Source organism: Schistocerca piceifrons, chromosome 5 (genome assembly GCF_021461385.2).
Source record: "Schistocerca piceifrons isolate TAMUIC-IGC-003096 chromosome 5, iqSchPice1.1, whole genome shotgun sequence".
In the NCBI taxonomy this organism is placed as follows: domain Eukaryota; kingdom Metazoa; phylum Arthropoda; class Insecta; order Orthoptera; family Acrididae; genus Schistocerca; species Schistocerca piceifrons.
In genome coordinates, this window is record NC_060142.1 from 693,459,894 (window position 1) to 693,531,982 (window position 72,089).

The 72,089-nt window shown below is 43.9% G+C and overlaps 1 protein-coding gene across 1 annotated transcript; it reads left to right on the plus strand.

Moving 5' to 3' along the window:
- Positions 1-14,143: 14,143 nt before the first annotated feature.
- Positions 14,144-31,675, plus strand: LOC124799206. The gene is made up of 3 exons (XM_047262741.1): positions 14,144-14,431; positions 30,787-31,057; positions 31,104-31,675. Exons 1-3 carry the CDS (start codon positions 14,144-14,146, stop codon positions 31,673-31,675), a joined length of 1,131 nt encoding a protein of 376 aa, XP_047118697.1.
- The last annotated feature ends 40,414 nt before the right edge of the window (positions 31,676-72,089 follow it).

Sequence of the window (72,089 nt, forward strand, 5' to 3'; positions counted from 1 at the left end):
AATCGGCCATATGTCTTGTTGTTGTTGTGGTCTTCAGTCCTGAGACTGGTTTGATGCAGCTCTCCATGCTACTCTATCCTGTGCAAGCTTTTTCATCTCCCAGTACCTACTGCAACCTACATCCTTCTGAATCTGCTTAGTGTATTCATCTCTTGGTCTCCCTCTACGATTTTTACCCTCCACGCTGCCCTCCAATACTAAATTGGTGATCCCTTGATGCCTCAGAACATGTCCTACCAACCGATCCCTTCATCTGGTCAAGTTGTGCCACAAACTTCTCTTCTCCCCAATTCTATTCAATACCTCCTCATTAGTTATGTGATCTACCCATCTAATCTTCAGCATTCTTCTGTAGCACCACATTTCGAAAGCTTCTATTCTCTTCTTGTCCAAACTATTTATCGTCCATGTATCACTTCCATACATGGCTACACTCCATACGAATACTTTCAGAAATGACTTCCTGACACTTAAATCAATACTGGATGTTAACAAATTTCTCTTCTTCAGAAACGCTTTCCTTGCCATTGCCAGCCTACATTTTATATCCTCTCTACTTCGACCATCATCAGTTATTTTGCTCCCCAAATAGCAAAACTCCTTTACTACTTTAAGTGCCTCATTTCCTAATCTAATTCCCTCAGCATCACCCGACTTAATTAGCCTACATTCCATTATCCTTGTTTTGCTTTTGTTGATGTTCATCTTATATCCTCCTTTCAAGACACTGTCCATTCCATTCAACTGCTCTTCCAAGTCCTTTGCTGTCTCTGACAGAATTACAATGTCATCGGCGAACCTCAAAGTTTTTATTTCTTCTCCATGAATTTTAATACCTACTCCTAATTTTTCTTTTGTTTCCTTTACTGCTTGCTCAATATACAGATTGAACAACATCGGGGAGAGGCTACCACCCTGTCTTACTCCCTTCCCAACCACTGCTTCCCTTTCATGTCCCTCGACTCTTATAACTGCCATCTGGTTTCTGTACAAATTGTAAATAGCCTTTCGCTCCCTGTATTTTACCCCTGCCACCTTTAGAATTTGAAAGAGAGTATTCCAGTCAACATTGTCAAAAGCTTTCTCTAAGTCTACAAATGCTAGAAACGTAGGTTTGCCTTTCCTTAATCTTTCTTCTAAGATAAGTCGTAAGGTCAGTATTGCCTCACGTGTTCCAACATTTCTACGGAATCGAAACTGATCTTCCCCGAGGTTGGCTTCTACTAGTTTTTCCATTCGTCTGTAAACAATTCGGGTTAGTATTTTGCAGCTGTGACTTATTAAGCTGATAGTTCGGTAATTTTCACATCTGTCAACACCTGCTTTCTTTGGGATTGGAATTATTATATTCTTCTTGAAGTCTGAGGGTATTTCACCTGTTTCATACATCTTGCTCACCAGATGGTAGTGATTTGTCAGGACTGGCTCTCCCACGGCCGTCAGTAGTTCCAATGGAATATTGTCTACTCCGGGGGCCTTGTTTCGACTCAGGTCTTTCAGTGCTCTGTCAAACTCTTCACGCAGTATCATATCTCCCATTTCATCTTCATCTACATCCTCTTCCATTTCCATAATATTGTCCTCAAGTACATCGCCCTTGTATAGACCCTCTATATACTCCTTCCACCTTTCTGCTTTCCCTTCTTTGCTTAGAAGTGGGTTTCCATCTGAGCTCTTGATATTCATACAAGTCGTTCTCTTATCTCCAAAGGTCTCTTTAATTTTCCTGTAGGCGGTATCTATCTTACTCCTAGTGAGATAGGCCTCTACATCCTTACATTTGTCCTCTAGCCATCCCTGCTTAGCCATTTTGCACTTCCTGTCGATCTCATTTTTGAGACGTTTGTATTCCTTTTTGCCTGTTTCACTTATATTTTCTCCTTTCATCAATTAAATTCAGTATTTCTTCTGTTACCCAAGGATTTCTACTAGCCCTCGTCTTTTTACCTACTAGATCCTCTGCTGCCTTCACTACTTCATCCCTCAAAGCTACCCATTCTTCTTCTACTGTATTTATTTCCCCCATTCCTGTCAATTGCTCCCTTATGCTCTCCCTGAATCTCTGTACAACCTCTGGTTCTTTTAGTTTATCCAGGTCCCATCTCCTTAAATTCCCACCTTTTTGCAGTTTCTTCAGTTTTAATCTACAGGTCATAACCAATAGATTGTGGTCAGAGTCCACATCTGCCCCTGGAAATGTCTTACAATTTAAAACCTGGTTCCTAAATCTCTGTCTTACCATTATATAATCTATCTGATACCTTTTAGTATCTCCAGGGTTCCTCCATGTATACAACCTTCTTTCATGATTCTTAAACCAAGTGTTAGTTATGATTATGTTGTGCTCTGTGCAAAATTCTACAAGGCGGCTTCCTCTTTCATTTCTGTCCCCCAATCCATATTCACCTTCGTCTCCCTTCACAATCTGAATAATTTCTTTTATTTCATCATACATTTCTTCAATTTCTTCGTCATCTGCAGAGCTAGCTGGCATATAAACTTGTACTACTGTAGTAGGTGTGGGCTTCGTATCTATCTTGGCCACAATAATGCGTTCACTATGCTGTTTGTAGTAGCTTACCCGCATTCCTATTTTCCTATTCATTATTAAACCTACTCCTGCATTACCCCTATTTGATTTTGTGTTTATAACCCTGTAGTCACCTGACCAGAAGTCTTGTTCCTCCTGCCACCGAACTTCACTAATCCCCACTATATCTAACTTCAACCTATCCATTTCCCTTTTTAAATTTTCTAACCTACCTGCCCGATTAAGGGATCTGACATTCCACGCTCCGATCCGTAGAACGCCAGTTTTCTTTCTCCTGATAACGACATCCTCTTGAGTAGTCCCCGCCCGGAGATCCGAATGGGGGACTATTTTACCTCCGGAATATTTTACCCAAGAGGACGCCATCATCATGTAATCATACAGTAAAGCTGCATGCCCTCGGGAAAAATTACGGCTGTAGTTTCCCCTTGCTTTCAGCCGTTCGCAGTACCAGCACAGCAAGGCCGTTTTGGTTATTGTTACAAGGCCAGATCAGTCAATCATCCAGACTGTTGCCCTTGCAACTACTGAAAAGGCTGCTGCCCCTCTTCAGGAACCACACGTTTGTCTGGCCTCTCAACAGATACCCCTCCGTTGTGGTTGCACCTACGGTACGGCTATCTGTATCGCTGAGGCACGCAGGCCTCCCCACCAACGGCAAGGCCCATGGTTCATGGGGGGGGGGGGGGGGGGGGGAGGCCATATGTCTTAATTTTTAGAATTGCTTATTTTGTATTGTGCTGAATAATACAGTAGTAAATCCCTTTTATCAAGTTTTTCTTGCAATACTTTTAACATTTCTTGTGCGAAATACGAATATTTTTCCAGAGTCGACTAGTGTCTGAAATGGCTAACAGGACAAGAACACAAGTTCCACAAAGGTTTTTTTTCTGAAAAGGTGAGTAAATTTCTCAAACCCACTATAATGTCAACTAAAATGCTGTAGACTTCATCTATCTCTACTGCAGTTCTATAAAAAGCAGGGTAAGAAGGACGATAATTAATCACTTACTCTATTACTTTAAGAACATTACAAAGTATATCGTCGAGAAATAATTCCAGATAGTGCAGGATCTAGTTTCTGATACGTGAATAGACAGGCAACTATTGAGAGTCTAGGTCGCAGATGTATGTTGTCTGTGCACTGCAATATGTCCGATAAGATGAATGTTTCTCGTCAACTACAAGGGCGTCGTTTCATACAACTACAGAATTGTAGTGGAGGTGACTGTTAGCACGACGTATTATTTTTTTTTCCTATTTTGCACCAGTTTCTATAGCCAGATATTCCTCCCAGAAGTCAATGAGTCACCTCTATCCGATCTGTCAGCGAACTTCGTAAACGCCGGTTTATGGGGTTTCTTATATTATTGTTCAGTGCAAATTTGAAGGAAGGAAAGGGGAGCGGTGGGGCTGGAATTAATCAAGCCACCATTCTCATAAATCAAGGGGCAAACAGACTAAAAATCATTTGTACTGGCCGGAGTACTAGGCCAACGCTCGTAAATAAAGCGTTTGTATTTAACGACGCAGATTACGTTAACTTTCCGTACTTATAAAGTAATGCTCTGGGAAGGAGGAAAGGTTAGGATATTATGTCCAGTGGACGGCGATGTCGTAAGAGACGAGGCACCAGCTTGATAAGTTATGCTCTATGTGTTACAGAACATAATCGTAGAAAGGTACAGAGTCGGAATATAAACTAAATGTCGAAGTGAGCGACAGGCGACAACAGAATGTGGTCTCAGGTATGGAACACAAAATCCAGAAAGTGTAGTGGTAAAGCCAATCCAGGTGTAGCGGTAACGCCAGTCCAGCTTCTCCGTTCCAGAAATACGTAGCAGTACTGCAGACGGCCTCTGCTGAGTATAAATTTAAGAGCTTACTGTGAACAATCACTTTGACACTGTGCACTGACTCACAAGTAAGCAATATTTCTGGAGAAATGGGCATTAAATCATGGTGTACCATTCGTTATTTTGAGTCACCATGTGTTCTACGAATCACTACTTGTGATGAAGAGGGTACATGCTTCTGGAACATCGTACTCGAGTCCGTCTTTTTTTATTTTTTTTCCACCCGAGAGAGTACTGCCGCTCTAATAACGCTTAGATCGAGGAAATACGAGATTCTAGCCTTCTTTCCCTGTCTGCTTGAGGAAGACTGAAACTAAGTAGGAATGTTTTCAAGGACACAAATAAAGCAGCTCCGAATGGCACAACGCATAAATGTTCCTGTCGCATTGTACTACAGTGGTGTCAAGTGGTTTAGGTTCAAACAGCTACGCAGTTCTATTAATCGGAAATTTTACTGTCATTACTTTCCGTAAATGTCGTAAATCCTATATATTGTTCGTAACTGTGTCGTGGCATTGCAGTGGTATACGTAACTGAATTCTTCATATTTATTCCCATCCACCCTCTCCTCGTTAAGACACTGGACTCGCATTCTTTAGGGACGGTCTCTCTAGCTTTTCTATGGTTTCCCTAAACTAATTCCGACTAATGGCATGTACTTCGTTTGAAAAGAAAACAGCTGATTTTCTGTTACCATATTTGTCAAATCCGAGATTGTTCTCAGTTTCTAACGACAGGGTCATCAACGAGAGGCTAAACCCTAAGCTTCCTTTCTTTTCACTTTTCTCTCGTTTAAGTGAATAACCGTGTTTGGGACATTTGCCTTTGCGTTTAAACACACGCTAGAAATAAATCGAGAAATTGTAGTGATTTACGAAAGTTGTATAACAACGTCGGCCAAGATTTAGTTTAAGGGAGGTTTACTATCTTTGGCCCGAAAAAAGCACGTTGTTTGAGAATGTTTCTTTCTGGATGTGTTATAGATATCAGTGTCAAACTTGGTCAAAATGTTTATTGATATTTCCTCTACGAACTGGAAATTTTTCGACCGGAAATGTCGAAGAACAAAGGCGGAAGTGCCGTCGGAACGAAACAAAATTTCGATGTAGACCTCCACGCTTGGTATGTCATAGGTCAACCGGCTCGTCTGAAATCAAAATTAAGCTGTCGTTAACGAAGTATATAAGATTCTTTAGGAGTTGTATCTCGCTTATTTGTACCATAGGAAACAAAATGGCGGCCATTTGAGAAAAATAGTTTTTTTCATCGATCTTTCGACTTCGTCGCCAAGTAAAAATATTTATAGTTGGTGGATCGGAATAAAGTGGTACAACTCCTAGACAATTTAGTTAGCTTCGTGACAAACAAAGAATCATGCCAATCGGTTCAGTAGATTTGAAGTTATCATACCGCGCGATAAAAAAAGTGATTTCTAGAGAAACGCGTTTGAAGTTTTGACTACATATAAATGCAATATTATGCAACTTACGTTCAGTCTGCTGTTCCAGGTCCATAAAATAGTCCTTCCTCTTCGTCATAGAGGGCGTTCTGCCCGATCTGGGCCATCCTGCGCTGCTCCAGAGCCGTTCGTACGGCCGGTGACAAGCGGTTTTCGGCCGCTTGAATCCGGTGGTCGTCCGAACGCTTGGGGAACCGCGTCATTGAGTCCCAGGGTGACGTCCATCTTTGTCATGGTCTTCAGAATTGCTGAATACCCTTCGTTGAAGCTGCTCACTGCCAGGAAAGTCGCGGTCTCCACAGTCTTCGCACCAGAACGCAAATGCTTGGGAGCTGACTTCCAAAAACACACGCGTTCAAACTTTCATTTGAATGTTGTGTGTTTCCTCTAAGGACCGGTACAATAACTCATCCTCCGAAAGAAAAAAAAAACTGGTGCGCAAAAAAGGCCGATTTCAGGTAGGTGCATTTATTTGTTCAACCGCGAATAACAAACATTTCCGATCCGTATTCGGAAAAATCGTTTCAGGGGTGCATTCTAAACACGTTTTTGGATCCAAAAATGCAATTTAAAAAAGTCGATTTTTTTGTATCAAAGGATAGTAAACCTCCCCTTAATAACAAAAAAACCACTATTTTCAAGTATATAAAAAGAAACGGAAAGGAAATATCTGGAATAATATCAGTTTTCTGTTGCTTAAACGATTAAGTGACAGAACAGTTAAACCTGATAACGAAGTGCATGATGTTACTTTAGTGCACTGCCATACAAGTTATTCGTCGCATAACCAGAACGAGTCATGGAAAGCTTTAAACGGATGGAAGAGAAGGCAAGAATAACAACAGCAGAATGTTTTATTTATAACGTTTGTTTTAGCCCATTCACTACTCAAGTGTCGTCATTTTGTAAATACAAGGCATAAAAACTTTGTTTGGTGGTTAAAATTATCCATATACGGACTGCAAGAGAACCTTGGTTCGTGACGGTCACGTAACAGAGTAGCAAATCTCCAATTACAAATTTATTTCGCTTTAATAAGTCATAAATTAGCAGCTACGACACTAGAAACTAATGCCGTACTGCAGTGCTTGTATACATCCCAGCTGTGTGGAATACAAAAATTATCTTCCAGCTAGCTGCGATAGCGAGTACGATTGAGAGTCTCTCTGTTGCTGTTAGGCCGCAGCCCTGCGAGACCGCGCGGCCGATAAAAGAAATGTCGTAAATCATATCGGTGTTTCCGATAGAGAAATTTCGGGACGGTGGGCCCTTCCGCGGCAGCCGGACGCTGACTGACGACTTATTACGGATAATTACACGGGAGGGGCCCCACAATCTCTGGACAACATCTGGCGGCCGTAATGTGCGTAAAAACAATGAGAGCAGGCGAACGCGTCCCACCCCACCCCACCACTGCGCAGCGGCTCTCTGTTGTTGCAGCCGCCTGTTCCAGGCGTGGGGACGCGCTCCGAGGCCGACGAAGCGAATTCTCAGAGTTTACGGAAAGATGTGGGCGGGCGATACCGGACTGGTTCTGAAATACGATCCGGGATGGGCTGATCCCGATCAGCAGCTTCTTTCTCTAGGTCGTAATGGCCGGTTTCTTGCCTTCTCTCGGGCGCCTGTCAAGAGATCGGATGTAATTATTTCCCGTGCCACAAAAGATAGCCATAGTGTGTTAAGTTATAATGTCAATTATTCTCCGATACTCTTAATAAGCTCTTATCTGTGTGAGAGTCTTTGTGAAACTGTAAGCACTTTACGTGTGAATTATTTTGGAATTTTCGTTCCCGTGCGTCTGTCCTATTTTACGTATCCCTTAGTTATCATCTTTCAAGTATCGTGTGATTTTGCCTGGAAATGGTAACAAACCTATCTGATCTGTCGTCTGAAATTCGTCAGTGAACTAATTCAGTTGTCTGCTGTTGCGAGCTGCTATTATGAAGGATTATTCACTTTCTCTCAGGTTTCCTTCACAACATCTTGCAATATCTCTTTATATTCGATGAATTATTCTGATACAATTCTACCCTTGAATGATGTTTACTAATTTTCTATCTTCATACTCGCAGGATCCATGCGCAAAGTAGTTTCATACAATAGCTATGCCATGAGCGCATAATTATTCTTTGTAGTACTCTCTCTGGTGGTTGTTAGAAAAAAGCTTCCGAGATTGTCTTCGTGCCGATTAGCCTGAGCATTGTTTCAAGAATTGTAATCTGAATATTGAGATTTATGACAAAAGATAACTGATACGAAGTTGTACGATTAAAAGGGATATATATATATATATATATATATATATATATATATATATATATATATATATATATATATGCAAAAGGTGTGTAACAATTTACATTATTTGACATTTGAGAATTAATGATATTCATCGATATATTTCGTAGTTGTCCGAAAGACTGGACACGAACCTGCATTTAATAATCCAAGAGCTCCATTACTTCTTCGGATGGTTAAACTTCATCGAAGCCAAATATCCGCTTGATCTGAGGTTTCCCGACTGATTATACAACGCTCCTAAAAATACGAGGCATTTTATTTGTTCAGATTAGCAGACTGCCGCAAAGCACGAGCCTGTAGAGAAGAAGAATCATCGCCTGATTTCATTCTAACAAGTAAAATTTCTGAATCATTTTGAGTGACTGAGCTATGACTGTGTTTCCTATTATGAATGATTGACTGCTCTAACGAATTGAGAACTACATAACTGCGTAATTACATAGATAGGAGGAAAAATTACAATCTTTCGCTCGACAGTGGAAGGAAGAATTGAGAAGCAGAGGGATGCCTGCAAGACGAAATTTTGATACGTCAGATTGCGAGAAATGTTTCCAGGTATAAGATGAATATATGCAAGGTGACCAGAGACAGCCTAAAAAGCTTCTAGTGGTGCTGGAGGGAAGGTTAAGCTGAGAAATAATTGTTAAGAAAAAATTCTATGCATAGCGCCGCTTCCGTGTTATGTTGAATTGAAGTTAGCGCAAATTCAAGCACTTGCACGCTCTAAAATGCGGTAATGCACAGACATTTGTAGGTCCTTGAGTTGCCACATGTTGAAATGCTCATTACCAGTCAAAAATGTGCCTTTTTGGGTAGTGATAAGTTTAAGCTAGCTGAACAATAGGAGACCAACGAAGAACACGTTTGGTGACACCGTCTCTCGGAGGCTGCGTGAATTCGTGCACGCCACGACCTGATTGGCTGACGTCAACGCTAAATAACTTGGAAACGGCGCAACATACCGAATTTTTTTCATAACAACTGTTTCTCAGCACAGCCTCCTCTGCAACGAGCTCACAATCTTTTCAGACTGTTTCTAACCACCCCGTATAAAGTGTAGAGAGACAGTATTTACGGAAACCATGTACGCTAAATAAATGTATAAACTGTGAAGAAATACTAAACGTGGAAAACTATTTTAGAAAGACGTAATCCGAGAATTTTATCATATCACGTTTGAGACACAGTGACGAAAGTTGTTCAAGGCCAGGAGTAAGAATGAAAGTTGAAAGGCGACTGTTGTCTTTCAAAAATTGGTTCAAATGGCTCTGAGCACTATGGGACTTAACATCTGAGGTTATCAGTCCCCTAGAACTTAGAACTACTTAAACCTAACTAACCTAAGGACATCACACACATCCATGCCCGAGGCAGGATTCGAACCTGCGACCGTAGCAGTCGCGCGGTTCCGGACTGAAGCGCCTAGAACCGCTGGGCCACCGCGGCCTGCTGTTGTCTTTCATTCAGTTTAAATTACTAATGTTTACAATTTACTTCAAGACATTTTCCCAGAAAGAACAATTAATTTTTCGTCTGAATATAACTATGTGGCGAGAACAATGAACCATCGAAATGTGAGGGCACTGGATGAGTTATCAAGCATCAAGAAAATACATTACTTGTAAAGATAGTTATTTAGCTCTGAAAATTATTTATAGAACGTACAATTAAGAATTTTTAATATAATGGAGTTTTACCCATAGGAAATCGTCCGTGCGATGCACAAATGTGTGCAGTTGGTACAATTTCTAACAAATCTAAGCATTTATTAACCAAATAGTAATCTCTGCTGCAGTTACTACCAGTTTCCCATTTCCACGACTTAATTGGAAATGCTGAAAATCCCATAATACAAAGGGCGTTCAAAAAGTTTTGCACATTCGTCTCTAATTTTTTAATTTTTCGCAGGAAGAGAATGAAGTCTTTTCTGAACATTGTTGAAACATTTAGCTGTAAGTTGATATATAAAAGTATTTTCTGTTATTTAAAGGTGAGACATAATGGACCGTAGAGTCGATGTCAGGTTGCGACAACGGTCGGTGATGGAGTTCCTCTTCAAGACCGGCGATGACTCTGCCACATCGATTCACAGGAAGTTGCTCCCTGTTTATTGGAAGGACACAGTAGATCACAGCAGTATCCAGCGGTGGTTGCAGAGGTTGGTGATTTCTCTGTACTGGACAATCTACGATGCGGTAGACAATCAACGGCAGTTAGTGATGTAAATAAGGAGACCATTGATCAAATCATTCAAAATGACAGATGTATGACGACACGACAGCTTGCTGAAATGACTCATTTGTCAGCGGGTAGTGTGATATCACTGGTACAGTCAGTACACTACAGAAAAGTCTGTGCTCGTTGGATGCGTAGATTATCGACAAGAGAAATGAAAACGATGAGGAAGAATATGTGCGAGGGTCTCATGAGGACCTCTACTGTTTGTTCTCTATCAAAATCTTTCATTTGCTAACTGTGCCTATCAGTAGTTAGTGCCTTCAGTTGTTAGAATCTTTTATTCAGCTGGCAGTATTGGCGCACACTGTATTACAGTAGTTTGAGTAACGAAGATTTTTATAAGTGATTCATGAAAGGTATAGGTTATTGTTAGTCAGGGCCATTATTTTGTAGGGATTATTGAAAAGTCAGATTGCATTGCGCTAAAAAAATATTGTGTGTCAGTTTAGTGATGATCAGAATAAGTAAAGAGAGAAATGTCTGAGTAGGTTCAGATTTGCTCAGCTGTTTGAAAATCAAATAACGTAAGAGGTTTATGAGCCCAGTAACCCATTAATTTTTCTAAGGGGACGTTTCAGCGTGTCAGGGTCTCATGAAGACCTCTACCGAAGAGTGGAAACAGTGTTTTGACTGCGTCATTACTCAGGATGAAACATGGTTGTTTTTGACATCTCGTGGAAATCGGGTTTCTGCCGGATATCAGTGTCTTCCAAACACGATATTTCGACGTCATTACTTGACGTCTTCATCAGGTGTTCCCTGAGACTGGCTGCTTGCTGGACCGGGTCGCATATTTATGCCTGCCCGGTGCCTGGTGTTCTGTTTGCCGTTCCCTAGTCGGTCCGCGCCCGCGAGTCGCGCTATCCTGCCGCTCTAGGTGTTCCCTATTCCGTCCGCGCCCACTCTGGCCGCCTCCAACTGCGGTCGTGGCCTCCTGGTGTTGTCTTCTCGGTCTGCGCCACTGAGTGGCGCTCCCCTGCCTCTCTGGACGTTCCCTATTCCGTCCGCGCCCGCTCTGGCCGCCTCCATCTGCGGTGGTGGCCTCCTGGTGTTCCCTTTTCGGTCCGCGCCAGCGAGTGGCGCTCCCCTGCCGCTCTGGACGTTCCCTACCAGAGAAGAGGTCTGTGTACCGACGGGAGCCCCGCCAGGCATGTCCAAACAAGAGGACACTGCCCTGCCGGAGGCGGCCCTGAAGGGAGCAGTGCCACCAGGCTTGGTTTCGCAAGCAACCAATGTCCTGCTGGCCGCCCCTCCGGTCCAGACTAGTCAAGAGGCTGTTGACCTGCCGTCTGCAGCACAAGAGGGCACAACGATTCCAGAAGCGAACCTGGAACAGCTTCTTCTGCATGAAGAAGCAATGGACGTCGCGCTGCCATCTCGCAAGAGGCCAGCGACGACGGGCGAGGACGAGCCACCCGCAAGCGCGCCTTCTTCTGTTCACAGGCTGCCCCAGAAGAAGAAACAACATGCGCCAGAGGGTGCCACAGATGAGGAGGCCGCCCAAGAAGAAGAGGGGGAGTTTGTTGTCCCCAAGCGGAGGCATACGGCTCGGGCAAAGACGCTCAAAACCGTGGCGCCGCTGCAGACGACTAACTCCTTTGCAGCCGTCCAAGACGACAACGAGGCCATGGAGACGGGGCAGGCGCCCATAAAATGTGCGCCTGCACCGCCTCCGATCACTATCCAGTGGAAGGAGGACTACAATTCCTTCTTACAGTTGTTTAAAGACATTCCCTCCCTAGCAGTAAAGACTCAGGGACATGATCTGTTGAAAACAACTGTCCGCTCGATGGACGATTACAGTCGAGCCATGAAACTTGTCGAGCAGGAGAAGCTCAAAAGCTTTACCCACAACGCCGAGCCCCAGAAACAACTAAAGGTGGTCCTTCGCCACCTGCCAATGAAGATGGCTACAGATCACCTCAAGGAAGAACTGGTAGCCATGGGCTATCCAGTCAGCTCGGTGACTCTTATGAAGTCACCACGGACAAAGCGTGACATGCCACTGTTCCTGGCTATCCTCCCTGACGACCTGGATAATAAGATAGAGATAAGGTAGAGAGGGTAGCGCGGGTGAAGGTGGCGGTCGAGCCACTACGCGCAAAACGTAGAAGGGCCCAGTGCTACTCATGCCAGGCGTGGATCATGTTGCATATTATTGCAGCATGCCATCCCACTGCGTTAAATGCGCAGGAGAACATCAAAGCCGGGACTGCACAAAAAAGAGGGAAGAATCTCCGCAGTGCTGCAACTGTGGCGAGCCACATATGGTGAGCTACAGGGGCTGCACTATATTTAAGCGCACAAGCATACCCCAAGGCCAAAATCCCCCCTCGCCCAAAGTACAGCCAGGCACTAACTATGCTGCCACTGCCAAGGGGACCACTGTCACCCCATTGCGCCAGCAAACACAGAAGTCTCTGCCCCTACACCAAAATGCGGAGACCAATCTCACAGCCCCAGAGGACTCAGGAATGCCGGACATGCCCTTGTCCAACAACTCAGTCCGTAGACACCCCGAGGTGCCCCCCACCACCAGCAACCTACTGCAAAGCGCGGAACGCCCCATGCGACGACCGGTAGCGGCGTCGCAGCCGCAAACCGTAGCCACCGCCTCGGCGCCCATCCGCGCAGCCGCCACTTCTTCAGGTACGGATGCAACCAGCTTGGGTGAGCTACTACGCTCACTCAACACTCTACTGATCCAACTGCCAGTGCTCGTCATGGCAGTTATGGGGGCCCTCCAGGCCGTCACCGTTCCCTTAGCAGCTCACCATGGATAGACAGCAGATCCATGGTCTATCGGTATGCGTATTTAATGCAAACGGACTGGTTAAACAACAAGGTGAGTTTCGCCAATTTATACAGGACGAGGCAGTCGACCTGTGCCTAGTGTGTGGACTCACCTGAAACCAGATGTAAAGGTAGCCAACTATGCCTACCACAGCCACGATAGACCAACCGCCAGAGGAGGAACTGCCATCTATATCAGGTCCTCGCTACGACACCACCAGATACATCTCCCAGCCCTGGCAACCCTTGAAGCCACAGGGGTCAATGTCTCCTTCGTGGTGGGACAGATCACCTTTGTGGCCGCCTACAGGCCGCCACGCGGTAATCTCCTGGAGGCAGACTTTTAAACACTACTGACGATTGGGGGACGGGTTTTCCTGGCTGGCGACTTTAACGCTAAGCACTCGGAGTGGAACTCCCGTCTTACCAACGTCAGTGGTCGTCGACTCCTGCGTGCTACCCTCCGCAACGGCGCCATCACGCTCGGACCCCAGGACCACACCATCTATCCACACCGAGGGCAGTCAGATGTTCTCGATATCGCCCTTATTAAGGGCATTGGGAACCACATGACCGCACCACCCAGTGTGCACTGTCGTCAGACCACCTACCAGTGGTCTACGACATCGACGTAAGGGGGGCCACCCTCCCACCCCTCCGTAGGAACTACCACCGAATGGACAGCGAGAGGTTTCAGGAGAACATCCTGGAACTTCTTTTGGATGCACCAGACCCCACGGAAGTGGGGGCAGACAGTGTACTACGGTACTTCAACCGCCAGCTGCTACTTGCAGCTGAGAAGCATCACCTCCTCCCCCACGCCAGCCGAAGGATTTCGCCCATAGCCTCCCGTTGCACATACAAGAGACTATACGGGCGAAGAACAGTGTGTTCTGCGAGTGGCAACTCATGCGACAACCTGCCACCAAACGCCTCCTAAACAGGATGAGGAGGGAGATCAAGGCGGCGGTTGAGGAACATAGAAACTGCGACTGGGCTGACCTAGTCGCCACCCTCAACCCACAGGACGGCAATGCTTGGCGAGTCGTCAAGTCTTTCCTGCGCCGGCGGCAGCAAGTCCCACAGCTGCAGGCTGGGCAGATGGTCGTCTGCAGTCCAGACGGGAAAGCAGGATTGTTGGCCGACCACTTCGAGTCGTCGTTCACCTCAGTGGATGACAATCTCGATGTGGCCCACATTGTGGAGGAAGAGCTCCCCATCTTCCTAGCAGCGGTAGAAGAAGGGGACAGAATTGACCCCATCTCAGAGGAGGAAGTGGCAGAACAGATACAGACGCTCAACACCAAAAGGGCGGGAGGCGCCGACGGCGTCAACAATCACCTGCTGAAGAACCTGCCGGAAGGGGCCTACCAGCTCCTTACAGGCATCTTCAACCAGGTCCTCCGCTCTGGGATCTACCCCTCTGAGTGGAAACACGCGAAAGTGATAGCCATACCCAAAGTGAATAAGGTCGCCCGGCAGGCTGAAAACTACAGGCCAATCAGCCTTCTCCTGTCCCTCTCCAAGGTGTTCGAGCGTCTGTACGCCAAGAGGCTCCTCCGACATGTGACGGTCGAGGGCATAATCCCGGACGAACAGTTCGGATTCAGGAGCAGTCATTCCACCACCCACCAGCTTCTGCAGCTGGTGGAAGAAGCCATGCGCGCCCTGGAGACCAGGGAATACCTTGGGGCGGTGTTCCTTGACGTCTCCAGGGCCTTCGACTCCGTGTGGCACGACGGCCTCGTGTACAAACTCTTTGTGCACGGGGTATCGCCATCACACGGAGTCCTCATCCGCTCCTACCTGGCCGACCGGACCTTCCACGTCCGACTAGATGATGGCACCTCGACCCACAGGCCGAAACGAACAGTAGTGCCGCAGGGGTCCGTCCTTGGCCCCCTGCTGTACTCCATTTTCACTGCAGATGCCCCACGAGTGGCGCCGGTGAAGTTAGCACTCTACGCTGACGACGCCGCGCTATTCGTGTGGAGCATGAACGTGAGGGAAATGCGACGCCTCCTCCAGATTGGCTGCGACACCCTGGGCGCGTGGTCAACCAAGTGGCGGCTCAAGCAGAACGCCGCAAAGAGCCAGGCAGTAGTATTCACTAGAAGACTGCTGCCTCCCGATTTGCCACCGGTTACTATCACGGGAAGCCCTGTGATGTGGAGTAAAACCGGCAAATACCTCGGGGTCATACTCGAGCAGAGGCTTACCTGGAGACCACACGTCCAGGACGTTAGGAGTAGGGCTATAGGGCGACTTCACACCTTGTACCCCCTCCTTAACCCCACGTCGACGCTGGCCCCACAAAACGGCATCACCCTGTACCTAGCACTGGTCAGACTGAAACGTCCCCTTTTTGAAGAATTATACATGACTGTGCTTATCCTGACACACAATATTTTTAGCGCAACGCAATCTGACTTTCAAAAAATCCCTACAAAAGAATGGCCCTGACTAACATTAACCTATACGTTTCACAAATCACTTACCTCACAAAAATCTTGGTTACTCGAGCTACTACAATAAAGCGAGGGCCAGTACTGCCAGCTAAATAAAAGATTCAAACTACAGAAGGCACTAACTACTGATAGGCATAGTTAGCAAATGAAAGATTTTAATAGAGAACAAACAATGTATTTACCTTAAAAGTCATAATATATATAGCAGTTCATGACAGTCTTACAAATTTCAAAACTCCGCCATCTCTCTCCCCACATCCACCACTGCTGGCGGCTGACCTCCAACTGCGCAACGCTACGCGCTGTTAACATCCAGCTGCCGCTGCCCAACACTACAATGGCAGACAACAATGCAAACTAGCCACAGACTGCACACAGCACAGCCAGTGATTTTCATACAGAGCGCTACGTAACGTTTCCAATAAGAAAACATAAACAGCCTACTTACATAGCCCCCATGCTCCCCACAAAAAATTTTACAAATTGTTTTGGGCAGTGGCCAATAATGATTTGATCAAATTTTTCATAATTACAATAACAAATAAATCAAATGCGCACACTTATTGATACAATGTTGGCCAAAGCTAAAATTTTCTCACAGTCCATAAAGACATTCCTGATCGTTCATGCCAGTAAAATAGCAGTGTTTTTCTCAAAGTCTGAGCAATGACAAGAAAATGCACACGGAAGTAGTGGATTTCCATGCAGTCTTGAAGAAGTAGTGTTGTCCTTCCAATGGAAAGACAGTGCTGACTCTTGACATGCAGACAGGTAATGGTCCACAACAGAGCAAACCCACAGCAGAGTCAGTCGAAGTTTTGAAGAATATTGGTAGGTAGGTCATCACAGAGCAGAGCCACTGCTGTCCTGGTAGAGATTGTGGTATTGGTGGGCCACCAAAGATGCAGACCCACTGTAGTCCATGTAGAGACGGCCAGCAGCCATCTGCTGCGACTGTGCAGGTGCACAATCACCATCGAAGAGTCTTGTGGACAATATAGCAAGTCCATAAACCACCACTTGTGTACTCACAAAACTTTTTGGAATGTCCTTAGAACCAGCAATGCTGTTATCCAGTCCCTTGCTGAATTATCAACACACGTGCAAACACTAACAGTCCCTACTTCTCACATATTGTCCATATACTATGACCAACAGAAACGTGTGCAGTGAAATGTAACTTACAAGTTACTTAATTTGATGAACTGGTGTCAATTACAATTTTATAACGTAAGAATACAATAACAAAGGTACAAAATACATCATTAAAGAACATAACAATACAGATAACATTTGTGGTAATGCAGGCTTTACATAAGAATAGAAATAAACATATACATCAGTGTTACAAGAATTATGACATAAGTACATACATAAAAGATCAGAATAACTTTCGAAACATCAACTTCACATATGAGCAACAGAACAGAACAGATAAATGATGTCTAAACATCTTTACAAAGTAAATAACATATTATTAGAAAAATTCTACAACATAACTCTTATTAGCTAAACACATAAAGACAGGAAAAACGCAAATATACAAGAGTACACAAACACATAGTGGGATAACACAAAAGGAAAGGACAGGGTTTGTTTTCAGTGTAACATTTGGTACTGCAGTCCAACCCAAAACTTCATTCCATAGATCGTCCCTCTTATTTCAACATTTGCTCCAGCCAAAAAAAAAAAAGTCCTATCCAAGCATGCTTTCTGTATTCTGTTCACATCCTCTTTCAAAAATAGTTTTTCTCCACTCGACACTACTTTTTTGGCCAAACCATTTTCTTATAGCTTCTCAATGCATTTCTTCCCATTCGTCATAGTTAGTTTCTTATATAGTCTACCCCATCTTAAGCTAACTTAAATCTACTGAGCTCAGATATACGAGGGCGGTTCAGAAAGTAACCTCCGATTGGTCACAGTGCGGGTTGTGGGGGGAGTAGCGACGCCATCTGTGCGTTCACGCACTCAACGGTCAGTCGGCATCAAGCCGTGGTCGAGTGAACGTCGTACCTGCGCTAGTTTAGTTTTTGTGGCAGTTTGAAATGTGTGCTGCAATAGAAAACCTCGCCAAATGTGAAGTGTGTGCTGTCATAAGGTTTTTTACAGCCAAAGGATATTCTGCAGCAGCTATTCATCGTGAGCTTTGTGCCGTGTACGGACCAAGAGTTATGAGTGAAGGAGTTGTCCATGAATGGGTACGTTTATTTAAAAGTGGACGAGAAAACGTTCATGATGAAGAGAGGAGTGGTAGACCATCATTGGTGACTGACGAACTCGTTCAGACAGTTGATGCAAAAGTTCGTGAAAATCGACGTTTCTCAATGTCGGAGTTGTCTACTGGTTTTCCACAGATTTCTAAGACTCACTTGTATGAGATAGTGACAGCAAGATTGGGTTACCGTAAGTTCTGTGCATGATGGGTGCCCAAAATTCTTACCGACCACCACAAAACTCAAAGAATGGCCTCTGCATTAGACTTTCTGTCACGTTATGAGGACGAAGGAGAACCATTGTTAAACAGAATCGTGACCGGTGACGAAACCTGGATTAAGTACGTGAACCCTGAGACAAAAGAACAATCAAAGATGTGGGCACATTCAAATTCGCCTACCAAACCAAGAAAAACCTCGCAAGATTTTTCTGCCAGAAAACTGATGGCAACGGTGTTTTGGGATGCCAAAGGGGTGTTGTTGGTTGAATTCATGGAACGTGGTACGACCATTAATCAAGACGTGTACTGTGAAACAATAAAAAAGTTACGACGGGCTATACAGAACAAACGCCGTGGTATGCTGACTTCCGGTATCGTTTTTTTTGCACGATAACGCCCGTCCTCACTCTGCTCGCAGAACAACGGCCCTTCTTGAGTCCTTCAAGTGGGACGTTATCAACCATCCACCTTACAGCCCAGACCTGGTGCCAAGTGATTATCACCTCTTCATGCATTTGAAGAAATGGCTCGGGTCACAGCGGTTTGATGACGACGAAGAGCTCAAAGATGCGGTCACAGGCTGGCTCCAGGCACAAGCGGGTGATTATTATGCAGAAGGAATTTCAAAGCTTGTGAAGAGATACGATAAGTGCCTCAATCGCTATGGAGACTATGTAGAAAAATAGTGCAAAGATGTAGTTGTAAGATGTATATATTAAAATATTTTTATTTAACTTGGTGTATTTTTTTAAATCAACTGGTTACTTTCTGAACGGCCCTCGTATATACCAAGGTACGAGGCAAATTAACACAAACAGCAATGATAAAAAATACAAATGCCAAAGCAAGCAGCATAAATTAGCAGAGCAATTGCAATATTACAACTAACATAAGGCAATGTGCAGCAAACAATAAAAATAAATCAGTAGTAAAAAACACTATGCCTGGCAAACAGCAGCAGCAAATGCTATAACTAATACCTAAGCATGGCAAAGTTCAAGCAGAAAAAATATTACACTAAAGACAACAATGCAGAAAGGGACATTTCTATTCACATCTTAATATCTATGTCATTAAAGTGATGCACCACAATTTATGCTACAAAATAAATTACCAAGTACTTGAAAAGAAAATTATATATGCAAGTCCTGTGACGGGAAATGTCTTTTTGTGCTCCTTCGGTTTTTTTTAAGTAGATCATAAATTTTATTATTTACTGGATCTGTAGGCATAAAATATTTATATTAGTACATCAATAAAATTTTGTTTTAACCAATGCTGCAGTGCAGCTAGAAACTAGATATTAAACAAAATGAGCAAATATGTACACAGGAAGGCATGATACATCATTCATTAGCCATATGGCATTTCATAATGCAGTAAACAGTCTTTCAACTAGCAAGGCTATAGATGTGAAATGTTTCTCATCATTTCATTAGGCATTTTAGTAAACATCATAAATTACGAGCTCCACAGTGTAATCATATGTTTTCAAGCTTGAGCGTGTCGTATTTGCGATGCTTTCTACAAAGGAATGTCAATAGCGAGGATAATCGCCTCCTTTTTTTTTTTTCTCCACCTAATGGCTTTCTTTTGTCAGGCGACAACCTCTTAGCTGGGCGCCCAAAACGCATTACGTCAAGGTCACTTACCTTTCTTACTGAAATATTTACGACAGCAGTTTCCGCTACAGTGACAGTCTCATATAAAAATAATTTCACAGGTCAAGAATTTGCATTACAAATCTGTAGAAACAAAATCCAATTGATATAACAGTGTCCAAAAAAATTTTTGGTGGCATTGTAATACATTCACGCATTTACATACATTGCATAACTCTTAAAGTACGATTCTTGGTTTCCAACAACCTTTTTCACAAACCAGAGTCCCTAACCACTACTCATTATTCCTTACCTTATTCGTCGACACTTCTTCAATATTTCATCATAACAGATACGTAGCATAATCAAATAACTCATATACGGTAGCATCATCTTATTGATCATAAACATACCTCAATAGCATAATACACATCGTTGTCGTAATAATAACATCATAACACCTCAGTCAAATCTTGAAATCGTCGTAGCTTCCTCCAGTATTTTCAAAACCTAAAAAAAATCTCTGCCACTTCAATAGTGTCATCTACCTCAAACGTACTTTAAAAATCAAGATCCCATACCAAATACATCATTCAAAGCTCTCATAGTATCACAATGGTTCCGAAAAAATATGAACAGTTCACAAAGTACAGACAAAGTACAATTTCGTAAGTGTGAAGTTATCCAACGGTCTAATTAGGTAAACATCTGTCACTGCCGTAGTAAAGAAGTTTGTCTCTCTCAGTTAAATGATCAGGTAGCAGTGTAATTATGTGTTAGAGAAATATGGTACCGATGTGTAAAGTTGTGTAAGCATATACCATATTAGCTAGGGCTCCTTGTGCTTGCCAAACACATGATACACAAAGTAAGCGTGTACCCCCCTGAGGATTAATGTAATTCTAGCCTCAGGTGTTACAGATTACAGCAATGGAATGAAATGTATCACGGAAAACTTTCTTTGTAATTCAAAAATCTTTAGAAGTAAATGTTTTAAGTACAAAATTAATCACTCAAATACGTGTACTGTAGCGCTAAACTGTGCATCTTGTTGTAAGATAATCTCTGTGGAAGTGTCGTAGTTATCGTCCTCCGAAAGCTAAGTTCTGCAGAAGTCAATGTACTTACCTCACGATAAACAAAAGTGAAATGCTTTGCGTATAGATATCTTAGTTATTATGCTTATTTCCGTGATGAAGAAAGTACTGTGCTGTAACGTATTGTTGTGCTACGGAAAAGGCTGTCACATTGTAGCTATACCACAAAAGTTACTACTAAAACGTGTTTTACTTTCCAGAATAATTCAGAAAAACCGTGCAGATTTAAAACAGATACAGCGCAAAAGCAATAATATAAATTGTGTCACTCATTAATAGCATCGTGATATAATCGTGTAGCTGTCAAATAAATTAACCACTATGTCATCTGATATCTCTCAGAAAGTACTTTAAATCCAGAATGTATTTTCAAGTAAACCAAAATGTTGCATTAAAATCTCATTAGCAGTACCGGTATATGTTCTAAGTATGTGAGCCTTATAGTCGTTACGTAATCGTGCAACTACCAAGCAAGAATGTACACACACAATAACACTGTGTCATCTGTTCACAATAACAATGCATTCGTAATTTCTGTTTAAATAAGTTCTCTTGGTTCTTGACTGGATATTTAACTTCAAACAGTGTTGCATGTTAACAGTTTCTTAAGTCTGACAAAGCATACTAGAAATGTGACGTGAAAAATTTTATGGCAAAGACTAAGTTAAAAAGCAGATTATCTTTCAATAAACGGTTTTACATGTGAAATGTGGTGCAATCCTTTGCTCTTCCTAGTACGCAGAGTTTCAACTTCAACGCAATTATCATGTGGTATACGTCGGATTCTGTAAGGTCCATTGTAAACTAGAAAGAATTTGTGACTCAAGTGTTTCTTCTTATGTGACAATGAATGAGCTTTAATGAGGACTTTCTGACCAATATATAATTTCTTTGCATTTCCTTTACCGTGTAGTTTTCTCCTTTTGTCTGCTGCAGATTTTGTATTTTTAATAGCCAAATCAATTATGGCTTTGTGTCAAAGTTTACGTGTATTCGGGAAAGGTACAAGCTCTCTGATTCTGTTCGATGGTTCTTCATTCTTCAGTACAAGAATAGGTGGTAAAGCAGTGGAGTCATGAGGCATTTCATTCAGCACGTTTTGAAATAAGTGTAAATATCTGTCCCAATGCTGATGCTTTCTGTGACAATAAAGTCTGCAAAGCTTATTGATTTCTTTCATAATCCGTTCGGAGGGGTTACAATGTGGTGAGTACAATGAAATAAAAACAGGTTTGATTTTATGATTCCGAAGCATATGTGACCAAACAGCAGATCTGAATTGAGGTCCGTTATCTGAAATGACTTTACTAACGTGTCCAACTTCACGTAAAAATTTTTTAACAAAGGCGTTGGATACAGACCGTCCAGTGGCTTTACGTAACGGTGTGAAAGAAACAAATTTTGAAGTAAGTTCAACAGCGACTAGAACGTACGAAAATCCATTAGATGTTCTGGCAAGCGGTCCCAAGAGATCAACAGCAGCAAATTCTTTTAATTTAGAAGGAATGATAGGAAACAGCGGAGCACGATGGGAGATAGTACATGGTTTCGCCTTTTGACAAAGTTTACAAATAGACAAGACTCTTCGAATTCTCTTTTCCATATTGTTAAAATAACAAGTCGTTCGAAGAATATGATAACATTTTCGTGGGCCAAAATGTGCATAGCTGAAATGAATGTACCAAATGAAAAAAAAATGGCTCTGAGCACTATGGGACTTAACATCTATGGTCATCAGTCCCCGAGAACTTAGAACTACTTAAACCTAACTAACCTAAGGACAGCACACAACACCCAGCCATCACGAGGCAGAGAAAATCCCTGACCCCGCCGGGAATCGAGCCCGGGAACCCGGGCGTGGGAAGCGAGAACGCTGCCGCACGACCACGAGATGCGGGCTGTACCAAATGAGCTTATTAACAAAATCGTCAGGAATGCACAGTACCCATAGCTTGTCATCAACAGTGCAGCGTTTGAACAGTATGTTGTTTCTAACCAGATAATAATGCCGAATCTGTGTGTGTGTCTTTTCATGCCATTTGCTCTTGATGTCTTTCCAAATCGGATCTTTGTCTTGTTCATGAGCAATGTCCTTTAAAGATGTGGTGATGAAGTTTTCAAAGGCGACTTTCTGAATGTAAAGAATACTGAAATTTTTCTCGAGGTTGCCTTCTGTGTTACTTTTCTCAAGCCCAGCCGGTGCGCGTGACAGTGCGTCCGCAACAATGTTCTCCTTGCCGGGAATGTAGACTATTGTGAAGTGGAATTCTTGCAGAAATAATGCCCAACGTTTTATCCTGTCATGATTTAATTTTGAAGACATAAGAAATTGTAATGCACGATGATCACTGTATACTTTTACGTGCTTACCAGAAAGAAAGAAACGGAATTTGTTAAATGCCCAAACGATAGCTAAAGCTTCTAATTCAGTAACGGAATAATTTTTTTTTTTTTCAGATTTTGTTAGCACTCGGCTAGCAAAGGCAATGGTTTTCTGAACGGTAGTGTCATTTTCTATGGCTTCTTGAAATAAATGGGCACCAAGACCGACTTTAGAAGAATCCGTGCTAAGGCAGAAATCTTGTGACGGATCTGGATGAGCTAGTATTGGCGCGTTAAGTAGAGATTCTTTCAAAGAATTGAATTCCAACTGTGCTTGTTCGTCCCAGTTGCAAATAGTATTTTTTCCAGTGAGAGAACAAAGTTTTGGTGTAACAAGAATTTGCATATTCAGAAAACGATGGTAAAAATTTACGAGACCTAGAAAACTGCGGACTTGTTTTTTTGTGGATGGAACTGGAATGGCTCTGATTGCTTCTAACTTTTCAGGATCCGGCTGAATGCCTTCAGAAGAAATAATATGTCCCAAAAACCTCACCTTTGACCTACCGAATTCAGACTTTTCTAAGTTAACAGTAATTCCAGATTCTGCAAAAATACGTAACAAACTGATAAGGATGCGATTATGTTGTTCCCATGAGGCTTCTGCTATCAGAATATCGTCCACATATAAGGTGATGTGACGTTTTAAGAACTCAGGTAATATGGAATTTAGCCCGCGATTTTTGTATTACTTGTGCCAACTGATCTTGTACTTCCCGGATTTCTCTTTTGTACTGTATATTGATTTGATTTTGATTGAATTTCCTAATTTGTTCGCACTCTTCTGTGTCATTAAAGACTACCGATTTTGTGTCATTCAGATTATCATCTACCTTCGTAGATAAATTAGTGAACTGATCCGAAAGTTCGGCTACTTTCTCCGATAGTGTACTTATTTCCTCAGTGTGTTTTTCTGAACCAAGTTTCAGAGTATCTACTGTGTCCTTTAAGTTTTCCTGAGTTTTTGCAAGTTGCGTAACCGAATCGGTAGATGCAACTGAGTCAAATTTAGCTTGCAAGGTCTCATGATTTTCATGAACAATAGTTTGCAGTTCTTTTATGGCTGCTTCGTGATTCTGTAATGCATTTTCATGCCGCGAAAAAATAGGTTGAAAATGCTCACAAATTTGAGTTTTTACGTCATTACAGACTTTTTGACGTTTCGATTCAATGTTATGTAACTCAGTAGTTAAATCTTCACGTGTTTGTTCAAGAGTTTGTTCCAATGAGTCTAACTTTTGAGGCTGTTGCTGTGTTTGTCTCTGATTTTGTTCCATTGTGTCTAACTTTTGAAGCTTTTGCTGTGTTTGTCTCTGATTTTGTTCCATTGTGTCCAACTTTTGAAGCTTTTGCTGTGTTTGTCTCTGATTTTGTTCCATTGTGTCTAACTGTTGCTGTGTTTGTCTCTGATTTTGTTCCATTGTGTCTAACTTTTGAAGATTTTGTTCCATTGTGTCTAACTTTTGAAGCTTTTGTCCCATTTGTTGCATTAATTGTAATAACAATGCACTGGTGTCTGAAACATGTTCCTCAGTGCTTTTCGGCAGTGAATTTGCACCGGCAACATTCACATTTTGACAAGCGGAAAATGTGTCTTGACTCATTTGAGAAAACGGTGAGAACCCAAAACCTGAGTCTACAGTATTTGCAATATTGTTTTCTGTCATTTCCGATTCCTGAGGCGAGCTGTTGCCGACCGATCGATCGATTACGCTTCCCTGTTCACTACCTGTTTCACTGTCTACACCATTATTTGACGCCCGCTCCATTTCCCTATGCACAGTTACCAAATTACTACTTTGAACATTAGTTAATTCATTACTCGGTGGCGCTAACACACTGCTTTCGTCTTCACTGTCATTTCTCAGTTTCCTTTGGAGCCTAGTATTACGTTTTTCACACGCCATTATTGTCACAATATTTCACACGATAACACAGAAAAGCACAATTTGAAGATCAAAAATAAGAGAACACATTAACATAACACTGAAAATAATATCTAGTTAATTGCAGCTGCGAAATACTTGGTGCAAATCTACATGCATGCCACAACTGTTTTACTGTACAACAATGAAAGACTGCAACTACAAAGGAGATTTTCTCTACAATTACGCGCTAGCAATAAACAAAAGCTACACTAATTACACAAACTACAAGAAAAAATCAGAAGATTCCAGTGAGATATCCTCGGCTAAGGGTCGATATATGAAACGTCCCCTTTTTGAAGAATTATACATGACTGTGCTTGTCCTGACACACAATATTTTTAGCGCAACGCAATCTGACTTTCAAAAAATCCCTACAAAAGAATGGCCCTGACTAACATTAACCTATACGTTTCACAAATCACTTACCTCACAAAAATCTTGGTTACTCGAGCTACTGCAATAAAACGAGGGCCAGTACTGCCAGCTAAATAAAAGATTCAAACTACAGAAGGCACTAACTACTGATAGGCATAGTTAGCAAATGAAAGATTTTAATAGAGAACAAACAATGTATTTACCTTAAAAGTCATAATATATATAGCAGTTCATGACAGTCTTACAAATTTCAAAACTCCGCCATCTCTCCCCCCACATACACCACTGCTGGCGGCTGACCTCCAACTGCGCAACGCTACGCGCTGTTAACATCCAGCTGCCGCTGCCCAACACTACAATGGCAGACAACAATGCAAACTAGCCACAGACTGCACACAGCACAGCCAGTGATTTTCATACAGAGCGCTACGTAACGTTTCCAATAAGAAAACATAAACAACCTGTAACAATAACTGTACATATAATAATTTTTTCTTCTGATTTTCGATAAATTACTGTAAGCAATGTTTTGATTTCATTTCTTTTTCTTTTCGTGTCATTATGTTAAAGAAACTGTAAGCAACTTTCGATGTGAATATTAATATTTATGTCAAATTTCAAGCAATGCTATAACAGAATTGAAGAGTAACCCATGTTGAATCTATTGTAACATTTTTAAAATTGTAATTGTGCGCCTGGTCCATACGTAGGCAATGTATTAGGATATGTGGAGTGCAAAACCTTTGGTGAATACCCTGTCTGTAGGGGAGCGGTAAAAGGTGGAGGCAGGCGAGCCCGGGAAAATGCACACGGGAGCTGCACGGCATAACGGGCTCAGCAGAGTTAGTCGGAGTTGGGCTTTGATCTGAGCAACACGTTCTGGATCGAGGGCTCTCCTGGAAAACGTGATTTCATTGAGCCTCGGATGTGCCGTTTCCGACGACTATACAGCATGGCTATATTCCATAGGCACTAAATGGAAAAGTATTGCGACGCTAAGAGGAAGCAAAGGGCCGATACATCAAGAGCCATAGCTGTGATTGTATGTGTGCTTTGCGCCTCGCCATCTCGCCGCCCGCCAACCGCCGCATCGACACGAACGGGTTGAAACATTTAATACTGTATTCGTGTGGACCAGTGTTACTTTTGTTCTTGACTGTTCAATAACAACTTAACTTTTACCAGAATTGTACTATCATTTAATTATCCTCATCACTAACCTAGACAGGGTCCTTTCCACATGTTGTGCAATCCGAGTGTCCCGAAATGAAGATTTAAAGTTTATGTTAATAAGAATTACTTGCAGACCTATCTATGCTAGAATGATGTTTAAGGAACTTTATTGTTAATGAATATGGAAGTAAAGAACATAGGTCTGACAAAGTTGGAAGATAATGTTGAAATTGGTTTAGTAATGAAGTATAATTAATTTGAGACAAAAATAATGGTAGTTAAATAAGCAAGAAATAAGACAAAAAGAGTAGTAATTCATATATTGGAATCCTTGAGTGCTTAATGAGTTCAACAGTCAAAGAATTTCAATACAGTGACAATTACAGTTTTAGGGTCCCCCCCCCCCAACCCCCTTTTTCTTTTCTATTCATTTAAATTCTGAAGTGTACTGAACTGATTTGACCAGCAAAGTTAAAATCAATATAAAACCTAAATTTATCAGTGTTTTACCCTTCTTAAAATTGACATTGTATGTGTGTTTCAAAAGTGCTATTTCTAGGGTAACCTATGCCCGATTTCAGTCGGATCAATAGACAAAACGCAGTTTGTAGTAATCATTATAGTGTAATGTTGTGTATTTATAGCTTGTCCAAATTAGTACAGAAAGGGAAAATATTAGTTCAGTAGATTTTTCTGGTTCTAAAATTTACCATATAATGCAGTATTACTATGGGTTGTTATGCTTGTACGTACATCCACTTGTACAAGGAAAAAACTCACTTAATGCCTAATTAGGCTGGCGACCGTATTATTAACAATTGGTAGCATCTGCTGTGTATGTTTCTTGCCCGTCCTAACGTGTAGTTGCACTTTAGACTTGCTTGACGTATCATTGTTGTTACTGAGTGGGTGTAAGTCTGATTTTGCCTCCATTCAGGTACACGCGGTCAACATATTTACTAAAATCCTTTCTTATAAGGTGAAGCCCGTCAACTTACCATAGTACAGGCTTTAAAGAGTTAACGTACGCCCGAGCGTAGCGTTACAAACCTACTTACAAGACCAGTGCTAGAGTACGCAGCCGGGGTGTGGGGTTATGTCAGCTGACACTCATATAGGCACACTGCAGAGGATGGAGAACAGAGCCCTGAAGCTCGCCCTGCACCTTCCAAGAAGATATTCCTCCACTCTACTACATGAACAGACCGGCATCCTGCAACTGTTCTATAGCAAGGCCGAGAGTTCAGAAAACCGGCTCATACACGATCTGGGCCAAAACATACACCACAGGCCAACCACACGTTGGCCTGACCTACTGAGGGATTAACAGCCCTCAGCAGGCAGGATGCAATTGCATCCCTATAGGCCGAGCCAATAAGTAAGGCACCATAACCACACGCATAGCAGGAAAAACAAAACATTGTGTACCCTGCACCTACGCGAGCAAAGGACAGCTCGTAAGGTACAAGCGAAGCGAAGGACGTTCCCTATTCCGTTCGCGCCCGCTCTGGCCGCCGCCAACTGCGGTCGTGGCCTCCTGGTGTTCCCTTCTAGGTCCGCACCCGCGAGTGGCCCTCTCCTGCCGCTCTGGACGTTCCCTCACACGAGTAAGCGATGCAGTGCAAGCAGGACCATGCTACTCAAGTTAAGGGTGTGGCGGATCGCCGCCAGGTGGGACGGGCTCGGGCGACCGAGTCCGCCCCGTCTGCGGCCCCATCCGCCCCCCCCCCACGTACGACGACGCAGCAAACGACAATGGACCACGAGACGGCAAATTCTAGGGAAACAGGCCCGCTTACAGCGGCGCAATTGTACGTCGTCCTGCACCGAATGTCACGGGATACTGATTACCGGGAACGAGCAGCCGACGAACGAGCTCTCCACTTGTTCCACCAGTACCTCAGGTCACTCGGTTGCGTGGTGAATGAAGCGGAACGAGTACCGTCGGTAGCCCTGACAGGCGTGTTGAATACAGACGACACTGTTCTGTCAGCGGCGGCCCCGATGAGTGTTGCGCCACCAGTCCCAGTTCCAGAAGAAACTGGTGCACTGCTGGCTGCCACTCCGGTCTGTTCCAGTGAAGAGGCCACAGATCTACTGGAAACTGTACCGCCAGGCGTGACGAGAGAAGGCGTCCCCATCCTACCACGTGACGACACTATCGTAGAGGCCAACCCTGGCGACCTGCTCGAGGCGGAAGCCATGGCAACAACGCAGCCCTCTAGGAAGAGGCCAGCAGCAATAGAGGAGGACGACTCCTCCACATTCTCTCAGTCTGCTTGCAGGAGAAGCCAGAAGCAGAAGATGGCAGACGACCCTGCCCCCTCTGAGGCAGACCAGACACCCGACGACGGGTTCACCGTCCCGAAGCGGCGGCACACTTCTCGGGCCAAACGGCTCCAAACAGTGCAGCCGCTCCCGACGACCTACTCATTCATCGATGTCGACGAGTCAGGGGCCATGGAGGCCACTGAGCCACCCAAGAGGCGGGCACCCGCCCCACCACCGATAACTGTCTCATGGACGGGCACTTACAAGTCCTTCCTTGATAAATTTGAGACAGTTGCGTCCGCTGCCAAGGTCAAATGTGTCGGGCGAGACCTATACCGGGTTTTGACCGCCACCATGGATGACTACCGTGCAGCCATGAAGATCATTGAGACTGACAAGCTACACTGCTTTACACATAATGCGGAGCCCGTGAAGCAGCTGAAGGTGGTTTTCTGCCGCCTCCCGCTGAGAATGGAGCCCTCGCACCTCAAAGAAGAGCTGGCGGGGCTGGGCTCCATGGCCAGCTCCGTGACCATAATGAAATCGCTCAGGACGAGGCGAGACATGCCTCTTTTCCTTGTTGTCCTCCCAGACAACTTCGAAAACCGAAAAATCTTCCAGCTGCTGATGGTGGCCCCGCATTGGGGTGGAAGTGGAGCCGCTCAAGGCCAAGGGGAGGCGCGCCCAGTGCTTCTCCTGCCAGGGCCTTGACCACGTGGCTCGCTACTGCTCCATGCCGGCCCGCTGTGTCAAGTGCGCCGACTCCCACCAGAGTCGGGACTGTACGAAGAAGCGAGAGGAGGCGCCAACGTGCTGCAACTGTAGCGAGCCACATGTGGCGAGCTACAGAGGCTGCGCTGCATTCCGCCGCCGCCCACGGCAGAACGGACGATCAGCACCTGCCAGGAAGGTGCAACCTGGCACTAGCTACGCCTCCGCCGCCAAGGGGGAGTCCGCTGACGCCACCACGAGACGACAAGAGGCCTTCCCGCCACTTCCGCCACGGGACTCGAACGAGACCGCACCATCCACCGCGCCTGGCTCGTCAGCCCCACAGGCTGCCTCCCAGGCTGACCACCACCAGGGTGGACGACGCACTGCCCGTCCACTCAACACTCCAGCGCCGCAGGCTGCTGGGCGCGGGGTCCAGCGAACGGACGCGACGGCGACGCCTCGCCCGGCCTCCCCCGCGCCCGCCGCTGCGGCTGTACCTGCACCATCAACAGGACCAGGAGCCGCAGACCTCAGAGCCCTTCTGGGCTCTCTCTCTGCCCTGCTCCAACAACTGCCCATGCTAGTCACGGCAGTCACGGAGGCCCTCCAGGCTGCTACCGTCACCATGAAGCCACACCATGGATAATACACTCATCCATGGACTGAACGTTTGCGGCTTCAACGCAAACAGCCTGTTCCCCCAACAAGGTGAGCTTCGCCAGTTGATGCAGGATGAGGCCATTGACCTCTGCCTGGTTGGCGAAACTCACCTTAAACCTTGGGTCCACTATGTTTGCTACCGCAATGACAGGCCAACAACTGGCGGTGGCACTACCATCTATGTACGTGCATCACTCAGGCACCACCAGGTGCAACTTCCGGACCTGGCAACCCTGGAAGCCACTGGGGTGACGGTCACCACGACAGCCGGGCAGATCACGTTCATGGCAGTATACAGGCCACCACGTGGACACCTCCAGGAAGCGCACATCGACGCGCTGCTGACAGTTGGGGGCAGGGTGTTCATTGCGGGTGACTTCAAAGCGAAGCACCCGGAATGGAACTCCCACCTCACGAATGTCAGTGGCCGCCGACTTTCCCGCGCTGCCGCAAGGAACGACGCCCTGATCCTGGGCCCACAGGAGCCCACAATCTACCCAGCCAGGGGACAGCCGGACGTGCTCGATGTCACAGTCATAAAAGGCATCGGGCACCACACGACCGCCTCCACATGGTGTGCACTGTCGTCAGACCACCTGCCGGTGGTCTTCGACATAGATGTCGCCGGAGCCACACTGCCACCACGCCGACAGACGTACCGGCGCATGGACTGCGAGCGCTTCCAGGAGATGGTCTTGGAATCGATCGTGAACACACCCGATCCAGACTGCGTGTCCTCTCCCGCCACCTACTGCACGCAGCCGACGCAGCCCCCCCACCCCCCTCACCCCAGCCACAGGGCTCAGGGACTTCTCCCGCAACCTACCGCCTCCGATATGGAAAGCAATCAGGGAGAAGAACAGGCTGTTCCGGGAGTGGCAGCTCACCCGCCAACCTGCGACGGAGCGACGCCTCAATCGCATGCGGAGAGACATCAAAGCAGTGGCTGAGGTTCACAGGAACAGCGTGTGGTCGGCCTTCGTCGCCTCCCTCAACCCAGAGGACGGCAGCATCTGGCACACGGTGAAGTCGTTCCTGCGCCGACGACAGCGCATACCACCAATACTGTTTGGGCAAGACGTCGTCTGCAGCCCAGACGGAAAAGCAGGTGTCCTGGCGGACCAATTCCAATTGTCATTCACCCCGGTGGACGACAATCTGGATGAAGACCACATCCAACGGGTAGCCGAGCAACTCCCAGTGTTCCTGGAGGCAAGGGACGACTGGGACGTCATTGAAGCCATCTCCAAGGCGGAGGTGGCCGCACAGCTGAAGGCGCTCAATACTAGGAAGGTCAGAGGTGCTGATGGGGTCACCAACCACCTGCTGAGGAACCTTCCAGCAAACCCCTCAGGCCAATTCGTACCGTGAGGAAGCCACTTCACAGATACAGGATTATGCAGGAATAGCAGTGTATGCTTAGCCTGCTCCCAACACTGGTGCCTTTGATTTCAGTTGTTTGATAACTTTCTCAGGCCAGCCAGTTTCCTTCAGCAGAGACTTGGTTTTTCTGTCCACCCTGTCAGTTGGATCCTGCTCTAGTGGTTTGTAAGCCGGTCCTCCAGAAGTCGCCGGATCTTCAGGTCATAGTCACCTTTCTGCAGTATGACTGTGGAGTTCCGTTTGTCTGCTGGTAATACCACTATGTTGTCATCTTCTCGTAATCTCCTGAGGGCCATCCTCTCATCTCTTGAGATGTTAGACTTAGGCGCCTGGCTCTGGTAAGGGCTCTGCATGTCGAATCTCTTCAGCTGTACATGAGGGTAGTGTGTTGACGACTAGTTCCACAGAGCTGATGAAATTGGCTACCAGTAGATCTCTAGGAGTGACAGCGAAATTTAGGCCCCTGCCAAGAACCTTCAAGGTAGCTTCATCCAGTGTTCTTTCACTCAAATTTACAACCTTGCGAGTGTCATAATTTTGTTCCACTCTCCCGTTCAGGCGTTCAAATTTTGCCAGTTGCCAACAAAACTAACGTGGTTCCATTTAAAAAAACGTAGGTTTGTGTTAAAAAAACATACTGCCGTGCATTTTTATATGGTTTGTATTAAACAATTACACTAGCCCCTCTCCTCACGTTCTGTCTGTGGAATCGGTTCGTCAGTATTTGATGTGGTTTACGAAATATATCCAGCGGTAACGTTAGGTGACTCACCCTGTGTATATATATAATATCAATCTGGTGACTCGACCGCTTGTGTTGCCATTCCAGGCAGTGTTTTCCAACAGTATAACGCTCGCACACATACAACTGTTGTAACCCAACAAGCTCTATGGGCTATCGGCATGTTGCCTTGACCTGGTCGATCACCATATCTGTCTCCAATAGGGAATATACAGAACATCATCGGACGACAACTCTACCGTTATACACAAGCAGCAGTAACCTACCTTGTATTAACCGACAAAGTGCAACAGGCGCGAAATTCCATCCCACAAACTTACATCCGGCACTTGTTCAACACAATGCATGTACGTTTGCATGGTTGCATTCAAAGTTCTGGAAGTTACACCCGTTATTATTGTACCAGCATTTCTCATTTGCAATGGCTTGTCTTGCGGTTACATTAATAACCTGTGATCTTGCAGTGTCCATCACTTACATATGTTACCTAGACAAATATGTTCCCGAAATTTCATTATTCTACATTTATTATTTTTTGATGTTGTGACTTTTTTCCTTCAATGTAGATTGAAGCACGACACAAAAGTAAAATAAAAAATGTAAATGTCGTGTGACTAGGGCCTCCCGTCGGGTAGACCGTTCGCCGGGGTGCGAGTCTTTTCGAGTTGACGCCAAGTCGGCGTCTTGCTCGTCGATTGGGGTGAAATGATGATGATCAGGACAACACAACACCCAGCCCCTGAGCGGAGAAAATCTCCGAGCCAGCAGGGGAATCGATCCCGGTCCCTTAGGATTGACATTCTGTCGCGCTGACCACGTTTTTTTTTGTTTTTTTTTTTTTTGCATTTTCTTCGTTGTTGATCGTTGTGTTTGGTCGTTGCGGACGTCACATGACATCCATTCAAGTTAGTTTGTTGATTCTCCCACTCAGTTTTTTATTACAGAGCCCAACCTGCTCTCTGACCGAACACGCTGAGCTGCCGTGCAGCCACTCAGTTACCGGGGAACGGGCAAAGGTTAAAAATATTGTACAGAATATCGAAGATATTGAGCCTGGTAGGTACGTAAAACGATGAAATTATTTGAAGTAGAATCCATCGAAAGACTGGTCACTTAAAGAAATAAATAGTGTACAATCGGTAATGCTGCCGCAGTGGTTAAGATCATGGACTCGCATTCAAAAGGAGCAGATTCAAAGCTGACTCCAGATAGGTCTTCTTTAATTTCCCTAAATCGCTTTAGATGAACTCAAGCACTTTTTGTTTTTGAGCGAAACGTGTGCTCCATCTCTACAGACTACGTTGCCGCAAAGGTGATAACCTGTAACTTTCGTTCGTACATTTGATGGAGTAGATCACGGACGTTCATTAAACTTACGGGAACTGAAGGTTTAGAAGCTCACCTTCAGACGCTTGAAACGTAGAAAACATTTGAATGGATCGAATTTTTTTTTTCATTTTATTTGCTTATCAAGGTTTTGTGGAAGCTACTTGGCTACGGAACGAATCAGTACATAGTTTACCGAACACTCAATAGAAAATTTACGAAAAAAAGTTAATGAAGAATTAATAGCAGGCGGGAAAACTGATGAGAGAGTATAAGAATGAAAAAAAAAACTGAAATTTTTTCAGTTAGTGTGAGGAACTCCAGTAGTGGACAATGTTGCATTTATAGGACAGTGTAACTATGCACACATGATGTTTTTTGGTCTGTTCTTCAGTCTAGTGACCGATTTAAAACCACACGAAGGAATGCGCAATAGGGGCAGCCATTAGTAGTTTCTGGTATTTGCTACTGTTTTTGTTGTTGTTAGACATGAGGTTGAGTTTTGAGCAACATTTCTAAATATACCTTTATGTGTTATACAGTGTATTACAGCTGAAATATTGTTAATTCTTCAGTCACAAACTGTTTGGCAAATAAAATTCTGTGTACTTTTAAAACTAGTTACATAACGTGTAAGCAGTTGAAGCAGACCATCCTTTACCTTAAAACAGGTCTTTTAGCCTGAAACATGTGATATTTGCAAATTGATACCTTTTTTAATGTCTTAACAATTTTACTTGCCCTGAGAATGAAACTTGTTACTTTCCAATAGCTTCAATTTCAAAATGTATTTAACTTGTAACTGGTTTTTGTTTCATTTCACTTTCTAATTAATTATTCATTTGCAGTAGGGTAATAATGTAACAGATACATGACTAAACACAGTACTGAAAAGATTTTTCTCGACTGCAAGGCTTTTAAATTTCTGGAGAATACTTTCGTTCCTAAATACACGACCATGTTAAGCGATGAACATGTTTTTACATTTGGAAAAGCATTAATTTTCGAGTGTAATTTTTGGAATTTCAGAAAACGACTGCAACAAACAAAAAGAGAATGTCATTATTTAAAAACTGAATACGATAGCGTATTAAACTAGAGGTGGAAGTCTGAAAAGTGTTCCGAGGTACAACTCTCTCCTCTACAGAATAGAAGGAGTGCGCCACACAAAAATCTTTCAGCTTCATTTAGAAGACAAAAGAAATAGAACAAGAACTTTTTTAAATGTTTTATGCCATTATTTAGAATATCATGACCAGATAATGGTTAGTTGGCAGGAGCCGAACAGTATTTCGGTGGCGGTGTAACACAGATGGTCGGTGTTTGATGTACTTTATTTTAGACATCCCTTAATGTAGTGGCTAGAATGCGTGCACTTGATCACGTGACATTTTGGTATATGATTCCCATCAGGTGGTCTTTTCAAATACGTTGTTTACGTAATGTCCGATACATGGTTTTTAAGTAATTAAGATGCCTGCATCTATCCCATAGACAATAATCATATTCATATAAGTGAAATGGAGCCTCAGGTGACAAGATCTTTTGGGATTTAATTCCCTTTACATTTATTTGTAGTTGCAATCCAGAGACGACTTCATCCTTGTCCATTTATGGCATGCACATGGGCATATTAGTAGCTATCTTTTATTTCTTTTTAATTCTTCCCTGTGAAGAACATGCCGTTTTCCCATACCAAGTGTCCATAAAATTTTCCTATGTGTCTTTTGGGTTAAGCACGTTTTATCATATCTATTTAACAATAGCTTTTAATACAAGAGGCGATAATTCTCTTTTGTAGCGCATAGTGAAATTGACCTCTGTCGGTCGATAGAGTATAAGGGCGATGAAAGGGCGTTGCACGTCCGTTCACGCAATTACTATATTTTTTTACACGTAAAACATGATTTGACCTATGCTGGTCATTTGCTATTACATGGCGATGAAGTGGCGTTGTTCCTTCAATCACGCATTGTTTTTAGTAATAAGATAAAAAAAAATTAAACTTGATAATATTCGTCACTCAGTGCGTGTCAGCAATAAGAAGTATATCTACATCAACTGATAAAAACACTTACTCGACCATCGGTGTACAGGTTAACCGAGATTGTTGCATTATGGTGTTTACATACTACAGTTTCGCTGTTTTATGTCGTGTGTCATCTTTCATTAATAACGATGGGTGCGTTATGCAGCATTCGTTTCGAAAGGGCCGATATATTCTAATAGTGTAAGTCGGGGTAATGTGTTCGAACTTATATAGATCCATGCATAGTTTGTTCTTACATTTTAGTCATAACCTGGTGCAGAGGCTTTATGTTTAAGATTTTCAACCTTTCTAGAAGTTATTTGTTTTAAAATATAACTGTGTTGGTCTTTTATCTTTGACATTCATGGTCTCAGTTAGACATGCGAAATGTTCCCCGCCACGTTGATTTGCAGCGGGTTATCTAGTCCTGCTTAGTTTCACGTGAGCTCCCGAGGTCCACCGCACGGCGTCCATGGAGACTTGGCGCATGCCAGAGCTTAAGTCTCGGTGGTGACTTACTACTTACGTAGCGCATTTTTAAAATATGACTACGCCTATTCAGGCTGTTTCAGTTTTATTTCTAGACCATGCCCTCTTAGACAAATGATATATATATTTTTTCCTTTATTGTTATTTAAACACCTTTACATAAGGTGAGCTGGCAGCAGCATTCTACGCTGCTCTTCAGCCACAAGTTTGACAACGAAAATACAAAGAAGACACATAAGATACTGAACAAAATGGCGGGCAAAAAACAGTAGACACAGAAACAAACAACACCAAGCCGTTCACACTCGACGAAAAACACACTAAACAACTGGCGGCACTGCGCACAAACACTGACGACGTAAACGGTACAGGTGAACGAAGGAGTGTGACGGCGAAGAACACTAAACCACAAGCAGGATGATACACACACGAGAAACTGATGGCGATCATCTCCGGCGCGCGAATGTCCACTTAACGTGTGCGAGTCCGGGGACCTGCCGAGAGGGGTAGAAGGGGGGGGGGAAGGGGAGAACAAAGATGCCAATGGCAGAGGAGACGGTAGGAGGAATGGAGGTATGGGGGTAGGGGAAGCCTGGTGGAGGAGTGGGGAGAAAGGGAGGAGGCAGGGAAGGGGGATAGAGGGAGAGAGGGTGCCCATAGGAACAAACACAGGAAGAGGGAGGGAGGATCAAAGTTGGTAGGAGGGGTAGGTGGAGGGGAGGAGGGCATCATCAGGGAGGGGGAGCTGGCGGAAGCCACCTTGAGAGAGGGTAAGGAGGGTGGAGAGATGGAGAGCAGGTGGGATGTGGAAATACAGGCGTGGCAGCGGACAGGGGTGGGAGAGGATGTGAGAGACAAGCGGCTGAGGGGGATCTAGTTTACTGGAGGTGTATAGGATCCGTATCTGTTCGAGGAAATGTAGGAGGTGGGGGAATGGAATAAGATCGTACAGGATCCACGTGGGGGAGGGGAGACGGATACGATAGGCGAGGCGGAGAGCATGGTGTTCAAGGATTTGAAGGGACTTGTAAATGGTAGGAGGGGCGGAGATCGAGGCAGGGTGGGCGTAGCAGAGGATAGGGCGGATGAGGGATTATAGGTGTGGAGGATGGTGGAGGGGTCCAGACCCAACGTACGGCCAGAAAAGAGCTCGAGAAGATGGAGCCGGGAGCGTGCCTTGGCTTGGATCGTCCAGAGGTGGGGGTCCAGGAGAGGCGACGGTCGAGGGTGACGCCCAGGTTTTTAAGGGTGGGGGTGAGAGCGATAGGACGGCCATAGATGGTGATGTAAAAATCGAGGAGGCGGAAGGAAGGGGTGGTTTTGCCGACAATGATCGGCTGGGTTTTGGAAGGACTGACCTTAAGCAACCACTGGTTGCACCAAGCGGTGAGCAGGTCAAGATGGGATTGGAGAAGGTGTTGGGAGCGCTGCAGGGTGGGGGCGAGGGCAAGGAAGGCGGTGTCATCGGCGTACTGGAGGAGGTGGATGAGGGGTGAAGGCGGCGGCATGTCCGCCGTTTACAAAAGGTACAGCAGAGGGAGAGGACGGAACCTTAGGGAACACTGGCGGAGGGGAAAAAGGTGTAGGAATCCGTGTTGTGGATGGTGACGTAGGAAGGACGTTGGGAAAGAAAGGAGCCGATCAGATGGACGTAGTTAATAGGAAGGGCGAAGGTCATAGGCTCGTTCAAGGTCAAGGGAGAGGAAGATGGCGGAGCGATGGGAATTAAGCTGTTCGGAGAGGAGATGAGTGAGGTGAAGGAGAAGGTCATCAGAAGAGAAGGACGGCCGAAAGCCACACTGGGTAACGGGAAGGAGGCGGTGCTGGCGGAGATGCTGGTGGATGCATCGGGTGAGGATGGATTCCAGGACCTTGCTGAAGACCGAGGTAAGGCTGGTGGGACGGTAGGAGGAGACGGCGGACGGCGGTTTACCAGGTTTAAGGAACATCAGGATACGGGAGGTTTTCCACAGGTCGGGGTAGTAGTCGGTGGACAGGGCTCCATTATACAGCCTGGCCAGGGTGAAGAGGAAAGAGGCAGGAGCTTCACGAAGGTGGCGATAGGTGACACGATCGTGACTAGGAGCGGTGTTGCGTTTCGTGCAGAGTGTAGCGATGAGATCCTGTGTAGTGATAGGGGACAAATTATAGATTCAGGTATATTTCTGAAGAAGGCTCAATTATTTTGGCTGAAGCCTAGATAAAGGTTGGTTTCATTACCGCAATCGAGGCTGATAGTTTCTTATTTATTTGTTTAGAAGACGTGGGGTTTATCTCTCGCTAACTTTTTCACCACTGTGCCGACTCAAAAAGTCGCCATTGTCGCGACGCATTCCCACTGCCGCGCACGCCTCCGCCTCTGTCGGTGCAGTGCGGAGATGCGGACAGCGCGGCCGCGACTGTGGCATCCTCCTAAACAAAGGGGCCGGTGCCGGCTGGAAACAGCAGCGACCGTGTGCTCCCAGCCGTGCACCTGTAAGGGGCAGCGACTGAGCCTGCTCGCCGCAGGTCACCGTTTCCACGCCCTGGCGTTCTTGTCTCCTTGGTCCGCATCATTAACAGCAGCCGATACCGTCGAGCGATCTACACTGAGACGACAGAAGTCATGGATACCTCCTGATACTGTGTCGGACGTCCTTTTGCCGGCGTAGCGCAGCATTTCGACGTGGCATGGACTCGAGAAATCGTTGGAAGTTGTAACAACAACCACTCTGTACTATTGTACATATAAGTAATTCTTTTCTACATCTACATTTATACTCCGCAAGCCACCCAAAAGTGTGTGGCGGAGGGCATTTTACGTGCCACTGTCATTACCTCCCTTTCCTGTTCCAGTCGCGTATGGTTCGCGGGAAGAACGACTGTCTGAAAGCCTCCGTGCGCGCTCTAATCTCTCTAATTTTACATTCGTGATCTCCTCGGGAGGTATAAGTAGGGGGAAGCAATATATTCGATACCTCATCCAGAAACGCACCCTCTCGAAACCTGGCGAGCAATCTACACCGCGATGCAGAGCGCCTCTCTTGCAGAGTCTGCCACTTGAGTTTATTAAACATCTCCGTAACGCTATCACGGTTACCAAATAACCCTGTGACGAAACGCGCCGCTCTTCTTTGGATCTTCTCTATCTCCTCCGTCAAACCGATCTGGTACGGATCCCACACTGATGAGCAATACTCAAGTGTAGGTCGAACGAGAGTTTTGTAAGCCACCTCCTTTGTTGATGGACTACATTTTCTAAGCACTCTCCCAATGAATCTCAACCTGGTACCCGCCTTACCAACAATTAATTTTATATGATCATTCCACTTCAAATCGTTCCGCACGCATACTCCCAGATATTTTACAGAAGTAACTGCTACCAGTGTTTGTTCCGCTATCATATAATCATACAATAAAGGATCCTTCTTTCTATGTATTCGCAATACATTACATTTGTCTATGTTAAGGGACAGTTGCCACTCCCTGCACCAAGTGCCTATCCGCTGCAGATCTTCCTCCACTTCGCTACAATTTTCTAATGCTGCAACTTCTCTGTATACTACAGCATCATCCGCGAAAAGCCACATGGAACTTCCGACACTATCTACTAAGTCTTTCATCTGATTTTACGATAAACTTGTGTAACTGATGTTCTGATTTCATTTCCTTTTGTTTCATGCCATTATTTTAAGAAAACTGTAAATAAGTTTGAATGTGAATATTAATGTTTATGTCAAATGTCAAATAATATTGTAGTAGAATTGAAATGTAACAAATGTTGAAACTGTTGTAAATTGTTTAAAATTGTAACTGTGCGTCTGGTCCATACGTAGGCAATGTGTTAGGATATGTAGAATGCAAAACCTCGGGTGAATACCCGGTCTGTCAGGGAGCGGTAAAAGGTGGATGGCAGGCGAGTGCGGGAAAATGCACGTGGGCACTGCACGGCACAACGGGCTCAGTAGTAATTGGAGTTTGGCACTGGTTTGAGCAACACCTTCTGGAGCGAGGAGGCTCTCCTGGAAGACATAGCTTCACTGAGCCTCGGGTATGCCGTTCCAACGCCCACACCGCATGGCAAAATTCCATAGGCACTAAATGGAAAAGTGTTGCGACGCTAAGAAGAATTAAAGTGCCGATACGTCAAGAGCCATAGCTGTGGTTGTATGTGTGCTCTGTGCCTCGTCATCTCGCCGCCCGCCAACCGCCGCATCGATAGTAGCAGGTTGAAACTTTTAGTACGGTATTCGTATGGATCAGAGAGTGAACTGTCCAATAATAACCTAAATTTTACCAGAACTTTCCCTGCATTTAATTATCCTCACAACTAACCTAGCCAGGGTCCTTTCCAAACGTTGTGCAATCCGAGTGTCCCGAAATGAAAATTAAAAATTGTGTTTATAATAATTATTTGCAGAACTAGCTATATTAGAATGGTGTTTAAAGAAATGATTTGTTAATGAACTAGTAAATGAATAACGAAGGTCTAACGAAGTCGAAAGATAACTTTAGTGTTGATACAGTGATGAAGATTATTATTTAGAGACAGATTTAAAGGCATTTAAATGAGCAGTAAATAGGATGAAAAGAGTGTAAGTAGGCTGTTTATGTTTTTTTATTGGTAACGCCACCTCTGTATGAAAAATCACTGGCTATGCTGTGTGCAGTCTGTGGCTAGCTTGCATTGTTGTCTGCCATTGTAGTGTTGGGCAGTGGCAGCTGGATGTGAACAGCGCGTAGCGTTGCGCAGTTGGAGGTGAGCCGCCAGCAGTGGTGGATGTGGGGAGAGAGATGGCGGAGTTTTGAAATTTGTCATGAACTGCTATATTTATATATGATGATATCAAGGTAAATACATTGTTTGTTCTCTATTAATATCTTTCATTTGCTAACTATCCCTATCAGTAGTTAGTGCCTTCCATAGTTTGAATCTTTTATTTAGCTGGCAGTAGTGGCGCTCGCTGTATTGCAGTAGCTTGAGCAGCGAAGATTTTTGTGAGGTAAGTGATTTGTGAAAGGTATAGTTTAATGTTAGTCAGGGACATTCTTTTGTAGGGAATTTTGAAAGTCAGATTGCGTTGCGCTAACAAAATATTGTGTGTCAGTTTAAGCACAGTCTTGTATAATTGTTCAGAGGGGACGTTTCAAGAGTAGTAACTTATATACTGGAAATCTTGAATGAATAATAAACTCAGCAATCTTTTTTTTTTAAAATACAGCGGTCATAACAGTTTCAGGGTCCCGCCCCCCCTCATTCATTTGAATTCTGAAGTGTTCTAAATTGGTTTGACCAGCAAAAGTTAAAGTCAATATTAAAGTCAAAATTTATCAGTGTTTTATCTTTAGCAAAATTGACATTTTGTGTGTGTGGAATGAAAGTACAATTTCTAGAGTAATCTATGTCCGATTTTAATCAGATTAACAGACAGTATAAAGTTTTGTAGTAAACATTATGGTGTGGTGTTATGTATTCATGATTTTCTATATCAGTACAGAACCTGAAACTATCAGTTCAATAGATTTTCTGGTTCTAAAATTCTTCTATATTATGCAGTGTTACAACTTGTTGTTTTGCATGAATATATACCAACTTGTACAGGGAAGAAACTCAGTTAACGCCTAATTTGGCTGGCGACCGTATTATTGTCACATTGGTAGCATCTTCTGGTTTGCTTTTGATCCATCCTGACGTGTGATTGCATTTCGAACTTACTTGACGGATCATTGTTCTTACAGAGTGGATGTAAGTTGGATTTTCCACCATTCAGGTACACGCAGTCGATATCTATGCGAAAATCCTTTCTCATAAGGTGAATCCCGCTCACTTACCATAGCACAGGCTTTAACGAGTACTGTGTCAGGGATTAAAAAGTTCCTTGCAGAACTATTATGCCATGCTACCTCTATAGCAGCGAAAGTGTTGCCGGTGCAGGATTTTGTGCAGCAACTGACCTCTCGATTACGTCCCATAAATGTTCGATGGGATTCGTGTTCGGCGAACTGGGTGGTCAAATTATTCTCTCGAATTGTCCAACATGTTCTTCAATCACGAACAACTGTGACTCGCTCACATGGCCCATTGTCATCCACAAAAATTCCATGGTTGTTTGGAAATATGAAGTCCGTGAATCGCTGCAAATGGTCTCCATGCAGCCGAACAGAACGATTTCCAGTCAATGATCGAATCAGTTGTATCAGCGGCCGCAGTCCATTGCAAGAAAACACAGCCCACTCTATTATGGAGCCATCGCCAGCTTGCACAGTACCTTGTTGACAACACGGATTCGGGAGGACGACGGGGCAATCCCGCGTCCGGCCATCCTGATTAAGGTTTTCCGTGATTTCCATAAATCGCTCCAGGCAAATGCCGGGATGGTTCCTTTGAAAGGGCACGGCCGACTTCCTTCCCCATCCTTCCCGAATCCGATAACACCGGTGACCTCGCTGTCTGGTCTCCTTCCCCAAACAACCCAACAACACGGATCCGTGGCTTTGTGGGGTCTGCAACCCACTCGAACCCTACCATCTGCTCTCACCAACCGAAATAGGGATTCACGCGACCAGGCCACGGTTTTTCAGTCATCTGGGGCCCAACCGATAAGACCACGATCTCTGGAGAGGCGCAGCAGGCGGCGTCGTTCTGTCAGCAAAGGCACTCGCGTCGGTCGTCTGCTGCCATAGCCCACTAACGCCAGATTTCACTGCACTGTCCTAATGGATGCTTTCGTCGCACGTCCCACATCGATACCTGTGGTTATTTCACGCACTGTTGTTTGTTAGCACTGGAAACTTTACGGAGACACCACTGCTCTCTGTAGTTAAGTGAAGGCCGTGGCCACTGCTTTGTCCGTGGTGATAGGTAACGCCTGAAATGTGGTGTTCTTGACACTGTTGGTCTCCAAGTGGAATGTCCCACGCATCTAACTTCAACTACCAATCCGTGTTCAAAGTCAGTTAACTTCCGTCGTGCGCCCACAGACACGTCGGAAATCTTTGACAGGAAACACCTCAGTACAAATGAGGGCTCCGCCAATGCACTGCCCTTCCATACTTTTTGTACGCGGTACTATCGCCATCTGTGTATGTGCCTACTGCTGTCCCATGAGTTTTGTCACCAGTGTAATGTGCTAAGATTGTTACATTCAACTTTTGTCGCCTGGCTCCCTTAAGGTCTCCGACGGTTCTCTGTCCGAAGTTGTGGGACCCCGGTGTACCTCACTATCTGTGCAGAAATTCTGGGTGGCTTTGGTTATTATTCACAATCCAGCTGGTGCCGTTAGCTTTAGCAAGGTTGATTTTCTCAAGAGTTTATGAGCACGGTCGCTCCAGTGTCGTTGGTTTGCTGTGCGTAACTGGCGATTAGTTAGATCACAGTTCATGAACAGTATTGTGTAGCTATTATTTGTCTTTGAAATTTTGTATTTGTGGGCATCCACAGCCTCCAGATATTTAGTAAACATAAACATGGTCCGTAGTGGACCGCAAAGTCATTTTTATTTAATCGTGCGATTAGCTAATTTTGACTACTTGTCATTGTCAAAAGTGGTTCACATGCCTCTAAGCACTATGGGACTTAACATCTGAGGTCATCAATCCCCTACACTTAGAACTACTTAAACCTAACTAACCTAAGGACATCACACACATCCATGCCGGTAGCAGGATTCGAACCTGCGACCGTAGCAGCAGGGCGCTTCCGGACAGAAGCGCCTAGAACCGCTCGGCCACAACGGACGGGTTGTCATTGTCTAGTACTTGTAAAACCAACATGGAAAGGCATAACATTGTCTGTATACATCGCCATGTATAAATAACACTCTACTCATCTCGCATTAAGACAAATCATTACTGCACAAATTTCTTACAACCACAAGATAACTGACAGCAGCTGGTAATTTGTTGTCACAGATTCATATTCACTCAAAGACTTTATGACTCTGGATAGCACGTAGCATAGGCATGTAGCATATATTGCTGGCGAGCCAGACTCACTTTATGTCATGTATAGAAACGGTCAGCGACCAAAACATATATTACAGATATACAAATGGATATAAAATATTATATATAGTACGTGGGTTATCACCGAGAAAAATACATTATTTTAAGCGTCATGCTGTAAGTCATGAAGTACTTGACGTTCCCAATAATGAATGATACATTTCATAACGCAGGTGGCATTTGGTAACCAGCCTTTCGCCCATTGCATATTGGCTGTTACTTAAAATTCCGTGGCTTATCTTTCCGCACAAATAGCGAGGTCTGGCTTCTGTGTGTCTAGAAACAGATTTCAGATAGTTTTGACTTACGATATAAGGCAATCATTATACCTGGCACGCTGGCAGTTGATGCAGTATCCTATTTCTATTGTTTGTGGAATTTTGCGCATACCTCATGTATATTTTTGCTAATATGATTTTTAAAATAATTTCGTTTGGCCGGTGATATGCCATGTGCTGTGTATGCCCTTAATGTATTTTTCGTCTCTATCCGTTTTTATACATGTCACAAACTAAGTCTGGCACGTCAGCAGTATATGTAACGTGCCTATGGCATGTGCTGCTGAGAGTCTTAAAATCTTTGGAATAATATGAATCTGTGACAACAAATTACCAGCTGCTGTCATTTACCATGTGGTTGGTTGTAAGAAATTTGTGCAGTAATGTTTCATCTTATTGTGAGGTCGTAGTGTTATTTATACATGGTGATGTATGCAGACAATGTAGTGCTTTTCCATGTTGGTTTTACATCTTCTTGAGAATGACAAGTAGTCGAAATTAGCTAATCGAACGGTTAAATAAAAATCACAGTACAGTCTATTACGGATCATGTTTACGTTGTGAGATTTAAAACTTTCCCGGCGTACATAATGTTCCATAGAATTTCGGAAGAATTGCCGGATGTTTGCAACTTCCTGCCACAATATTTCGGCGTAGAGTCTTCTAGCCATCTGCAGGCGATACTGGCGAAAACGCACTGAGCTCTGGTATTTAAGGCCTCTCCGGCACATGAGTGGTGGATTCACTTGGCGTTGCGCGTGCGCTGCTTGAGGGCGCTCGATTCTGCTGCGCCGCGCGAGCACCGTGGTGAAAACTTGCCGCATCGGTATCAATTCGATTGTCTTCCCGCGGTTCCATCACAGAACTATGCCGGATACGGAGGACACGAAGTTTATCAATGATTGGATTCCATGCCGAATACAATTGAAAACTTCCGTCTCGATTAATAAGGGACTCACTGTCGAACACTCGCATTTCCACGGATTCATTAATTATAGAACTACAAAAGTTAGACGTATGGGCCATAATTTTTGTCTCAATGTAATTCATGACATGACCAGTGGATGGCAGACTTACAAGGCTGAAGAAAGCGAGTATGCAGCTGATGTTCTACAATGCGTTCCTGCACAGCACGCGTCGTTTGCCCTATATAGTATTTGCCGCATTCATGCGGAATCCTGTAAACACCTGCCTTGCGCAGCTCTAGGTCGTCTTTGACAGATCCCAACAGTGACTCAATTTTCGCAGGAGGGCGAAAGATTGCTTACACTTCGTATTTTCTTAGTTTTCTGCCTATTCGCGCTGAAATATTACCAATATATGATAAATAGGCAGTCGTTTTAAAGGCCTCTTCCTCTTCTTTGCTCCGACGTTTACAGGTCTGCAGCGCTCTTTCAACTTGCTGGGACGAACACCCATCCTTCAGAAATACAGTCTGCAGGTGCTCCAGTTCCGCTTGCAAACTATCGGTGTCAGAGATGACGTGGGCTCGGTGAATCACCATCTTCAAAACACCTATCGTTTGTGCGGGATGGTGGCAACTAGCGGTTTGCAAGTAAATTTCTGTGTGAGTGGGCTTTCTATATACTGAATGAGCAAGTGTGCTATCGCTCTTACGTCGCACCAAGACGTCTAAAAACGGCAGGCAACCCTCCTTTTCCAGTTCCATAGTAAATTTTATGTTTTTGTGTATGGAGTTCAGATGTTATAGGAACTCTCGTAAGCGATCCAAACCATGAGGCCAAACTATAAAAGTATCATCAACATATCGCCAAAATACTGTTGGCTTAAAGGTGGCTGGGGCAAGAGCTCGCTCCTCAAAATCTTCCATAAAAAGATTGGCCACCAGGGGAGACATAGGACTCCCCATGGCGACACCGTCTGATTGCTCATAAAATTCGTTGTTAAACAGAAAATATGTAGAGGATGTGCTAAATACCAGAGCTCAGTGCGTCTTCGCCAGTAGCATCTGAAGATGGCCAGAAGACTCTGCGCCGAAATATTGTGGCAGGAAGTTACAAACATCCGGCAGTTGCCCGAAATTTTGTGGAACTTGTTTACGTATATTATTATTTACCTTTAGATTTTGTTAAGGAATAACTGTGTTGATTAGTGTTGATGTTTGTCTGCGTACTTAAAATTTTGGCGGAGTTTAATGCCACTCATTCCTCTGGCAGTATTTTCCATACATGGATACTCGTGGATTTATGGATTATGCGTTCTACGCTGGCAGTTATGTTAAAGAGGTTATTATTGTAGTTAAGGTGCTCTTTGCTACGACTATTTTAGCTTACGTTCTTGTATCTCCAGAACAAATTGTCAAGGTGTATGTATGCAGTTGTTCAAAATTTTATTTGGTGTTTCATTGTAACATCGTCGTGATTAAACGAGGCATTTCAGTTTATGAATATTACTGCGTTTTTGTGACAGTACGTTGTGTTAGCAAACTGTTTCTCATGAAATAGAGTTTGGAAGAAATGAATCAGACGCACTTCGAACAAGCCCAGGGGCAGTCTTATACATACATCTACACATTGATCTTGCCAAAAGCCGAGAAGCGATTTTTCTTAGTGTTTTAGCCCACTGGGGCACTCTGGGATGCTCTCTGGGTCACTCTGGGATACTCTCTGGGAACTCTGGGAATCTCTCTGTTCTAGATTATGAATGTCATATTGCTATTGTGTTTGGGTTTATTGTTTATTTTTAATTTATTGATCAGTTTATAGTTGCGAAGCATCCTTATTTATCTCGTGAGATTTTTTTTTTAAAAAGTGTACTTACTATTTTATTTACATTTCTTATCTTTTACATCTATTAATTATTTGTTTTCTATTATTTATTATCAATCTATGGGTTGCAGGGGTACTGACCCCTGGGGAGGTGGGTGGGTGTTTATGCATGGCTGTGTTGATTTAGCCGCTGCAGCTGTATAAGGCGGGTGACCTTAGGGTAGTTAGGTTTAAATAGTTCTAAGTGTAGGGGATTGATGACCTCAGACGCACCTCGAACAAGCCCAGGGGCAGTCAACTTTTTTTTTTACCTACCGCGCACTTTTGTATCTTTGTTCGTAATAAAATTTTCGAATCTCCCACAAGTTCCTCAGTAATGTTTGTTTATAACGTAGGGAAGGTACTTCACTTTACGAAATTTATAAACCGTCTGAGGTGTGGGGTTGATCTGTTAATCTGTTATTCTGCGCAACAGATTAATCTGAGATGTACCCTTTACCCTGTGGCTCCTGCAAGATGCAATTTCCACGCCCACACTACTACAGAAGTCAGAGAGACGATCCTAACGATCTAAAGAGAAATGCCTGAAAAACTTTCAGCAATAAATATCTTCTGGAGTCGTCCGCTGTAAGGAAGTGACACAAAAATTCACCAAATTTCTTACGTAACTAGTGGAGTACTTGGGTACTGGAGTAGTGCTAGTTATTGTAAGGAAAACATGAAACTAACGAAAGTTATTATTTATTTTGCAAAAATTCTGAAAAATCATAATGGCACTTTTAGTTATGAATTGAACAAGTTATATCCTGTTTTTTTTTTTTTCGGAATGTGAAGTTACCTCTCAAGGATAGGATTCGCTAATGAAATTTCTATATAAAGTTGAAGATGGTTGTTGACTTGGCAGAATGGCTGAAAGGCACACCTACTCAACTTGAATAATTATCTTTTAGAATGTTGATAGGTACGGTCAATGCTGTCGCATGTGAAATGCAGTGAAGTGTACTGTTGTGGAGGAAATGTGGGGCTCGCAATAGCTGTAGTGCACAATACCGGAAGCTGCGATGACTGCTGTCTGCGCTGCTCGCTGGTGACAAATAAGATAACTCTCGTTCTATCTGGATTGACCTTCGCCAATCAAACTCTCCCTACACCTTGATGAAGTCAAGGATTCCTATTCGCTCCTAGTCTAACTATTGGCGTGGTACACCGGTCAGATAACCAGTCCACTGTGATGCCACTCAAAATTCGCTCACAGGCGTTTAACTATAACCCTATCCATTCACTCGGCACAAGAGTGTCGGCGAACACAGTGAACAACGCTTAATCGCAAAAACTCAGTATAGAGTAGCACTTCGATTCGCTCTCGACAGAGGTGCTCTCCCAGTGAAGTACTGAGGAGAGACTTGTTCCTCGTTCCAAGAGCGACAACAGAACAGCGCCTCTCCATGCCAGACGTGAAGGGGTATATCTTTCGGTCTCTTCCATTATTCCTTCAGCTCAAGGCGTCAGATATATCGTCTGCCAATCAGCATTGCTCTTCTAAAACGGGAGAATGACGTTTCATTTAAGGCGACCAATCCGGAAACCTGTAGCATTGGCGTTTGGCGTTTGCTGTCTCCCTGTGAAAATCTCTGAAACTGCGTGCTATGTGTAAAGAATGCGTAGGCTGGCCACTCCCACACAGTGTAGCGGAATTTGCTTTTAAGTTGAACATGGGGTTGTTCCCCCCTTTCACTTGGGCCCACGCTGTCCGCTACATGGGCGGTCACCGGCCGACATAGGCTGGGTCGCCCTCTGAAGGGACCGGCATCCTGTCGTGCGGTTTCTCTCCCAAACTAAAAGCTTCTGTGACCGTCGTGTCTGGAATGTATGTTTGTACGCCAGCCTCGAGTATTTCAACCCTGGTGCACTTACTTGTTAATTGCATATCGTTTACATGAATTCATAAAACATTGGCTTTATCTTACCGAGTTTGGGTTCAAATGAAGTGTCTTGATGTGCGGAATGTGATTGTGAGGGCGGAATATGTAAGCAATGAATGTCAGGAGACCACGATGTCTTACAACTGGAGTTTCAGCAAGTTCAAGCATCTAATGATGATTTTATGACTTTTCGTCAAAATTTTACGAAAAAGCCAATGAAAACTTTTTAAACGCCTGCAGCCTATCGCCTGTCATGAGAGCAAGAACGCCCAGTAGTCGGCTATAGGGCACAGGTTGACTACAGCTGACCTGCCACTCATTTAAGTTGTATCGCCAGTGGGAACCTATTGAAAATTAAACGTGCTGAATTGCTCATGTAGTGTTTGTTTCCTTTAATGAGTCAATAAGAAATCGCATGATGCATTCTGTGCCTACAAGCATGGCAGATTTATAGCTCCGAGACACCTGACAAACGGCACACACGTTGACGAACTGACTCCTAAGATCATATCTTCTCCCAGTCTTGAAGCTAAATGAAACGGGAAGAAAGTAATGATGAACGTCGAAAGGAGGACGAGACAGTTGTCGGAGTCCTCCAGTTCTCATTTTCGAGCACTTGTTGGCGGCGTGGCAGAGAGCAGGCGCATCCATCACGTCTGAGACGGTGCGCTGTTTTTCTGAGGTCAGGCGGATTCGCCTGGTTGCTCGCCCGCCCCTGCGGTAGCCACCGCCAGCTGCCGCGTCTGGGAAAGCGGCCAGCGGGCACTGTTGCTGCAGCAGGGCCAGCCGCGGCCGCAGCCGCCGGCGGGACAAAGGCCCGCCGCGCCACCGCATTGTGCTGCGATCAATTAGCAGCCAATTGGCGGGCCTTTTGTCCCGGCGCCGGCTAACGACCAGCTGCTGGTCGCCCAACCGTCTGGCGAAGCACCGACGCCTCGGCAGCCAGGGAGCCACCTAGATTCCCAACAAGCACCAGCAGATGATTCTCATCCACAGAGCACATCCGTCATATGCTAAAACCCGCCTCACACGGAGCAAGGTTCGCCGCAAGTTTGCGAGATGGCGTGCATGCCTGCCGGCTTTTAGGGAAAGGAGCCGGCTATCTTCCATGCCGTAGCTCTCCCACGGTGCAAGATCGGCAGCTACTTGTGTTGTGATCAGCTGCATGTTGTATCGAACGAAGATGGCTGCTTCAGGTACAGATGTTCAGAGCAAACTGGCGTTATTAGCTGTTTTGGTGCTAAACGATGCAGAAATGCATGCTAATGGCAGAAGATGATGGGAAGAATTGACGAAAAACTGGATTAAGAGGGGAAACGCTGGAAAAGGTGTGCTGTCCATGCTTCATAAAGAGTTGAGGTTAGTTCGCATAACACCTACTTTTGTTTGAAAAGTATCACCATTTCATTACTGTTTGACTTTATAAATATACGAATAATGGCTGTTATATACGACTTTATTTTATAGGATAGAAGATCGTACATCCTTAGCAAATTTTATACGAATGGATGTATTGGTATTTGAAGAACTGATTTGTATGGTTTCGCCTACTGATTCAGAAGAAAGGTACATCGTAATCCATTACCATTCAAGATTATGAGCTTTCAAAAATCGGGTGAATATTCAGTGTGATATTTCTTGGAAATAGTCTTAACTGTGACCGATTTTCGCAAGTAGTAGGTTTCCACATTCAACACAAAATTGATAGTTTTGTACTTACGTCGCTCATCCCAGTGCCACTGCTTTTCTGTGATTTTACTTTGGCGTGCTCCACTTTAAACTGAGCACGTAAATTATGCATTTTGCTGTAGCACTCCTTGCTCGTCGTATATGGTGGAACAAGACACACGGCACTTGCAACACTTTCGAGTGCGTCTGCACGCAAGTGTTTATTATAATAGTTTGCGCTTTTCACGACGTACAGACACTGTTCTTCCCTATAAGTACATATCAATGCTTCAACCGCTTCCTTGGACCACTGCGGTGCCATTATTTAATAATTATAAGAAGTTCCTACCGCACCTCACAACAGCAGAAAAGCGACTAATCACCAAAGGCTTCCCGCCCAAGCTTTCCGCGCCTGACGTCACAAATGAAACGTTTCATGATTGGCCAACGCAGGTAGCACGCAGGGAACCTTACAAGAAAAATAGCGCCGGACCTATCCTGGAAATCTTACAAGGTCCCCAGCAAGGTAGCCCGCTAGCAGACGACACGGCCCGCAAGGTAGCCGTCGCGCGAGCCACCAAGGAAACTTACAGCGAATCTTGCTCCGTGTGAGACGGCCTTAAGGCTGGGAGCCGCTGTAAGCTACCAAGATGAAAGCTGTATAGGTGAGGTGACAAATGTGACTGGATACTCCTAATATCGTGTCGGGACTTCTTTTGCCCAATGTAGTGCAGCGTGAACTTCCCCTACACAAATATTGAGCCATTCTGCCTCTATAGCCGTCCACAATCGCGAAAGTTTTGCCGGTACAGGATTTACACTATTGACCATTAAAATTGTTACACCAAGAAGAAATGCAAATGATAAACAGGTATTCATTGGACAAATATATTATACTAGAACTGACATGTTATTACATTTTCACGCAATTTGGGTGCATAGATCCCGAGAATTCAGTACCCAGAACAACCACCTCTGGCCGTAATAACTTCCTTGATACGCCTGGGCATTGAGTCAAACAGAGCTTGCACGGTGTGTAAAGGTACAGCTGCCCATGCAGCTTCAATGCGATACCACTGTTCATCAAGAGTAGTGACTGGCTTATTGTGACGAGCCAGTTGCTCGGTCACCATTGACCAGACGTTTTCATGTGGTGAGAGATCTGGAGAATGTGCTGGCCAGGGCAGCAGTCGAACATTTTTGTATCCAGAAAGGCCCGTACAGGACCTGCAACATGCGGTCGTGCATTATCCTGCTGAAATGTAGGGTTTCGCAGTGATGGAATGAAGCGTAGAGCCACGGGTCGTAACACATCTGAAATGTAACGTCCACTGTTCAAAGTGCCGTCAATGCGAACGTGACCGAGACGTGTAACCAGTGGCACCCCGTACCATCACGCCGGGTGATACGCCAATATAGCAATGACGAATACACGCTCCAATGTGCGTTCACCGCGATGTCGCCAAACACGGATGCGACCATCATGATGCTGTAAACAGAACCTGGATTCATCCGAAAAAATGACGTTTTGACATTCGTGCACCCAGATTCATCGTTGAGTACACCACCTACATCTACATCTACATCTACATGACTACTCTGCAATTCACATTCAAGTGCTTGGCAGAGGGTTCGTCGAACCACAATCATACTATCTCTCTACCATTCCACTCCCGAACAGCGCGCGGGAAAAACGAACACCTAAACCTTTCTGTTCGAGCTCTGATTTCTCTTATTTTATTTTGATTATCATTCCTAATTATGTAGGTTGAGCTCAACAAAATATTTTCGCATTCGGAAGAGAAAGTTGGTGACTGAAATTTTGTAAATAGATCTCGCCGCGACGAGAAACGTCTTTGCTGTAAAGACTTCCATCCCAATTCGCGTATCATATCTGCCACACTCTCTCCCCTACTACGTGATAATACATAACGAGCTGCCCTTTTTTGCACCCTTTCGATGTCCTCCGTCAATCCCACCTGGTAAGGATCCCACACCGCGCAGCAATATTCTAACAGAGGACGAACAGTGTAGTGTAAGCTGTCTCTTTAGTGGACTAGTTGCATCTTCTAAGTGTCCTGCCAGTGAAACGCAACCTTTGGCTCGCCTTCCCCACAATATTATCTATGTGGTCTTTCCAACTGAAGTTGTTCGTAATTTTAACACCCGGGTACTTAGTTGAATTGACAGCCTTGAGAATTGTACTATTTATCGAGTAATCGAATTCCAACGGATCTCTTTTGGAACTCATGTGGATCACCTCACACTTTTCGTTATTTAGCGTCAACTGCCACCTGTCACACCATACAGCAATCTTTTCTAAATCGCTTTGCAACATACTGGTCGACTTTACTAGACGGTAAATTACAGCATCATCTGCGAACAACCTAAGAGAACTGCTCAGATTGTCACCCAGGTCGTTTATATAGATCAGGAACAGCAGAGGTCCCAGGACGCTTCCCTGGGGAACACCTGATATCACTTCAGTCTTACTCGATGATTTACCGTCTATTACTACGACCTGCGACCTTCCTGACAGGAAATCACGAATCCAGTCGCACAACTGAGACGATACCCCATAGGCCCGCAGCTTGATTAGAAGTCGCTTGTGAGGAACGGTGTCAAAAGCTTTCCGGAAATCTAGAAATACGGAATCAACTTGAGATCCCCTGTCGATAGCGGCCATTACTTCGTGCGAATAAAGAGCTAGCTGCGTTGCACAAGAACGATGTTTTCTGAAACCATGCTGATTACGTATCAATAGATCGTTCCCTTCGAGGTGATTCATAATGTTTGAATACAATATATGGTCCAAAACCCTACTGCAAACCGACGTCAATGATATAGGTCTGTAGTTAGATGGATTACTCCTACTACCCTTCTTAAACACTGGTGCGACCTGCGCAATTTTCCAGTCTGTAGGTACAGACCTATCGATGAGCGAGCGGTTGTATATGATTGCTAAGTAGGGAGCTATTGTATCAGCGTAATCTGAAAGGAACCTAATCGGTATAGAATCTGGACCTGAAGACTTGCCCGTATCAAGCGATTTGAGTTGCTTCGCAACCCCTAAAGTATCTTCTTCTAAGAAACTCATGCTAGCAGCTGTTCGTGTTTCAAATTCTGGAATATTCCATTCATCTTCCCTGGTGAAGGAATTTCGGAAAACTGCGTTCAATAACTCCGCTTTAGCGGCACAGTCGTCGGTAACAGTACCATCGGCACTGCGCAGCGAAGGTATTGACTGCGTCTTGCCGCTTGTGTACTTTACATACGACCAGAATTTCTTCGGATTTTCTACCAAATTTCGAGACAATGTTTCGTTGTGGAACCTATTAAAGGCATCTCGCATTGAAGCCCGCGCCAAATTTCGCGCGTCTGTAAATTTTAGCCAATCTTCGGGATTTCGCGTTCTTCTGAACTTCGCATGCTTTTTCCGTTGCCTCTGCAACAGAGTTCGGACCTGTTTTGTGTACCACGGGGGATCAGTTCCATCTCTTACCAATTTATGAGGTATGAATCAATTGCTGTTGCTACTATATCTTTGAATTTGAGCCACATCTCGTCTACATTTGCATAGTCAGTTCGGAAGGAATGGAGATTGTCTCTTAGGAAGGCTTCTAGTGACACTTTACCCGTTTTTTTAAATAAAATTATTTTGCGTTTGTTTCTGGTGGATTTGGAAGAAACGGTATTGAGCCTAGCTATAACGACCTTGTGATCACTAATCCCTGTATCAGTCATGATGCTCTCTATCAGCTCTGGATTGTTTGTGGCTAAGAGGTCACCCACAAAAATCCGATCGTTGTTTGGGAACACGAGGTCCACGAATGGCTTCAAATGGTCTCCCAGTAGCCGAACATAACAATTTCCAGTCAATGATCGGTTCAGATGGACCAGAGGACCCAGCCCATTCCATGTAAACACGGTGTAAGGGGTTCACCACCCTGCTGAAGCAAATGTAATCTCGATGTATTGCTCACTTTCTAGAACGACAATTCACAGACGCTGCCTAAGACATAAGATATCTTTGCTCCTGTTGAAAGAGAGCTGCAATAGAGTTGCAGGTGAGAGCAGTCTCTGTTGCAGTTGCAGTCGCTCGTTGCTACAGTGTAGTTGTAGCCTGTCGTTGGTACAGCGCAGTTTACAGTTAGGAGTTGTTAAAGTCACAGTGCAAAACAAATGGTAAAATTTTATTATACGGAACTGAATAATAATTGTGATCAGCCGCAGAGGTAAATTATACCATGGAATTAGATGATGATGAACAAATGAATAATTGTTAATATAATGAAAAATCAAAAGCGTAATTAAGTCAACCATCTATTGTAAGGTAAATTTTATTATTTTTATTGGCATGCGCGTAGTTAAGTCATTTGTCTGAGATGTTAATATGAACTTGTTTCAATCTTTAGAGAATGAGATTTTCACTCTGCAGCGGAGTGTGCGCTGATATGACACTTCCTGACAGATTAAAACTGTGTGCCGGACCGAGACTCGAACTCGGGACCTTTGCCTTTCGCGGGCAAGAGCTCAACCATCTGAGCTACTCAAGCATGACTCACGCCCCGTCCTGACTCATTGTTTCAATCTTTTCTTTTGTGATTCGCCAGCACCAGTTGACCCAGATTTTTAATATATTCAATTTTCCCGTGTAATGGAGTGTAGATGTTTATCAATAACGTAAGAAATTTTCAGAATATAATTGTTTTTACCAGTCAACTATAAAAGTATATTTCCCCATAAGTCATTGCCAGTCCCGATCCAGTCATTTATCTAAATTAAAATAATCCAAAATTTTTGTCAGATCGTACTCACGTGCTCTTTAGTTATCAGACGACCAGCTGTGCAGCTGTGTCACTAAGTAAAGTCAGTTTTTCCCGTAATTCAAATCTCAGACAAATGTTGTCCACTATTAGTAGATAGGCCAGCATTGCACTAAGCTGTGCCATTTACGAGTAGATATATAGACAGCGTTATCCGGCGACACAATCACGAGGTAAGAATTTTTTCAGTTTATTTCTCACGGGCAGATTCAGATTGATTGCACAGGGCCATAGCGTAGCGCTACTTGCGTCAAAATTTATCAGTTTTTCGTGAGTTAAGATTTATCAGTTCTCATACGTCAGAATTTAGTTATCCAAATTTAATTATTTTTATTTTCTGTTCGGGAAGGTTACACATCATTATTTTTATATTTTTTTTATTTATACGGGAAGGTTACAACGCCCCACACCATTGTGGAACAACCACCAGCTTGCATAGTGCATTGTTAACAACTTGAATCTGTGGCTTCGTTAGGTCTGCGCGACACTCAAACTGTACCATCAGCTCTTACCCTCTGAGTTCGTGAGTCACCTGACCAGGCCACAGTTTTCCAGTAGTCCAGGGTCCAACCAACACGGTCACAAGCCCGGGAGAGGCGCTGAAGGCGATATCCTGCTGTTAGGAAAGGCATTCGCGCTTATCCTGTGCTGCCATAGTCCATTAAGGGGCTCCGGAAAGGCTCAAAATCATGAAAAGTTCAATTTTTACTTTTTTGCGTTTTCTGAATCTGCAGACTATTACCTTTTAATAGATATATAATTTATTCAATTCCGAAGACTACAACTATTTTTAAATTTTTTTTGAAATGTGTTCTACATGGGCGTGACCCACTGTGGCGCTGTTAAACTGCTGTCAAATGGTGTTATTATTAACGTCCGTGTTCATCAGGTACATTTTAGTGATGTGAGATAAAGTATGTGTTGTGGCTAACCTGTGATGGTGTGATTGTCGATTGTTTCATGTTTATTTACTCTGTCGTTATCTCGAAAATATTCGTAATTAATTCTGTTTCTTGAGTCTCTGTTTTGTTGAAGTATAATAATGAGTAAAAGTAAAGTTATTAGAAATACTCTGAAGGCTTTTAAGAAAAGGAGAAATGTTGGAAAGCCAAAGGTATGTGTTATTACTGTAAACAATAAAGACGATAACCAAGTGAGTGAACCTAACCTCTCAAGTACACCTGCCCATAGCAGTCAAAGTGGGAAAGAAAAATACTTCACAGAAGAAGCTTGATTCAATGAGTGAAAACTATGAATGTTTTATGGGCGAATCGGATGTGAATGAAATATTTGATATGTCGGTTCTCAAAGGAATTTTTTCAAACTGTGTAAGATGTATTCATTGTAGTGAAGTTGGTCTGGAACTCTCCATAATAAAGCACGTAGGACTTGCTAGTGAAACACAACTGAAATGTGATAAGTGTTCATACATGACCACCTTTTGGAACAGTGTTACAGTAACTGCAACTGAAGAAAATGGTAGCAAAATCTACGAACACAACAACGAGCGATGCTTGCTTTAGACAAGGAACGCCTTCGGGCTGCAGACAGGGCTGTAAAGAGTCTAGAAATACAAGCAAGAGTAAACAGGAGGAGGAACAAGAGGAAGCTGGAGGAGGAGTTTGCAGAGGATGAAGATAATCCATCCTATGGACCTGGAATGCACTAAAAAGTTAATCCAATCTTTGTCGCTCGATTCCCAAAACTTTTATTTTCTCATACTAATTACATGTTTTCTAAGGATCTTCCAAACATATTTGTTTCAAACTTTCAGTAAATGTTACACAGCACCTTCTGCATAATTTAACACAGCCTTTTTCGAAAAAACTGTATATTTTTGAATATATAAATAAAAAATTGCAAAAAAATGTTGTGAATTTTCATTACAATTGAAAAAAAATCATCTTTAATAACTGAACTAAAATTTTGTAAAATCCCTGTGATAAGTTGTAGCCCATATTCCAATAAATAATCTGTAAAAAGTTCAACTTCCTACCTCAAATACTTTGTGAGGAAAGATGTAATTTATAAGCGTTATTTTAACATTGCAAGTATAGGGCGTTCCGGAGCCCCTTAACGCCAGATTTCGCAGCACGTTGTGACGGATACGTTCGTCTTACGTCCGACATTGATTTCGGCAGTAATTTCACGCAGTGTCGTTTGCCTGCTAACACTGACAATTCTATGCAAACGGCGCTGCTCTGGGTCGTTAAGTGGAGGCTGTCGTCCACAGCATTGTCTGTGGCGAGAAGCAATGCTTGAAGTTTGGTATTCTCGGCGCACCCTTGACAGTTTCGACCTCAGCATACTGAATTGCCTAACGATTTTCGAAATGGAATGTCGCATGGAATGTCTAGCTTCAACTACCATTCCGCGTTCAAAGTCTATTAACTCCCGTCGCGTTGCGATAACCCCGTCGGAAACTTTTTCACACGAGTCATTTGAGTACGAGTGACAGTTCAACCAATTAACTGCCCTTTTATACGTCGTGTACGCAACACTACGGCCCTCTATGTATGAGAATACCTCTGTCCAATTACTTTTGCACCCCAATGTGTGTCAAATCAATACCAGGCACGGGCTAACTCCCATGGCCCTCGGTACCTGATTATCAAACTTAAACTCGTGACGCGATAGCTGCGTTCCTAGCTCATAAAGTCAAAATTATCCGTGACATTAACGTTCATGGGCCAACGCGCTGACATGGATGGCACCCGTTTCCCAAAACGCTGCGCAGGAGACCGGGCCTGTAAACACGCGTATTTAGTACATTCATTTTATGTTCAACGCTTCTTCAGATGTTTACATTTTTTTACGCTCGTGAACATTGTTTCTTTACTTATTTCCACAACAGCTATCTTAAACTTTTGTTGGGAGAATTTAGCCAGCCGCTAATAAAGAAACAATATTCACGACACACAAATAAATGTAAACACCTGAAGATGGGATGCTAGGCACCTTCAAATATCATCATGGGAAATGAACACCTAAAGAAGCGACTGGTTGCAGCTAATTCATTATACATTACCATCGATTTCAATTTTAATTTCAATTGTCCTGTAATCTGCTGTTAGCAAGGTGATTCGCAGAAGCCGACAGCTGTGGCCGAACGGTTCTAGGCGCTTCAGTCTGGAACCGCGCGGCTGCTACGGGCGCAGGTTCGAATACTGCCTCGGGCATGGATGTGTGTGATGTCCTTAGGTTAGTTAGGTGTAAGTAGTTCTACCTCTAGGGGACTGATGACCTCAGGTGTTAAGTCCCTTAGTGCGTAGAGCCATTTTTTGATTCGTAGAAAACTGGCTTTCCATATTATATTCCTTAACAACAGACAGTGAGTGACTACACAACAAGGAAACACAATCATCTTTGTACATGGTTAAGAAACAGTCAACTACTCATATCTCCTTGAATTGATCATACTCAGCATGTGCCTTTCTCTTCTTAATGCCAGTCATATTGCAAATAAACCAAGTAAAAATGCATGGAAATACATCCACGGAATTAACAATCAACTAACACAGAACTTTACTCGCGAACTGACAACCGACGTCTGGTTTCTTCAGTAAGCATGGCTTATGCTGTCTTTGTTCAAATCGGAAAATTTCACAAGTAGTCGCTAATTTTCGTGCCATTCTAGCCTACTACCAACGACTGCGATCTATCAGTGTGTAACACAGATGCAAGCAGTAAGCTATAAACAACGTGTGCGTTTGTTGTCACCACTAATCCAGAAGCGAAATACTTCTCAGAATGGTTCAAATGGCCCTAAGCACTATGGGACTTAACATATGACGTCATGAGTCCCTTAGACCTAGAACTACTTAAACCTAACCAACCTAAGAACATCACACACATCCATGCCCGATGCAGGATTCAAACCTGCGACCGAAGCAGCAGCGCGGTTCCGGACTGAAGCACCTAGAACCGCTTGGTCACAACGGCCGGCGAAAATACTACTCCCCGCTTCCCTTCAAGGTTTCCCCCACTCTCCGCAAACACATGAGCACGTAGGTCATAATTTCGTGCCCAGTATATAAATCTGTTTCTCTTTGTTGCTCAGATCGAGTGGCGTTGAAATGGCATGAGCATGCGCGGAATAAACAAAATTGTCCCTGTTAAAAAATATATCGGCTCAACCATTTGTTTATAGCGTAAAACACTAAGATTGACGCGTTTCGGAAGTCACGCTTCCATCATCAGAATAATAAAAAGTTAAAAAACCCTGTTAAAACTCGCTAAAATGGAACGTGCACCAGGCAATTGATGATAAAATTAAAACATCGTGGCTACTTCCCTTGTTGTAGCCGTGTCTTCCAAGGTGCATCTCCACATAGTCGTCAAAATATAAAAAAACTCTAAAATGGTGTCGCCTATGGTGTTCAGCATCTAACCACATTTAAACTAAGAAATAATTTACAGCAGGAAAGCGATAAATATGAGAGAGCTGGGGTATATAAAATTCAGTGTAACACGTGCAAGGCAAGCTATGTAGGCCAGACTGGTAGGTCCTTTAAAGTACGTTGCAAAGAACATAGTGATGCTTTCCGGCTTAATAATTTCGAAAAGTCAGCTGTTGCCACGCATATTTGGTAAACGGGACACCCCATGTTGGGAATAGATCAGGATCTCGTTATTTTACATAGACAGGACAAAGGCAAAAAGCTGGATCTACTAGAACAGCTGGAAATTACGATACATAGCGTGGATAATTAGAACACACAGAATTAACAGCTAAGTGGTGATACAAATAACTTTTTCACACTTCACTGGTTTCATTTAGTAACTACATTTTTAGCAATTGGCAGGATACCATCATTTTATGAGGTCCTAGGAACATGTATACGTTATCTGTTTGTATAGACATCTCTGTGACTTCCTTGTTTACTTGTGCGTGAGCTCACTCGCGTTTCAGCGTCGTGTTTGGCTACGTGGTGTGTGCTATCAGCGAAGACGCACGGTGCGGTTTACGACGATAGAAGAGAGAGCCATGTGGTTAGATGTTGAACACCATAGGCGACACCATTTTAGAGTTTTTTATATTTTGACGACTATGTGGAGATGCACCTTGGAAGACACGGCTGCAACAAGGGAAGTAGTCACGATGTTTTAATTTTATTATCAATTGCCTGGTGCACGTTCCATTTTAGCGAGTTTTAACATGGTCTTTTACTTTTTATTATTCTGATGTTGGAAGCTTGACTTCCGAAACGCGTCAATCTTAGTGTTTTACGCTATAAACAAGTGGTTGAGCCGATATATTTTTTAACATTGACGTTCACAACCACGACCTCTCATCCAGTACGGATAAAATTAAAAAAAAGTGTCACTCTCTTGCGTGAAAAGCTGGAAACCCGAGGCGACCCCAGCTACGGCGGAAATTCCGAAAATGCGTCTCCCTCACCAATTTCTTCCGCGGGTCGGATTGATACCAATCGCGGGTCGGATCCGTCTGCGGGCCGTCGGTTGCTCACCCTTGGTTTATGGTATGGTAATAATTTTTTTATGCGTTTCATTCTACGTTATGTTTTAGTTCCGGCCCGTTTTGAGTCGTATAGCTCTCTTTGGCCTGTTACCATGAGGCGAAGAGGTTCCCCTTTGGATATAAATGGCAGGGGTATTACCTGTTCTAGCATTTATCCTACAACCAGAAACCTTAATTGGAACTGGGGGTTTGGGGCTATGGTAATTTATTACTGAGAAATTGTTCTCCTTTGCCCAACATAAAAATTAAAATTTTGTGTTACGCATTGTAATCTGTATGTTGTGTGCATGCATGTGTGTAACTATGCGAAGTGATTTCTGGTATGAATATACACTGCCTGCAAAACTTAAGAACAAAAATGGTAAACTAACACAGTGTTTTAACTAATAGGTAGAAATGAATGAAATTAAAGTGGTCCCTCAGGTCTGCCTAATAATGCTGTTCATGAAATGATCCCTATTCTTTGATCATTTTCGTAGCAAACTGATCTTGAGATGAAAATATCTCACCTCGTAATGTAATTGCTTGGAAACACGGTCCTTGCTGCTCTCGGTGCTACAGTTGCTGAGAGGTTAGAGTAATGCTCCAGAAAACAAGTATACTATTTTATACACATCATTGAGTGAGACACTCCTTTAAATGAAAATGACTTCGATGAAGAATGTGCACAGCGCTCTGAGGTGAAGTATTCGTTTATCAAACGGTTTTAAACTATCTGATGTATTATTAATTGTATGAAATTCATGTTACAACACTCATTAAGATTGACAAATGGCAACATTAATATCAAACTCTTACTCTCAGAAAATTCAGACAAATAATTGATAAACATAAAAAATACCTTACACTGAAAATTATACGATGTTAAATGAAAATTCTGAAGTTCCCTGACATGGGTGTCTCATTCAACAATCAACCTTCATTACTCGCTACTGTAGTGCCAATAAATAATATTACCTTCATACTCTTTTCTTTCTAAATCACTAACCAAATCCTTCTCGTCTTTTTCACAGTATTCAAATACAAATCATTTTACTTAAACACAGATGCACTAAACTTTACGTCTACTGTACCGTGAGTTATCGATCTCACTACTACTCTTAACGATAGAACTTGTGCGTTCCTCGCTGCCCAGCAGCGATTACAAAGACAAGCACATCATCCAGCGACACAGCTAATGTGATAAAGACTGTGCGCGAGTAATATGCTATTCAAAATTGTCGCTTTGCGTTTTAGACATCCAAAGTATGTACAAATACCAGAAATGCAAATAACAAACTCCCAGTTTCTTCCATTTTATCTTAAAATACATCCACGGCCTGTTATGCATATTATTTATCATTATTACCTAGGTTATCAGCAAATTTAAACAAAATTGTATGTATAACATTTGTACTTTTCCATATTTTTCTGTTTTATATTTTTTGTTTTATCTTTTTGCAAAACTCTCAAGGAAATGAACTAGTGATGCAACTGAATTTGTTTGACATAACATGTAAAATCACAAATTTACTTAAGAAATAAATAAATAAATGAAGTTACGATGCACTGTCGTGGGGTTATTCACTACAGCATGGCCCAGAGACAGCGTTTGGATGACGTCGTAGAGGGAAGAATCGTGGGGAAACTGGAAGGAGGACCGAGTTTCAGGATTGTAGCCGCAGGCGTTTAATATTGCTCAGAGAATTGTTTCAAGTGCATATGGAGTGTTACGAACCACAGCGTTTACTGTAGCCAACCTTTACTGTAGCCAGCCTCCTTCGCTACCTTCTGATTTTATCAACCTGATGGAAATTCAAGGACAATCACTCGGACTCGGGTCTGAAAACTGCTAACATTTGATCACGATTTCTATACAGCTTAAATCACTATAAAGAGTTGTGTGAGCCCGTCGTTATTTTATTGTTCTGAGTTGACAGTGATCCTCTTCCGTAGCTGATGACGCTGAAGCACAATAATACGAGTGGGGCTCGACCAGAATCTGTGAGAATTCCAACCACGGAAGAAATCACTATCATGGTATCTCATTGTTAATAAAGTGTACAGATTAAATATTACGATTTGCTTGTCTTTTGTCAATGTATATCTTGACTATATCCATATCTCTGATGTTTTTCTTTGTTAATGGGGTTTATGGTACAACATTAATGATTGAAAGAACGAATGAATGAATATTTCAAAAAGTTACGATGTATACCCTAAGGGACAGTAACGCTTTACATCGCATTTAGTAGTATATAATAGGACGATGCATGGGGGCTTAATTATTTACAATTGAAAATATTTTTTAAATTTTTCGTAGCTGTATGTCCGATTACGCAGTGTCTCGTAATCGGTTGGCCCTGACAATTATTATTACGCAATCTGACTGCTTAGAACAACAACAAAGAATGAAATCAAAATTTTCATTAACACAATTAATTAAGTCCCCAGCAACTATGAAACCTACTAAACCAAAGCACAAGTATAACTGTTCTGTATGTGGGAGTGTGACTCAACGTACACATCTGGCACGGTTCTTCTTCAACAAGACAAGAATTTTTAAATACCAATTATACTAACGTGATAAAAGAAAATTACAAATACTACAATTGCGTAAGGAAAGCAGAATTAAACTCTAATACAAGAACACACGCCAGATGCTTTGTTGACTGAACCTGTAATGACTCATTATTTAAAACATGGAATTAATGAAAAAACACGCAATATTTTACCTTCATATATATTGACGAAAAGCACTCTGATCGATACAGTATTTCCATTAGAATAACATCTGCTATCTCTCCCATCAAATAACTGCATAAAACATGGAACAACACTCTCCACTATCACATCTCACTCCGACTTCACGACAAGCAGTGCCCACTAGCACATCTCGGCACGAACTGACTACAACGAGCTCTCGACAAGCACTGACTTCTACGAGTTCTCTCCAAGCACTGTCCTCTACGAGTTCTTAACAGGCACTGACTTCCACGAGCTCTCTCTAAGCACTGACTTTTACGAGCTCTCAACAAGCACTGTGGAGGCGGCTTAATAGTACTCTTTGGCGCAATCTCTGGCGCAGTGGCTCAGTGTAGCCACCTTTCAACGACTACGTAAAGTTACTGTCACAAAGCCTACGTTAACGCACTTAGTGACGGCTATTTCCAATTTTAGCAGTCACTTACCATCTGCCTGCATTTCACGGAGAGCATCAATAGACTAACGCATGTGATGGCTTCTTGTTCCTCCTCCATTGGCACCACATCCCGGGGTGGTACTTGGCCTCCTCAATAATGTTCTGCCATTCCTCTCTGGACTTCGCAGTGGACCTCCAGTTACCTCCGGCAACCTACCCAGGCAGCGTCCTCTCGAACCTCGTCGCTCCATCTCAGCCCAGGTCCTCCTCTTGCTCTTCTTTCTCCAGGTTCACTGCAGCAGGCTTTCCTTGCGGGATCTGTCTCATCAAGTCGCTTTACATGTCCAGCCCATCTCAGTGTACACAGCTTTATGAACTTGACCACATCATCCTCCTTATAGCAGTCATAAAGTTCGTCATTCCTTCGCCATCTCCGGGTCCCATTTTCATATACAGGTCCAAAAATCCTCCTCAATATACTTCGTTCATGTGATCTAAGTTTCTTTTCACTCTGCTTTGTAATTGTCCATGTTTCTGAGCCATAAGTAAGTACTGGGCGTATCAGCGTTTGTAAAGTCGGCCCACAGACCCTCGTGATAGAAGCTTGGATTTAAAACGTCGCACGTTCCAAAGTAGCGAGCCATAATTTCAGTAAGGGTGCTGTCATTTGCTTCTATCTTTGAGCCCAGATATGTGGAACATTCCACTCGCTGAAATGTCATTCCATCAAGGGTTATTGTGGGCTGTAAGGGTTGGTTAGTGGCATTATACGTTTACTTCTTCTCTCCTTCATTAATTCTAAGGCCCATCTTCTCTGCACTCAGTTTTAGAGCTGAAAATGCACTTTGTAGATATCTAAGTGTTCTGCCCATTAAATCCAAGTCAACTACATATCCCAGCAAATGTATAGACTTATTGTGGACGACAGCAATTGTCTGAATACCCGATTGACGTACCATTTTTTCAAGTGCCATGGTAAAAAGTAGGCGGGAAAGCACATCTGCTTGTCTTTGCCCAGTTCGAGTGCGAAACTGACGTGATACCATGGACTGCACTAGCACGGTACACTGAGGGTACTTTAAGGTGACCTCTATTAAAAGCACCAATTTTCCAGGCACTCGAAATTCCCGCATTGCCTCATAGAGTTTGGCTCGGTTTATTGTGTCATATGCAATGAAAAGATGTTGCACACCAACATTGAATTCACTGGTTTTTTCTACTATTTGTCGGAGAGGAAACATCTCGTTTACTGTTAACTTTCCTGATCTGAACCCACACTGATAGCTTCTTATAATGTCTTCTGCTATAGGTGAAAGTCTACTAAACAGTATATTTGAGGAAATTTCCTGACAGATTGAAATTGTGTGCCGGACCGAGACCCGAACTCGGGACCTTTGCCTTTAGCGGGCAAGTGCTCTACCATCTGAACTTCCCAAGCACGACTCACGTCCCATCTCCACATCTTCAATTCTGCCAGTATCTCGTCTCCTACCTTTCAAACTTCACAGAAGCTTCCAGAATGAGATTTTCACTCTGCAGCGGAGTGTGCGCTGATATGAAACTTCCTGGCAGATTAAAACTGTGTGTCTGACCGAGGCTCGAACTCGGGACCTTTGCCTTTCGCGGGCAAGTGCTCTACCATCTGAGCTACCGAAGCACGACTCACGCCCGGTCCTCACAGCTTTACTTCTGCCAGTATCTCGTCTCCTACCTTCCAAACTTTACAGAAGTTCTCCTGCGAAACTTGCAAAACTAGCACTCCTGAAAGAAAGGATACTGCGGAGACATGGCTTAGCCACAGCCTGGGGGATGTTTCCAGAATGAGATTTTCACTCTGCAGCGGAGTGTGCGTTGATATGAAACTTCCTGGCAGATTAAAACTGTGTGCCCGACCGAGACTCGGACTCGGGACCTTTGCCTTTCGCGGGCAAGTGCTCTACCGAGTTCGAGTCTCGGTCGGGCACACAGTTTTAATCTTCCAGGAAGTTTCATTTCACAGAAGCTCTTTTGCGTACCTTCCAGAACTAGGCACTCCTGCAAGAAAGGCTTAGCCATGTTAATTTTTATTCTGCCAGGAAGTGACATATCTTCGCACGCTCAGCCGCAGAGTGAAAATCTCATTCTGGAAACATTCCCCACGCCATGTCTAAGCCATGTCTCCGAAACATCGTTTCTTCCAGGAATGCTAGTTCTGCAAGGTTCGCAGAAGAGCTTCTGTAAAGTCTGAAATGTAGGACACGAGATACTGACAGAATTGATGCTGTGGGGATAGGGCGTGAGTTGTGCTTGGGTAGCTCAGATGGGTAGCACCATTCTTCTGGCAACTCTTCCTTTTCACAGAAGAGGCACACAATCTTGTCGATCCTAGGATTTAGTTCTGTTCCTCCAGCTTTCATTAGTTCAGACGTTATATTGTCAGTCACTGGCGCTTTATTGTTCCTTAATCGGGGAATTGCTTTGTTGCATTCTTCTTGGAAAGGGGGAGGTACTATAACATCATCTTCTGGAGGGACTGGGATATCTTCAATAGGGGACTCCGAAGCATCCAAAAGTTCATTGAAATACTCTATCCAACGCACCAGTACTGCTTGATCACCGGCTAGTAATGTCCTATTTTCACTTTCACACAGGTTGATGCGCTGCTGAAATGCTCTTCTTTCACTATTAATTTTCTGATAAAATTTTCTAACATCATTTGTTTTTCCTATTGTCTCCAGTTCTTCAGTCTGCTTTCTTTCCCATTCCCTTTCCTTTCTTCGATGCAGTTTCTTCTCTTCCTTCCTTTTATGTTGATAATTTCTTACCGCTAGACGAGTATATGATTTCTCAAGCATTTTCGTATATGCCAGATTTTTCTCCTAACTTATTCTCTTACATTCTTCAAAAAACGAGGAATTCCTCCATTGTTTTCCTTCTTTTTCTAGCACTTCTTCTGCTGCCTTAATGACTGCAACCCTGCAAGCGTTCCATTTCTGATCCAGATTATCACTTACACTAGGGGTGTATAATGCGAGATTCTCCGCAACCTTCTCAGACTACGTATTAGAGATATCTTCATTTTTTAGCTTCAATATCATATACTTACTTTGAGGTGTTCCTTTGACTTTTCTTGCATTGCATATTCGAGCTCTTAGCTTCGCAATTACAAGGTAGTGGTCTGAATCTACATTAACTCCTCTAATATGTTTGAAGAATGCCTGCCATTAATAATTAATTACATGATAAATTTGGTTGAAGGTGTGCTAATCAGGGGTACATCATGTTGCTTTGTGAATCCTTTCGTGTGGGAACATATTGGTACCTGCAGCCATGTTATGGGACAGAGCAAACTGAACGATCGGTGGCCATTGTCAGTTGTGCATTCATGGAGGCTGTGCTTTCCTATTGCTGGGAGGTAATGGTCTTCTTTATCGGTCTTTGCACTGAGGCTCCAATAATTATTTTAGTGTCATACACAGGGCATCTGTCATAAGTTCTCTCGAGGTTCTGAAAGGTACCGTAATGGACAGTAACGCTTTACATCGCATTTAATAGTATATAAATAGGACGACTATGTAAAGTTACTCTCACAAAAGCTACGTTAACGTACGTAGTGTCGGCTATTTCCAATTTTACAGCCACTTACCATCTGTCAGATTTCACGGAGAGCATCAATAGACTAATGCACGTGACGGCTAGCTGTAAATTATGTTTGCTTTCCCACACGTGTTTAGGTCCATAAGCTAGTAGTTTACAAGCTAAAGAAATTACCCGGTGCATCACTTTGAATGCAGTTGTATTATTCGGACACAACTTACAGAAAAGCTGATATTTTCAGCTTGCTGGGTTCGTGTAGACTGCTAAGCTCTGATCTAATGAAATGTGTGGATGATGGTGTGGTGTCACCGCCAGACACCACACTTGCTAGGTGGTAGCCTTTAAATCGGCCGCGGTCCGGTAGTATACGTCGGACCCGCGTGTCGCCACTATCAGTGATTGCAGACCGAGCGCCGCCGCACGGCAGGTCTAGAGAGACTTCCTAGCACTCGCCCCAGTTGTACAGCCGACTTTGCTAGGGATGGTTCACTGACAAAATACGTTCTCATTTGCCGAGATGATAGCTAGCATAGCCTTCAGCTACGTCATTTGCTACGACCTAGCAAGGCGCCATTATCAGTTGCTATTGATATTGTAAAGAATGTACAGACAAGAGCTACGTTCAACATTAATGGATTAAAGTTAAGTATTCCACCAGTTACCTCCTTTTTTTCTAAGTTCTAATATCCTTGTCCTGTTCCAGACCTCACGCCAGCCTGCGTGAGCTAAACGCGTGCCTTTCGGCTTCCTCCAAACTCCGTGGGTTGGCTCCTGCCAATCCACAACAGATGGCATCACTATCTTTCTCTTATTTCAGTATACGAGAGAAAGAGAGAACGAGATAAAAGCAATTACGTAAAAAGCGTCATTAATATACGGGGAAGCAATCTGCTATGAAACAAATCTGATATAACGCAATTTCAGCGGGGATAACATCGGTGTTTCATATTTCGCCCACTTCCACAACGAACACAACACGTTATTATCGTGCACATCACAAACAGAGAGCGTTAGGATTAACAATTCGTTAATTCCATATCCGATACGGTATCTTCCAGCAAGACTAAACACAATTTTCGGGAAAGCCTATGGAGACTGGCAGTCAACTGTTGATAAAATTCTTTAACTGGACGAAAAGATTTTTGTTTTAGCGTTTTAGTAGAGAAATGACTTCTCATCGCTTGTGATGTCTGTCACAGTACTGTGTATGTGTTGGTGTAAATGTCAGAGAGCGTTTGCTTGCTCGCAGGCACCTGTTGCTGTGTTCGGAGCTCCGTCCGCTAACTGATGCACAGTAAATTCTGTACGAATTTATTGTTTCGTAGCAGCAGCCGTATCGAGCGCATTAATCACGGAGCAGCGCTGCTGGTGCCCGTCCCTAGTGGCTCACAGAACGCGATCCTCCATTACTGCTGCCGACATTGAACGCTTATCGTGTCATCGCTTTAATGCGCTACTTCATCGGATGAATTACGAGACCTGTCCGACTTAGCGTTAAGCCTTTGGTATTCATGGTTCAGTATTGTCTACAGTTTTCGATTTGGACGCAGTACAGTGTCAGAAGAGTTAACTGAAAGATAATGAAATCAGGACAACCACTTGAAAGGAATGTGAATAGTCCAAGCGAAGGACGAGACAGGAGCCCGCGTATGAGTGACAAGAAAGACCTACGCTGTCTTTGGTGTTCAGTAAATATGAAGAGTAATCGTATTGGCAACGTAAGTGAAGCGACTTGCAGACAAATATCGCTTCGCTAAACTAGAGCTGGTGTAACTCAAAGGACCTAGGTTTCGAAAAATGCAGTTGTAGAAGATGCAAACAATTCATCAAGTTTGACGTGTAAATTATCAGTTTTTAGTAATGTTACACTACTGGCCATTAAAATTGCTACACCACATAGATGATGTGCCACAGACGCGAAATTTAACCAGCAGGAAGAAGATGCTGTGATAGGCAAATGATTAGCTTTTCAGAGCATTCACACAAGGTTGGCGCCGGTCGCGATACCTGCAACGTGCTGACATGAGGAAAGTTTCCAACCGATTTCTCATACACAAACGGCAGTTCACCGGCGTTGCCTGGTGAAACGTTGTTGTGATGCCTCGTGTAAGGAGGAGAAATGGGTACCATCACGTTTCCGACTTTGATAAAGGTCGGATTGTAGCCTATCGCGATTGCGGTTTATTGTATCGCAAAACTGATGCTCGCGATGCTCGAGATCCAATGACTGTTAACAGAATATGGAATCGGTGGGTTCAGGAGGGTAATACGGAACGCCGTGCTGGATCCCAACGGCCTCGTATCACTAGCAGTAGAGATGACAGGCATCTTATCAGCATGGCTGTAACGGATCGTGCAGCCACGTCTCGATCCCTGAGTCAACGTATGGGCACGTTCGCAAGACGACAACCATCTGCACGAAAGTTCGACGACGTTTGCAGCAGCATGGACTATCAGCTCGGAGACCATGGCTGCGGTTACCCTTGACGCTGCATCACCGACAGGAGCGCCTGCGATAGTGTACTCAACGACGAACCTGAGTGCACGAATGGCAAAACGTCATTTTTTCGGATGAATCCAGGTTCCGTTTACAGCATCACGATGGTCGCATCCGTGTTTGGCGACATCGCGGTGAACGCACATTGGAAGCGTGTATTCGTCATCGCCATACTGGCGCATCACACGGTGTGATGGTATGGGGTGCCTTTGGTTACACGTCTCGGTCATCTGTTCTTCGTATTGACGGCACTTTTAACAGTGGACGTTACATTTCAGATGTGTTACGACCCGTGGCTCTACCCTTCATTCGATCCCTGCGAAACCCTACATTTCAGCAGGATAATGCACGAGCGCATGTTGCAGGTCCTGTACGGGCCTTTCTGGATACAGAAAATGTTCGACTGCACATTCTCCCGATCTCTCGCCAATTCAAAACGTCTGGTCAATGGTGACCGAGCAACTGGCACGTCAGAATACGCCAGTCACTACTCTTGATGAACAGTGGTATGGTGTTGAAGCTGCATGGGCAGCTGTACCTGTACACGCCATCCAAGCTCTGTTTGACTCAATGCCTAGGCGTATCAAGGCCGTTATTACGGCCAGAGGTGATTGTTCTGGGTACTTATTTCTCACGACCTATGCACCCAAATTGCGTGAAAATGTAATCACATGTCATTTCTAGTATAATACATTTTTCCAACGAATACTCGTTTATCATCTGCATTTCTTCTTGGTGTAGCAATTTTAATGGCCAGTAGTGTATAAAGAGTAATCATATTGGCAACGTAAGAGAATCGACTTGCAGACAAATATCGCTCCTCTAAGCTAGAACTGGTGTGACTCAAAGGACTTACGTTTTCAAAGCTTCAGGTGTAGAAGAGGCAAACAATCATGTTTGCATACTATTATTGACGTGTAAATAAATTAGTTTTTAGTAATGTTATATTCGTGATTTTGAGGTTATGTTTCTCGGCAAGTAATTAAATGAAATACACATTCGGTAACAGGCGTTTCAGCTCTGTTTATTCGAAATTTCTTCAACGGTCCGCGCACTTTCAGTTATCTGATGCTTTTTTTAATTTACATATTGTGGCATTGTGCTTAAGAGAGGCGTTAAATAATTAATGCATCACTTTTTTCTGAAAGTAGGTTGGTTTTGTTCAGGATTCCAATACAGTAACGTACTCCGCAATCTTTTGGGATACAAATCCCTATTTTTCAACACAGTCCCCATTAAATGCGACTGTCTTACGCCCTTTACAGTGAGGACGTGTACGCCCACATGGTACCGCTCTGTTTGTCAATGTGAGAGCCAACGTCTTGCAGCATGAATAACCTCCCTATCATCAACGTACTATGGAGTGCATCCTTCAGTGGACCAAACAGATCTGGGCTGTAGGGTGAATGAGGAAGAACAGACCAGTGAAGTTGCAGAAGGTGGCGAAAGAGATGTTCGTTTGCATCACCTCGAATGAGAGTGTCCACACGTTCCAGCGCTGCAGGAGTCACAGCTTGGCTGCGTTCCCACTGCCGGCCGGGCCGGGCCGGGCTGACGCGTACTGGCTCGGCTCGTGCCTAGCCAGCTCAGGCCGACGAGTAGTGCATTCACATTGCGCGCCGCGCCGAGCCGGGACGGTGAAATGGGGGAAAATCCACTTCTCCGATTTTCATGTTTTAAAAATTCTTAGCGGTATATAAGACTTCGCCACATCGTTTTATGAACTTATTTTTT

Excerpts from the sequence above, each read along its gene's own strand:
- LOC124799206 (XM_047262741.1), top strand. The coding sequence starts at position 14,144 with ATGAGGAGGGAGATCAAGGCGGCGGTTGAGGAACATAGAAACTGCGAC. Across the intron at positions 14,432-30,786 it reads TCCCCATCTTCCTAGCAGCG|GAGCCCACAATCTACCCAGC; the intron begins GTAGAAGAAGGG and ends CTGGGCCCACAG. Across the intron at positions 31,058-31,103 it reads GTCCTCTCCCGCCACCTACT|GGCTCAGGGACTTCTCCCGC; the intron begins GCACGCAGCCGA and ends CCCCAGCCACAG.